Source organism: Myotis nattereri (genome assembly GCF_964212035.1).
Source record: "Myotis nattereri genome assembly, chromosome: X".
In the NCBI taxonomy this organism is placed as follows: domain Eukaryota; kingdom Metazoa; phylum Chordata; class Mammalia; order Chiroptera; family Vespertilionidae; genus Myotis; species Myotis nattereri.
Window position 1 is genome coordinate 143,499,471 of NC_138078.1, and position 72,089 is coordinate 143,571,559.

Here is a 72,089-nt window from a genome sequence, read left to right on the forward strand (position 1 = left end):
AGCCTTTGCAGAGGGTGGATAAAGTTGAGAAAAGAAGCATATACTTTGCTAGAAAATTAAGACGTGATATTTGAGCTAGGTCTTGAAGAATAAATAAGATTTAGACAGGGGAGACAGCATGTGCAAAGGCACTGAGGCATGGAAGATCATGGCAATGAGGTGCTAACTCTATATAGGCAAGGACATTGTCTTTCTCATTCACCGTTTATCTCCAGTGTCCAGAACAAGGCTGGCTCACAGTAGGTACTTAGTATACATTTGTTGAAGGAATGTATGAATGGGTGGATGAATGGATGGATGAGTGAATACCATAATACAGGAGCAATCTTGAACGCAGGATGTGTTGGTGAGAGAAGCAGAATATAAAGCAGGAGAGATAGAGAGAGGTCAGTTCATGGAAGCCTTCATCTTGGACTTTATCCCCTATATAACAGGAAGGCAATGAAAGTTTTAAGTAGGATTTTGAAGTGATTTTGTTTTAGATGTAATCTCAAGTGAGAAGAGCGGGTGGTGACGAAGATACAATAGGCACAGAGACATTAATTCTGATTTCTAGTGTCCAGATCATTTTAGTCATGATTCTCCGAATGTACTTTTGTTTCTTGATAGCTCATCCAGAGCTGGTAACAATAACTAAGATATAGTATATCCTGTACACGTTAGAGTAGAACCATGTTCATTGTGCCTCTTAATCAGTACTCTATTGTGTCATGCTTGGAAAAATACTGAGGAATGGAGTGGGGGTAACTTGCACAAACTATCTCACCATTTTTTGTTTTTCCCCCTTTTATTTATCGCTAAATATAAACTACATAAAAGTAAATGCTGGCTATCATTATTAAGACCTAATGAAGGAGAACTAATGACAAACACAATGCTTGTTTAATAAACACTTATCCTTGAGTGCTTACCCTCTGCCTGGCATGACTGCTTATTAAGCATTTCAATAATCCTTGAACATAGCCACCATTATTTTCCTCATTTTATTTATTTGTTTTTAAAATATATTTTTATTGATTGCAGACAGGAAGGGAGAGGGAGAGAGAGATAGAAACATCAATGATGAGAGAGAATCATTGACTGGCTGCCTCCTGCATGCCCCACACTGGGGATGGAGCCCGAAACCTGGACATGTGCCCTGACCGGGAATAGAACCATGACCTTCTGTTCATAGGTCGACACTCAACCACATTATAAAGATAAGAAAACTGAAGCTTGAAAGTAAAATATTTAGGAAATAGAACTAATGACTTGGTTATTGGAAGTGAACAGTGAGGGGTAAAATGATACCCAGTTTCCTAGTGTGGGCAACTGATTGCATGGTTGTGCTAATCACTGGAACGGGATTAGAGGAGGAGGAGCAGGTTATGGGAGAGGGGAGAGTAGACATGTATTAGGCCAACTGAATACTATTAAGTTTTAGGTGCCTGAAAGAGATGCCTAGCTGTCATTAGATATTTCAGACTCACAGGAGTTCTGTCTGGTCTTCCTATATGTGGAAATAATCAGCATACTGACAACTAAAGCAATGGTAATAGTTAAGATCACCCAAAAAAGTGTGAAGAGTAAGAAAAGAGAAGAGTCTCGGGCAGAGTCCTATGGAACATGAACATTTCAAAGAAAATGAGAAACTGCCACAGAAGTGAGAGAGAAACCAGGGGAATGCAACATCTTAGAAAGAGCTAAGCGACTAGATGGTACTATGAAGTAAATGTTTGTGCTCCCCATCAAAATTTATATATTTGAGCCCAAATTATCAAGTGATGGTATTTAGAGGTGGGGCCTTTGAAGGTAATTAGATCATGAGGGTGTAGTCCTCATGAATGGGATTAGTGCCCTTGTAATAGATGTGTAAGTGAGGATATCTCTCTGCCTTGTGAGGATACAGCAAGAATACAGCAGTCTGCAAGCTGGGAAGCAGGTTCTCATCAGAACCTGACCATACTGGCACCTTGTCTGAAACTTCCTAGCCTCCCAAACTGTGAGGAATAAATTTCTGTTGTTTAAGCCTTCGGATCTGCGGTATTTTGTTAAAGCAGCTGGAACTAAGATTTCAAGGAGGAGGGAATAATCTATGCAAAGTCCTGCAGAATCGAGCTATGATAATGGTTGAAAAGTGTCTTATTTGTTTTGAGAATTTTGACTAGAAAGGAGAGGTGGGAGAAAGACCACAAGTTTAAGCCTGTGTGTGTAAGGGGTTTGGAGGGTCTGGGTTGAGGAATATTTTAGATGAGAGAAACTTTTACAGCCTTCAAGTGTTGATAAGAAAAAGCGAATTAGCAGGGAACCATTGGAGCTAGAGTCTCTAGACTCAGAGTTGGCAAAAGGGAATGGGGATGTAAAAGCAGATGGGGGAGCTTAGATCAAAGTAGAGTAATAGTGCCCAGCCAGGGGGTGGCTCAGTGGTTGAGCATTGACCTATGAACCGGGAGGTCCCAGTTAGATTCCCAGGTTGTGGGCTCAATCCCATTCTCTCTCATCATTGATGTTTCCATCTCTCTCTCCCTCTCCCTTCCTCTCTGAAATCAATTTAAAAAATTTTAAGTAGAGTAGTAGTAGCAGCAGTAGTTGTTATTGCAAAAGAGTGGGATAAAGGAAGCAGGTCCTCACCAGAAGGTTCCAAAGAGGTTAGGAAATTTTGTGGGTAAATTAGAGGGAGTCCCTGCCAAATGAATTCTACTTTATATGTATGTACATTACCTGTTGAGACTAAGCAGGCAGTTGGTGGGACAAGCTTGGCTCTTCATTTATCCCGCCCACTCAATGCTGGTAGACGTTTTGTGACACCGCAGCCTCTCGTTTTCCTGGAGAAATAGTGCTTGACGTCCTTTAAGCAAGTTACTGACTGAACATGTGACAGACCAGGGCTATAACCCAGGCCGCACTACCACTCCCAGAATGCAGTGTGGCTCCTGGGAAGTGCGGCGGCTGGGAACGCACAGGCCCCACCCCTCCACCCGCTCCTATTGGAGGAGCACTCACATTCCCAAGAGGCCGCGCGCGGGCGGGGCTCCGTACCCGGAAGCTGGCGGCGTCCGGTCCCAGCCTTCTCTGGGAGCCGGGAGTTAAAGACCCTCCGCTGAGCTGCGCCCCACCGTCCGGAGCCCGCGCGCTCTCAGGGGGCGTCCGGACAGGTAAACGGAGCGGGGCGCTCGGCGGAAGGCGGGGAGCGACAGCGGAGGGAGGGCAGAGATGTGGACCCGGACGTGCCCGGGTAGAAAGAGGAGGCAGTGCTAGGGTGACTTGGGCTTCTCTGTCGTCGACAGTTCTGTCAGCCGGGTACAGTTTTGGCGAAGTGAGTGTTACGCCACTGAAAAGGCCGCGAGATAAAGAGTGTCAGAATGCGTCACATACAGCAGGGGGACAGATGACAAGTTTAATTAAGCTGGCATTGAATCTCTCGACATCTCTTGAGTTTTCTGAAAACTCCCCTTGACGCCCTTGGTTTTCTGACGTCACTTTCTGCTTCTCATCCTCATCCTGGGCTCCTAGGTGGGTCTCTAGCCCTCCGCGAGCCCGTCCTCCACCCCCGCAGTGTTGACACTCTTCTTCCTCAGTTCGGTTGGGAACTCTTATTTCCACCCACTGTTTTCTCAACATCAGACATGTATGATGTTGTTATTATTGGCCAATATTTAACAAACTCTGACCATGTAATAGCTCCTCTGGTACATGCTTTACATCTCCCTCCCTCAAAACACCCCAGTCAGTTGTCAAACCCTTTTCTGTCTTATTCATTTTTCTCAACTACCTGTACCGCCATTGTCCCATCCATGATCCCAGAGGATACTGTCATGTTTGGGACATCCTTTCTCTTTGAATAGCTGTGTCTGAGAGCACTTCTTGAACAGCTATTCTGTGTTAGACACTCTTCTAAGTGCAAGGGATATAGCTGGAAACAAAACATAGGAGATCGCTACTCTCAGTAGCTTACATGTTTGGGAACAAAGAAGAATAATTAAGATCATGTTATATGGTGGCAGTGGTAGTCAGTGTAACATAAAACAAGTGGTTGACTTGACAGGGTAGGCTACTGTTCTGAGAAAGTCAGAGCAATTGGGTTGGGTCTAAGAGCATCACCCAAAAAGAATATTTATAATACCAACAAGAACAGTCTTGAGCTATGACTAGACTTTTCATAAACATTTCTTCTTTTCCTCTCTCATATCAACGTCTGTTCTTCACTCTTCTGTCTCCTCCAAGGTTATTACATCAGAATTGGTGGTTTATCTGTCGTTGGTTTGCTTCCGCCTCAGACCCAGACGAAAGAGTTGGGGGGTGGATTATTCTCAGATCAATTGCTTTATCTTACTTAGGGAGATAGTTGGTAACTGAAACATTCTTTTTGCCAGATCCTACTAATAAAGTTATCTATCATTTATAGTATATTTATTTTTTCCCATTGATTTTTTATATAATATATTTTTATTGATTTCAGAGAGTAAGGGAGAGGGAGAGAGAAACATCAATGATGAGAGAGAATCATTGATCAGCTGCCTCCTGCCCACCCCACACTTTGGATTGATCCCACAACCCGGGCATGTGCCCTTGACTGGAATCGAGCCTGCGACCCTTCAGTTCACAGGCCGATGCTCTATCCATTGAGCCAAACAGGCCAGGGCTCCCATTGATTTTTAGAGAGAGTGGAAGGGATGAGAAGAGACAGAGAGAGAGAAACATTGATCGGAGAGAGACACATCGATTGGTTGCCTCCCAGGCACCTGGACTGGATGGGGCCAGGGATTGAGCCTGCAACTGAGGTACATGCCCTTGACTGGAATTGAACTTGGGACCCTTCAGTCCACAGGCCGACACTCTATCCACTGAGCCAAACCAGCTAGGGATATAATATATTTAAAACCAAATCATGCTTAGTGTCCAAAATACTTCAGGGAATAGTATATGCCAGGCACTGAGAACCTAGTGAAGATAAAATAGACAATTTGCCCTCCCTCTCAAAGAGAAATAGTTGTAACAGTATACTGAGAAATTTCCTAATACGTAGGCTGACACCTGCTTTCTTTTTTTCTTAGTCAAGGTGTGATAAACACAGATTTTTAAGAAATCTCCTGAACAGTTGTGTACATTCTTATATTACCAGTAGAGGCCTGATGCACGAAGATTCGTGCAAGAATGGGCCTTCCTTCCCTTGGCTGCCAGCACTGCCTTTCCACCTTCCCATGCTGGCCAGAGGCCCAGAGCGGCTAGGGCCATGTGGAATGCCTGCGTCGTCATGGCAGATGCAAGCGTCCTGCCCCACCCCTGGCCGCTCAGTGGCTATGTATGCAAATTAACCCACCATCTTTGTTGGTTTAATTTGCATACGCACTCCTGATTGGCTGGTGGGTGTCACAGAGGTACAGTCAATTTGCATCTTTCTCTTTTATTAGTGTAGATTACATTTTATTGCATTGATTTGTCTGTCTTCCCCATTGTACTATGCCTCCCTTGAGTGTAGAGGTCTTTTTTTTAGTGGTCTTCATATTGTGTCTACTACATTGACTGCCACATAGTAAACCTTCAGAACATATGTGTTGAATTGAAATAGAAAAACTACTTGATCCAATTCAAATTACTTAACTTACACAAGACCTTCTTTATATGAGGCCATTAGACATAGCCCTAAACCTTCTCATTAATCAAATGTGGACCATTCCATAATAGATCAATCCCCTTGCAATAATATAAATAATGATATAGAATACTTTTTATTTTGGGTTAATCATTACCATGTGATATGTAATGAGTTAATCCTTCCCCCTTTTTTTCTATTTGGACAGGTGGACAGCCTTTATTTATATAGCACATTATTGTACCATTTGGTTTCCACTTTGTACAAGCACATCTTGGAGTATTATAGTATTTTCTCCTTAGCCTGAGAAAACATACCTGTCCTTGTTATTCTGCCACATTGTCATTTTCCGAATGTCAGCTGAAAGTCTCAATTCTTACGTTTTTTCAGTGCAGATATCTTTCCATTGTAAATTGTTACTGTGAAAGATACATTTCATCTTTATAACTGATTGTAAAAGCACAACAGAGATTCAAGAGTGCTTGAGTTATGATTGTTATGATTTTAGGATATGCCAACCTAAGAGCTGCCAGACATGCTTCCATTGCATTAAAAATTAAGCATTGTCATTTTAGGGACCTCATAATGCAAATGGGGCACTGCATTGTGTGCCATCACTCATTTATAAGGTATACAAGTCAATGATCCAGAATATTCATATATATCTTTAAATTTTTAAAAAATATTTTTTATTGATTTCAGAGAGGGAGAGTCATACATCAATGATGAGAGAGAATCATCAATCCGTTGGCTCCTGCATGCCCCACTCTGGGGATCAAACCTGCAACCCGGGCATGTGCCCTGACTGAGAATCGAACCTCAACCTCCTGATTCATAGATTGACACTCAACCACTGAGCCACACTGGCCAGGCTTAAATTTTTTTTTTTTAATCCTCACCCAAGGATATTTTTCTTTTTTTTTTAAATATATATATATATTTTTTTTATTGCTTAAAGTATTACAAAGGGTATTACATATGTGTCCATTTTATCCCCCCGCCCTAGACAGTCCCCCAGCCTCCCCTATCCCCCAGTGTCTTATGTCCATTGGTTATGCTTATATGCATGCATACAAGTCCCAAGGATATTTTTCTGTTGATTTTTTTAGAGAGAGTGGAAGGGAGAGACAGAGAAACATTGATGGTAGAGAGAAACATTGATTGGTTGCCTCCCGCATGCACCCTGACCAGGGCCAGGGATGGAGCCTGCAGCCCAAGTATGTGCCCTTGACCAGAATTGAACCCGGGACCCTTCAGTTCACGGGCCGACATTCTATCCACTGAGCCAAACTAGCTAGGGCATACATTTTTAAATTTTATCAAAATAAAAATACAGAATTTCAAAATTTCTCAGAACACATAGACTGGAGTGTGAGAAACACTGAGATGGCTTTTTCTCCTCATCAGTTATCTGAAACTCTTCAACCTCCTCTTGAAGATGCCTCCACGGAGGAGGAGCATTTGCATCATTGCTGTGCTATTTTGTTAGCAATTTTTTTACAAATATAGGTGGTCCCTTACTTACAAATACATATATTCCTCAGGTTCCTTTGCAAGATTATTGTTTGACACTCTGGATGCAGTTTCCTCTATAAACAATGCTACTTGTGATGTTTTTATTGGTATGCCAACCAGTAGCATCTTATTTAACCTTTATTTTAATGGACTTAAAGACTTTCACCACAATTTATAATAATTCTTCTACAAAAAACAAACAAACACAAAACTGCATCGAGATTTCTCATTTGGATTTCCCCATAGCATATATTTTTTCTTTTGGGGGGAATCGTAGCAACTGGAACAAAAATGTCCTTTCCTTGGAAACTTCTAGGCTGTAGAAACAGTCCTGTTTTAACTCCAAACTATGGGAGGTTGCACTTCTCACCCACCGCTGTAAGGACTCTTACATAAGTAAGGAAAGAGATGAATAGAGGTTTTGGAGAGGAAAGGGAGGCAAGTTTGGGTGATGTGCATATGTGGAAGGGAGAGTAGAAGTGATTTGGAGGGAACGGTTAATCTCTAAGGTGGGGGTTTATTGTGTCCTCGACAAAGATATGTTGAATCCTGACCCCTGGTACCTGTGAATGTGATCTTATTTGGAAGTAGGGTCTTTGAAGTTATAGTAATTAAGCTGTAAGTTAACATGAGGTCATACTGGAGTAGGTATCCTTTTTAAAAGATATATTTGTATTGATTTCAGAGAGGAAGGGAAAGGGAGAGAGAGAAACATTGATGATGACAGAGAACCATTGATCGGCTGCCTCCTGCACGCCCCGCATGGGGGATCAAGCCCGCAGCCCAGGCATGTGTCCTGAACAGGACTGAACCATGACCTCCTGGTTCATAGGTCGATGCTCAACCACTGAGCCATGCGGGCCTGACTGGAGTAGGTATCCTTGTAAGGAGAGAAGATACACGGAGAATGCTATGTGAAAACATGGACGGTTTGACTATGGAGGCAGAGACTGAAGTGCTTCAGCTGCCGCCATGGGTTGCCAGCAAAGCATCAGAGGCTAGGAAGAGACAAGGAAGGATTTTCTCCTACAGATTTCAGAGGGAGCATGGCCCTGCCAGCATCTTGATTTTAGGCTTATGAAATTGTTTTAAGCCTTAATACTTTCTGCACTTTTTTAAATGGGCTGCAGGAATCTCATACATAATTCTTAGCAGGAATGGAGTAGAATAGGGATGATGGCTGTGGGACTAAGCAAGCAGAGAATAAGAGAACAGGGAAGAATGGTGAGACAGGGCTTTCCTTTATATTCCACTAGAGGCCTGGTGCACGAAATCCGTGCACGGGTAGGGTCCCTAGGCCTGGCCCGCGATCAGGGCTGATCTGTGGAGCAACCAGTGGGGCGAGTGGGGGGCCCCTGCTGGCACCCACCTTGGTCAGCCTGGCACACCCTGCTCGTCAGCCCCACCCCCCACCACCACCACTGGTTGCCTCCCTCTGTGGGGCGATCGGTGGCAGGGGGGAGGTGGTCACTGGCACCCGTCTTGGCTGGCCTGGGGCCTACGGGCTGGGAGCAGCTCCTACATTGAACATCTGCTCCCTAGTGTTCAGTGCATATCATAGTGACTGGTCATTCCACCGGTTGTTCTGCTATTAATAATTCTTCTACAAAATAGTATTCTAGTAGAATTCTTCTACATAATAAGAATTATTATGTTCAGTGCATATCATAGTGACTGGTCATTCCACCGGTCAATTTGCATATTAGGCTTTTATTATATAGGATTATCTTTTTTTTCTTCTTTTCTCTCTCTGGCTTATCTTTTCATTCTTTTTCTTCTTAAATATATTTGAATAGCACTCTATGGTGTATTGGACATTCACTAACTGCTGATAATTAGCAGAGCCAGGTTTTCTGATTTCAAATTCAGTATTATTCCTGTCACAGTTGTTTCTATGATCCAATACTCATTCAGACATTACGGGTTATATTGCAAGGGATTACAGTGGGGGCAGGTGAGACTGGATGATAGGTGGGTTTTTTTAAAAAAAATTATTTTTATTGATTTCAGAGAGGAAGGGAGAGTGAGAGAGACAGAAACATCAATGATGAGAGAGAATCATGGATTGGCTGCCTTTTGCACGCCCCACACTGGGGATTGAACCCACAACCTGGGCATGTGCCCTGATCGGGAATCGAACCGTGAGCTCCTGGTTCATAGGTCAACGCTCAACTACTGAGCCACACTGGCCGGATGATAGGTGGGGTTTTTAGCAGTATAGGAGAGGGTAAGAAATTCCTATTAGTGACGTGAGAGGAAAGTAAAGTTTATTGCTATGTACTCAGTGTTTAGCAGTCAGGCATTTTTAAATTGAGGACTGCTTTTATTGAATAAAACACTGCTTCCCTGTAACTGATATCCATTGTTCTTAGTTAATAATCCGAGTAACGCGCCCTGTTCCAAGTGACTGTACTTTATATCAACTCGAAGACTGCTGTCATAGTCCCTCTAAGTCAGCGGTTCTCAACCTGTGGGTCGCGACCCCTTTGGGGGTCGAACGACCCTTTCACAGGGGTCGCCTAAGACCATCGGAAAACACATACATAATTACATATTGTTTCTGTGATTAATCACTATGCTTTAATGATGTTCAATGTGTAACAATGAAAATACATCCTGCAGATCAGATATTTACATGATGATTCATAACAGTAGCGACATTACAGTGATGAAGTAGCAACGAAAATAACTTTATGGTTGGGGGTCACCACAACAGGAGGAACTGTATTAAAGGGTCGCGGCATCAGGAAGGTTGAGAACCACTGCTCTAAGTCTTCTCTTTTTCTTGTGAAAGATTTCTAGTTCCTCTGGCCATTCTTAAGTGATACAATCTCCAGGTCTCTCGCCCATACTGTTGCCCTTCCGTGCAATCTTGAAATACTATACCCAGAACTGAACTCAGTATTCCACTTGTGTTCTAACTACCACAGAGTACAATGGCAGTAGTACTTAAAGAGATCAAGATACCCTGTCTCTAAACGTAATTTAAGATTACATATGCTTTTTAAGCAATTACCTCATGTCAGTTCATAATGAACTTAGGGTCCACTAAGACACTGGATGTTTTTGTATAGTTGCCAAACTCAGTGCTCTTCCAGCGGCTAAGGGACTGAGGCTGCTACTTTTCCGTCTCTGTGTGTCAGGAACCATATGATTCTGCATCTCTGTTTCTCTTTGTGTTTTTGTTCCACTCCATGGCGTATCTCTTTGACCCTAACCAGTGACCTTCGTTATAAAAGTTCAGTGACTGTTTTAGAGACATCATACTGTGCATCAGTGAACACAGCTAGGAGCTGACACTTGTCCTTCTTGAAGCTTTCTTTCCCTTTGGCTTCCAGGCCACCACGCTCTTCTGACTTTCACTTTCCTAGTCGTATGTACGTATGTATGTATGTATGTATTTCAGAGAGGGAGAGAGAGGTAGGAACATCAATGATGGGAGAGAATCATTGATCGACTGCCTCCTGCATGTCCCACACTGAGGACCGAGCCCATAATCCAGCCACGTGCCTGACCAGGAATCATACCAGGACCTCCTGGTGCATAGGTTGATGCCTAACCACTGAACCACATGGACCGGGCCCCAGTCTTCTTTGTGGATCCCTGTTCATCTACCTTTCCCTCAGCTATTTGTTGTATCTTGGGTTTTATCTTTGGTTTTCCCTCAATTTTGGTGTGCCTTTGCTTTTTTCTGCTTTGTTTTGTTTCTTAAAAAAAAATTTTTTTAGAGAGAGAGAGAAACATTGATTGGTTGCCCCCCCCCCACTCCCCGCACACGCCTCGACCTTAAATCAAACCCGCAACCTAGGTATGCACCCTGATTGGGAATCCAACTGCCACCTTTTGGTGTATGGGACAACGCTCAACGAACTGAGCCACACCAGCCAGAACTGTTTTGTTTCTTGCAGGCAGTGTGTCTTCAGCAAATAAATGGCAGGTCTAGGTCAGCTCATCTAGGGATAAGAGTGCAGAACCAATCCCTGTGGAAATTCAACATTTAGAGGTAAACTAGAGGAGGAGGACTAGCAAGATGACAGGAGAACCAGACATGTAGGAGAATTTCAAGAAAGAGGGTTTCGTCCACGGTGTTGACTGTTCTGGGAGGTCAAGTGAAGTGAGAATAGAGAAGTTACCACTAAATTTTGCAACAGAGAGGCAGTTGGTGATCTTAGCAAGCACGGTTTTATGGAGTGTTGAGGACAAAAGCCAGAATATAGTAAGTTGGAGAGTTCAAAGGAGGTATAGAAGCATAGAGAGTGTGTAGATGATGATTTTTAAAATGGAGTAATATTTGGAGAATGTTACAGGGTCAGTTGAGATTTTTATTTTTTTTTAACTTTTTTCCCCAGAAACACTGCTTTAATTTTTATTTATTTTCCTGTTGTTAATTCTCTCCCAAGGATATTTCTCCAGTGATTTTTAGAAAGAATGGAAGGGACGGGGAGTGATACAGAAAGAGATAAATTGATGTGAGAGAGACATGTCCATTGGTTGCCTCCCACATGCTCCCCGACCAGGGCTAGAGGTTGAGCCTGCCAGAGAGGTATGTTCCCTTGACCAGAATTGAACCCGGGACCCATCAGTCCACGGGCCGGCGCTCTATCCACTGAGCCAAATGGGCTAGGGCCAATTGAGGTTTTTAGAATTGAGGGATATAACATGAAAAGTGATTGAGACATTATAACTTGCTCCATATTATAAGGAGAAATCCAGAAAGAAGATGGCTGAGGACATAACTCTGGGGAACACCCTCATTTAGAGAGTGGAATGAGAATAGTTAAGTTCAAGAGACAGAAGAGCACCTCTGTGTGCTATCCTTTGGGGCTAGGATTCCAAGAAGGAATCAGGGGGCCGGCCCTGACGTCAAGCACTTTATATCTGTTGCTGTGTTTCACAAAATGCGGCTGTATGAATCACCTGCATCCAGGCAGGCTTGTATGAGACACATATTCGAGGCCCCACATCAGGCCTACTGAATCAGAATTGCAGGGGATACTGCCAAGAATATGAAATTTTAACAAGTGACGCTTACTCTGCCACCTAAGATGACTCATTCACTGCAGTGTGAGAAGCACTGGCTTATGGGATGAAACTGAACATAACAAACAGCATTAGGTAGAAGAGGTAGTTGAAGACTAGGAAGGCATTTTTTGCATCCCTTTTTATAAGTGTATAGCATTAGATAAGACAAACTGGGCTGTCATGGAGGAAAGCAGTGCTACAAAGTCATCAATATGAGAAAAATAATCTTAAACGCATGCTGCATTGTTTTAGAAATGCTTTGTTTCTGAAGGATAATTTAAAGAAGCACTCCTCTCCTATGGCATGTTGCTTGTTTTCACTTTGTTTCTGTTATGGGTAATTAATGCCTTTCTAATAGAGGCAGTATATCTACTAGTATAGGGGAGAAGATTGTGGCTTTTAGAGCCATAGTGCCTGGATTTAAATCCCAACTCTTGTCACTTCCTAGCTCTGTAATTTTGGGCAAATTATGTAAGTCATCTATAGTTCAGTTTCTTCATTTTAATGTACGTTTCATAATAGTGCATAATTTCATTGATGTGAGGGCTAAATGAGCTAATATTGGTAAAATGCTTAAAATGGTGCCTAGCACATAGTAAGCACCTAATAAATATGGGCTATTATTTCTCTTTATTGTCTAAAAGTTTTACAGTATGGGTTATTATTGTTAATAGGTATCTTTAGGAATCTAGAGTCTAACTTCTGTTGAACTACTTCCCAAGGATAAATTTTCAGGATGATATTATTGCATTAAAGGATGAAGACATCTTTATGTCCCTTTGATATCTGTGGTCATTGCTTTTTAAAGGGTAATATGAATTTGTGCTGTATAATTTACAAATGCAACCTATCTATCAATGTAAGGTATATATGTGTGTATCACATATACATCACCTTGTATACACACATACATATATGTATTATTTGCATATATGTATTATTTGGTATCCTACCCTATCTAATAAAAGAGAAACATGGTAATTAGCTGTACCTCCGCTACCCTTCCCATTGGCGAATCAGGGCAATATGCAAATTAACTGCCAGCGAAGATGGCGGCCGGCAGCCAGGCAGCTTGAAGCTAACATGAGGCTTGCTTGCTTCAGTGACGGAGGACTCCAACGTTCCCCGCCTGCCACTGCCGGCCTCTGAGCTTGCAGTTTGAAACATTGTTACAAATATAGAAGCTAAACAAAACCCCAGAAACCTACTTTCAGCCAGCCGGGATCTCAGAGCTGGAGTTGATACAGTGTTTCGATTATAGAACCCAAACAAACCAGATACCTGCTTTCAGCAGCAGAGGCCTCAGAGCTGGAGCCAGAGCTAAAGCTGGCCCAGAAGAAAAGAAAAAAAAGGAGCAGTTGGGAGCTTCAGTCACCCACCAGCCTGAAAACAGCCCTCAGCCCCTCACCCAGACTGGCCAGGCACCCCAGTGGGGACCCCCACCGTGAAGGGTGTGTGACCAGCTGCAAACAGCCATCATCCCCTCATCCAGGCTGGCCAGGCACCCCAGTGGGGACCCCCACCCTGATCCAGGACACCCTTCAGGGCAAACCAGCTGGCCCCCACCCATGCACCAGGCCTCTATCCTATATAGTAAAAGGGTAATATGCCTCCCAGCACGAGGATCAGCAGAGCCACAAGGCCTCCTGGCACCGGGATCAGTGTGATAGGGGGCAGCGCCCAAACCCCCTGATCAGCCCTGCTCTGTGCCTGATGGGGGGAGCTCCCCAACCCCCTGATCACCCTGCGGCTCTGTGTGTGACAGGGTGTGGCGCCCCAACCCCTTGATCGGCCCTGCTCTGTGTGTGGGTGCAGCGCCCCAACCCCCCCCCCACCCCCACGGGCCCTGCTCTGTATCTGATAGGGTAGAGCCATAACCTCCCCATCAGCCCTGCCCTGAGTGTGAGAGTGGCAGTGCCCCAACCCCCTGATTGGCCGCCCTACCCTGAGCGTGACTGAGGGTGGCATCACAACCTCCCAATCTGCCCTGCTCTGTTCATGACGGGGCGGCGCCCCAACTCCCCAATCGGCCCTGCTCTGAGCCCGACCAGGGGCTGCACCTAGGGATTGGGCCTGCCGTCTGCCACCCGGGAGGAGGCCTAAGCCAGCAGGTCGTTATCTCCCGAGGGGTCCCAGACTGCGAGAGGGCACAGGCCAGGCTGAGGGACCCCCCCCTCCCCCGAGTGCACAAATTTTTGTGCACTGGGCCTCTAGTCCTATATAATAAAAGGCTAATATGCAAATTGTCCAACTGATGGCTTAGGCCTGCTCCCCTAAGCCGATAGTCAGACATCCCCTGAGGGCTCCCGGACTGTGAGAGGGCACAAGCCAGCCTGAGGGACCCCCCAAGTGCACAAATCTCCTGCACTGGGCCTCTAGCATCTATATATGTATGCATATCAGCATGGTTTAGGTTGTAAGCTTATACAAGATGGTGATCCTTTTCAAATATATTTTTAATGATTTCAGAGAGGAAAGGAGAGAGAGAGAGACATCAGTGATGAAAGAGAGTCATTGATCGGCTGCCTCCTGCACATCCCCTACTAGGGATTGAGCCCGCAACACAGGCATGTACCCTGACCAGGAATCAAACCATGACCTCCTGGTTCATAGGTTGACGCTCTTGTTAAGCCTATAATTAAGTCTGTTACATTTAATGTTATAATGTCTTGGTCAATACTGTCTTCAGGCAGATGTTGATAAATGATATTAAGTTACTTTTGAAAGATCATATCAAAGAAATATTCTAAGTCTTGTGCCTTTTTTCCCTTTGATAGATTAAAACCATGGCCATTCTTTTTGCTGTTGTGGCCAGAGGAACTACCATCCTTGCCAAACATGCTTGGTGCGGAGGAAACTTCCTGGAGGTGACGGAGCAGATTCTGGCTAAGATTCCTTCTGAAAACAACAAACTAACATACTCACATGGCAGGTGAGTTCTGCTCTGCCTGGGTGAAGGGTGAAAGAAGTGAATTCTATTATTGTAGTCAGGACAGCATAAAACTAGGAAAGAAACTTCTTAGCGGATCATTTCAATAAGCTGACAGAACAGTAACCTTTACCAGCTTAGAACATGTCAATTTCTATTAATTATAAATTTAACTTATAATTATTTTATTCTATCATTTGAAGTGATTTAATATTTTCAAGAAAGAAAAGGAAATGTGAGATGTAAAAATGACTTTGTTATAGAGCTCTAGGATATGTGAAACTTGATACAGATAAGATATGTAATATTTTTTAAAATATATTTTTATTGATTTCTGAGAGGAAGGGAGAGGGAGGGAAACATCAATGATGAGAGAATCATTGATCAGCTACCTCCTGCACGGCCCCCACTGGGGATAGAACCCACAACTTGGGCATGTGCCCTGACCGGGAATGGAACTTCGACCTCCTGGTTCATAGGTTGATGCCCAACCACTGACCCACACCAGCCAGGCTGTCTTCATTTTTTTTTTTTTATTGTTGACAGTATTACAGATGTCCCTCATTCCCACCCTTTGCCCTTCCACCCAGCTTCTTCTAGAAACCCCTGAACTCCAAGCCGGGCCAGGTGCCCCCCCCCCCTTTTTATTGATTTCAGAGAGGAAGGGAGGAGAGAGAGATAGAAACATCAATGATGAGAGAGAATCATTGTTCGGCTGCCTCCTGCACACCCCTTACTGGGGATCGAGCCGCAACCCAGGCATGTGCCCTTGACCCATATTGAACCCGGACCCTTTAGTCCACAGGCCGACGCTCTATCTACTGAGCCAAACCAGCTAGGGTCAGGTGCCCCCTTTTTGTGCGTCTCCATAGAATCCTGGGTTTATTCACATTGTAATACTTACTATATTATAATTACAATCTTTATCTTTTGTCTCTGTCCCCTTGATAGCAAGGACCATCCCTCATTTCCTTTGGTTATCTTTGCACCAAGTTACTCCCAAGTGTGATTTAGGAGAAATACATTTTGTAGGGAAAAGGATGACTTCCATTTTGGACATCCGGTTGGATATGTCTAGTGGACAGTAGCGTATGCAGACCTAGAACTCGGCAGAGAGGTCCGATTTAGGAGTAGCCATCACAATTGCTGTAGCCGAAAACAAACATCAACAACAAAACATGAGAGTGGGTGCTGCCCTTCAGGGAGCGTGTGTGAGGAAAGCAGGGGCTGAGGCTGCTGGAAAACATCAACAGAGAAGGAAAGAGACGACCACATAAACTAGGCCAGCCTGCTGTCAAGGAAATCTAGTAGAGAGAAAGCACTTTCCAGAAAAAGGAAGTGGTTACCACTAGCAGATGTTTCAGAGCCACTGGGTAGGGCAATGTGGAAGGCAGTGGAGGAAGACATTTTGCCTGACTTCCCATACCTCCGGGTAATTCATATGAAGCCTCTATGTGAACATTAATAATATAACTCAAGCCTGGCCGGTGTGGCTCAGTGGTTGAGCATCGACCTATGAACCAGGAGGTCACAGTTTGATTCCTGGTCAGGGCACAGGCCCAAGTTGTAAGCTCAATTCCCAGTGTGGGATGTGCAGGAGGCAGCTGATCAATGATTCTCTTTCATCATTGATGTTTCTCTCTTTCTCCATTCCTCTCTGAAATCAATAAAAATATATTTTTAAAAATAATATAACTCAACAGATACTTCTGTCTATCCACTTGCCCAACGTAGAAATCTAGGTGGCAAAGTTGAGTAATCCCTCTGCCTCACCTCCAATTGCCATTCACCAGATTCTGTTCTGTTTCTTCTTTGTCCCTTCTTCCGCCTATAGTACTTTAGTTTATTTCCTTCATTGTTTCTCACCTGCTCTACTGCAGGAGTATCTGTCTGGTCCTCCTTTCAGTTAGTTCTCCACGCTAGGCAAAGCATCCTTTTTAAAAAAAAAAAAAAAAAAAAAAAAATATATATATATATATATATATATATATATATATATATATATATATATATGTTTTTGTTGATTTTAGTGAGAGGGGAAGGGAGAAGGAGAGAGAGATAGAAACATGGATGAGAAAAAGAACATCAATGAGCTGCCTCCTGCACACCCCCTACTGGGGATCCAGGGGGATGTGCCACCAACTGAGCCACACTGTTCGGGGCCCAAACATCCTTTTATATTGCAAATCTAATCACACTCTCCCCTTGTTCACTATTCTTGGGATAATGCATAGTGAGGTTTTAAAGTCTTGTGTAACCTGGTATTTGCTCCCTTCTCTAGCCTCACCTGTACAGTCCATTGATTTTTTCCTTACACTCTATACTCCAGTCAGATTAACACATTTTAGTTTCCTAAACTCATGATGTGCTCCAGGCCCTTAATGCTTGTTGGTCTTTCACTCGGGAACACTTCGCTCGCCCTTCACCTCGCCATCTCTTACTTATTCCAGGATATCCTTCCTGTTACCCTTAGCCAAACTCTCTTAGGTACCTCCTCTATGTCCCCAGAGCACCATCTACTGAACTTTAACGCCTCATCCTACCTAAACCATGCCACTCTGTCACTCCCTTCAGTGATCTCTGTGAAGGCAGGGACTGAAGAGTTTACTCATTACCCAGCCCAGCAACTAACTTCAAAGCAGATACCAAGCAAATGTTATCATTGAGTATTTGGGAGAAGAAAGTGTTTGCTTTGAGATCTTAGGAGAAGGCAACAAAGAAGACCATATTGCTCATTGGGGGTTAACCTTAATTACATGTCCCTCCTAAGATGTCATCTCTTGTCCAAGCCTTAAGACTCTAATTATGCTTGTGCAGCTATAATTTTAATGGATAAATGTGCACCATTGTGCTATATAGTTAGAGTAGAGACATTCTATTTTTTAAAGATATTTTTATTGATTTCAGAGAGGAGGGAGAGGGAGAGAGATAGAAACATTAGTGATGAGAGAGAATCATTGATCGGCTGCCTCCTGCACTTCCCACACTGGGGATGGAGCTGCAACCTGGGCATGTGCCCTGACCAGGAATCGAACCATGATCTCCTGGTTCATAGGTCGATGCTCAACCACTGAGCCACGCCGGCTGGGCGAGTAGAGACATTCTTTAGTTTCTTGTTTGTTCCTATCAGTTTGACTTGAGAGAAACAGGTATGCATAAGGGAGGGAAAGAGAGAGAATAGACAGTATTTGTAAATAATACGGTCACATTAGCAGTACGATTTTGCTTATACATAGAAAAAGACAAAAGAGAAAGAGATATTACTCATAACCACATAACTTTTATATCTTTTATCCTACAGTTACTTGTTTCATTACATCTGCCAAGACAGGATTATATACCTTTGTATTACTGATGATGTAAGTAACTTGAGGACATATTGCTATTTAATTGTGTGTACTGTTAATAGAGTCATTTCTTAGTCTTAATTATCTATATCTATGGTGGGTAAAGGTGACATGGATATAACTGTCCATAGCTGGAAATTTTTTTGTATACTTTACATTTATCATGTAGAGCAAGCAGCAAATGACAAGCAGAGTTGATATCTGGTTATATGCAAATCAGCTTGGTTCTGGTAGAGTTATAGCTTAACTCCTTGCAACTTCTACATTTATCCTATTGTATAGTGAGAATTGGTGTTCATAATTATGACTCTTTGGTGTCAAATATTCTCAAAATTTATCTGAAATAGTAAATTAAATTATTTCATCCCTCCAATTAATAGTGAGTGAATTTTTTTGTAATGTATGTGAACTTTGGGAAAATCACAAGACACTGTGATCGGCTGTAGTTCACATTGGCAGGTTGCTTTTGAGTATTTGTAAATTCTGTGCTCACTAACTTGATGTTCTCAAGGTCCTTTGTCTGACTTAGTGTCAGCTCCTCCCTAGACACAGTCCCCATCCCCCCTATGCCTGCATGTAGCCACACGCTTACTTATTTGTTCCCAGAGGCTGGGGACTAGGTTTTCTCCAGTCTCTTATTGTAGGAATGAGGAAGCTTTTCCCAAAAGCACATTCTCCCCTCCCCCTGCTTTCAAAGCAGACTTCCTTTCATGCAGCATTGGCTAGGACTAGGCTACATACTTATTTATAAATTTATCACTGACCAGAGGCATGGAATTGACATGAGTGTTAGCTTTTATTGTGTCACAGATCCCCTCTGACATTCATGTTTTAAAATATGAAATAAAGTACATGACTATAAACCAAGAATATTGAAAGACAGTATTCACAGGTTTTAAGGTATGTGCTTCTTTATGAATTCATTAACAAGACCTAGCCATGGGTCTAGCAACTAATAATGATAATTTTATTATTATAACAATATTTGGAGATGTTTAGAACTGATAGTATATGGAAAAAAAAGATTTCTGTTGGTGGCAGGTACCATCTAATGATACTACTCTGGTTTGTTCCCTACATTCAAAATTGAAATATAAGTTTGGTGAAAATAACAGTGTCGTTTTTTTTTTTCTATCTAAGTACATAGGCCCCTTGAATTGGGACCACTGACTCCAGTGTAAGAACCCTGGGCTTAGATTAATCAACTGGTGAAGTGGAGATAAATGTCAGCCACAGTGGTCACCACAGTGACTTTTATCCCTGGTCTCACAGTACTGTTAAAAATTATTTTGAAAAATCCAGCTGTATCTGAAATGACAGGTGTAAAAGGACTTGGAGTAGATGAGAAATATCACTAAATTTCTCAGAGCTAAGTCTTACATTTATTGAGCTATGATTGTGTGTGTGTGTAAGTCTTTATATATTATATAAATACTTTTTGACTAGCTGGGACTAGACAAGAGGACATCATTTGATCTTTTCAAATGTATCACCACTATTAGAAAAAAAAATCAATTCAAAGTTTATCTTAGTAGTGTTATCTTTGTTATGAATGACTGTACTGTTATTATGGGTTTATTAAACACCTTGAGCTGGGCCATCTAAAAGATCCTGTGAAAGATATGGAGGAAGTAAACCCCAATTCCTGCTCTCAAGAAGCTCACCTAGTTCCTGTTATCTTCACTTGGCAGTAATCAAACATGTTTGGAGTGGACTCTCGGCTCATTCATTTACCAGTTATCTGACCTTTGGCTAGTTAGTTACCTTTCCCGAGACTTTGTTTCCTTATCTGTAAAATGAGGTCAGTGTTAGTTCTTCCTCATGGAATCATTGCTCAGTAAATGTTAGCTGTTCTTATGGTTGTTAATCATCTCTGTCATCTTTTGTTTACTTTTGAACTCTGTGTTGGTCTCTCTTCAGGATTTTGAACGTTCCCGGGCCTTTAATTTTCTGAATGAGATAAAGAAGCGGTTCCAGACTACCTATGGTTCAAGAGCGCAGACAGCATTGCCTTATGCCATGAATAGTGAGTTCTCAAGTGTCTTGGCTGCACAGCTGGTAAGATCTTTCTAACGATTAGTATTTTTATTCATACCTTTATTACCTCAAAGCACCGTGAATATAGAGGACCCTGACCTGCAATACAGTTTTCTGATTATGTTATTAGATGCCACCATAATACAATTTCTCTCACAAAAGGGGTCATTTTAGGGTAGAAAGCTAATAGTTGGTGATATTCTCTGTTAATAGTCAGAGTATCTCAGGATTGAGAAGGCCATTAAAGATCATCTACTTAAACTACACATAACGCATAAATCCATTCAACATGCCAAATGGCCTCTCACCCTATTCAGTGACTTTCTACCACCCCATGAGACAAATTTAATTTTTGAAAAATTCAGAGCAGTCCTTTGAAAGTCTGTTTATCTGTAGGCATGCCTAATTGTGGGCTCAGTGACGTTTTACATATGTATACACCTGTGAAATAGCACCCTTTTCCGATAGAAAAACATCTAAAAGTTCCCTCACCACCCCTATGCAGTCAGTCCTCTCCCTCACTCTGCCTCAGGCAACACTGTTCTATTTTCTTTCACTATAGTTTTGTCTTTTCTAGAATTTCCTATACATGGAACAATATATTATGTACTCTTTTTCTTGTTTTGCTCAATGTGAGGCTTTTAAAAATATTTTTTATTGATTTTATAGAGGAAGAGAGAGAGAGAAACATCAATGATGAGAGAGAATCACTGATTGGCTGCCTCCTACACTGCCCACATTGGGGATCGAGCCCACAACCCGGGCATGTGCCCTTACTGGGGACTGACCAAGGACTCCTGGTTCATAGGTGGACGCTCAGCCACTGAGCCACACCAGCCAGGCTTTAATGCTCTTTTTGAGTATTATACTTCTAAATATGCATTGTTCTAGGGATGAAGTTCCTTTAAATAGTTATAAATCTTTATTATTCAATCAGTTGATTTGTTTTAGGCTTCCCACTAGGAAACATTCATATATGTGAAACTATGTAAAGTGTCACCAACAGAAAACATACTAATGCACAGAGAAAAGTAAACAAGGGAAGCTGGCAGCAAACTTTCAACTTAGGTGGTTGTCATTAGCTCCAGTTCTGTGTGTGACCCTCTGAATAGTTACCTGTAAATGGCTATAATAATGATAGTGTCTTCATCATGGAGTTTTTGAGCAAATTAAATAATACCCCCTACTTTCAGCATTTAGCACAGTTAAGTGACTGGAATATTGTATATCAAGCACTCAATAATTGTTCGCTATGGATAATTTCAAAATGTATACCGTTATCAGTATCTTACATTTCTAGCTCCTATAAAAAGCCAATCAAAATAGGATGCATAACTTGATCCCAACAGTATAACAACAGATGCCTAGAAGCTGGGCCATCTCCTATCTCATCATACCCAAGTAGTGGGGAACAATTTAGTGTACCCTTTCCCTGTCCTGTCCCCCTTGCCTCAACTGTAGTCTTCTGTTCTTCTTTCTTCCTAGTCTGAACCCCCTACTTCTGTTCCAAGAGTCTCAGATGTATATTTGATATATTATAATACATTTAGCTTTAATTCATTTAGAGTAAGGTGGCATTTTTATACTATAACACATATTTCATTTGGTAGCATTTTTATGTTTATGCTAGAGGCCTGGTGCACAAATTCATGCATGGGTGGGGTCCAGCTGGCCCGCCCTGATTGGGGTTGGGGGTCCAATTGGGGGCGGGGCCGACCGGGGGGAGGGGCCGCGAGCAGTTGGCTGGCTGGCCCTGCCCCCTGGTGGAATTCCCCCTGGTTGAATGCCCAGTGGAACTCCTGGTCAAGGGGACAATTTGCATATTAGCCTTTTATTATGTAGGATTTTTCCTAGGTCTGGTAACAATGTTTAAATGAATTGACATGTTTTTTATATCAATAGACACATAATTTTATAGTACTCTCATTGTCATTCCTCTTCTTTTTGTTTTCCTATTATAAATAATGTCTGGGTACCATAAGTTCAATATTATTTTCTTATAGAAGCATCATTCTGAAAACAAGGGCCTAGACAAAGTGATGGAGACCCAAGCCCAAGTGGATGAGCTGAAAGGAATCATGGTCAGAAACATAGGTATGTTTCATGACACAGTCCACGTGAATGTGGGCAAAAATGATAATAGATTACTTGATTAGGGTCAAATAATTCTAGTCTAGAGAGACTGAAACCAAACTTCTTTATTCTTACTACTGGAAGCTAATTGTCAGCTGAAATACAGAGATTACTTGCCTATGATACTGTCTACTGTTTGAATGGTTTCTTTTTAGTAGTTATGATTGTTCTATAATCTAAATTTGTTAGTTTGCTTAGCAAGACTAATTTCCTACACCCTCGCAACAGTTCAAGGATTTAGCACAATTTAATCAGTTTTGACTAGAGATACTCAGATAGCTGATATTATCAGTAGATACTTTAAAGTATAACTATTTAACCTCCTTAGAAGGTTTGTAGCTCTTTTTTAAAAAATAGATTTTTTATTGATTTCAGAGAGGAAGGGAGAGAGAGCGAGAGAGAGATAGGAACATCAATGATGAGAGAGAATCATTGATCAGCTGCCTCCTGCATGCCCCCCACAGGGGATTGAGCCCCAAACCCAGGCATGTGCCCTGACCGGGAGTTGAACCGTGACCTCCTGGTTCATAGGTCAACGCTCAACCACTGAGCCACACTGGCTGGGCAAAAAAAGGCATTTAAAATTTTATTCTTGGTCTCACCATCCTAAGATTTCTTTCCATTTTTCTTCCTTTAACTTTTTATCCACATGTATACTTAGTTGTAATCACAGTTTATATTCCATTTCATGGAGGCAGTATAATACAGTGATCAAGATTTAGAGTCATACATGCCTGATTTCACGTCCTACTTGCTGTTAGTCCTTGATCAGTCCTTTAGCCTCTCTGAGCTTTATTTACTAATCTGCAAAAAAAGATAATAGAACCTAAAGATACCTGGAAAAAAAGAGGTAATGTATATAAGTCACTTTGTACAGTTCCGGGCACATAGCGAGAGCTGAGTGACTGTTGGCTGTTGTTAGTCTACTTTATGTTCATACAGCATTTCATTGAGTTATATCATAGGTTACCAGTCATGTCTTTATTTTTTACACTTTGGTTCTGTAATTCAATGATGTGCTCCCTTCATTGAGAATGTGTCACTGTGAAAATCTCAGTGAGACTGAACAGTTTGCTTAGAGACTTAAAGCAGTAGCAGACACTCTTAGGTAGCACTGATTTAGATGTTTGTGTTATAATAGTCCTGTTAGAAATGGTTTTGTGGCTATTATGATTTTCTTAAGCTCAATTCCCAGGAATGGGATTAATAATCAAAAGGCAGAAACATTTTTTGCGGTTCTGGATGTGTATGTCTCTTGGGTATTTGAAGTGATGTCCTTTCATTGATTTTAATTTTAATTATATGTCTAGATGCAGTCTAGAGAACCTTTTGAAAAAATAGCTTCCTCTGTTCCTCTTTTTTTTGTCAATGAATGTATTTATTTTACCTGAAAGTGGAAGCAGCCAACTATAATATTATTTACTAGAGGCCCAGTGCACGCATTCGTGCACCAGAGGGGTCTGTGCCCTCTCGCAGTCTGGGACTCCTCGAGGGATGTCAGACTGTCGGATGTCGGCAGTCCAACATCCCCCGAAGGATGTAATAGTGCGTGAAGTGGCAGGTGGCCAGGGAGGAGCCCCAGCCCGAGCCAGGCGCTGCGCCACTCCTGCTCATCCCAGCCCCCCTGCGCCTGCAGCCATCGCAGCTCAGTAGCGCTGCTGCGGAGGTGGGAGACACTCGCACCACTGCAGCCACGCCCGCTGTGGGAGTGCACTGACCACCAGGAGGCAGCTCCTGTGTTGAGCATTTGTCCCCTGGTGGTCAGTGCACATTATAGCGACTGGTCAAATGATCAACTGGTCGAATGGTTGACAGGTCGCTTAGGGTTTTATATATATAGATTACAGATGCATGTTTCTAGAAAATGAAGCTTTTTAATCAACTCCTTTTAAATGTTTATTTTTAGAATAACAGAAACAACAAATTAAAAATGTAGCAAAACCATTTCTAAACATTTTCCTTTGATTTTTTAACAGCGCCATTGAGATACAATTCACATACCATACAGTTCACCCATTTAAAGTATTCAGTCCAATGGTTTTTACTATAATCAGAGTTGTGCAACCATCACCACAATCAATTTTAGAACATTTTCATCACCCCCCTCAAAAGAAATCCTATACCCACTTACAGTCCCCTCAAACTCCAGACCTAAGCAGCAGTTAGCCTCCTGTCTGTCTATATCAGTGGTTCCCAACCTTCCTAATGCCGTGACTCTTTAATACAGTTCCTCATGTTGTGGTGACCCCCAACCATAAAATAATTTTCGTTGCTACTTCATAATTGTAATTTTGCTACTGTTATGAATCGTAATGTAAATATCTGATATGCAGGATGTATTTTCATTGTTACAAATTGAACATCATTAAAGCATAGTGATTAATCACAAAAACAATATGTAATTATATATGTGTTTTCTGGTGGTCTTAGGCGACCCCTGTGAAAGGGTCATTCGACCCCCAAAGGGGTCGCGACCCACAGGTTGAGAACCGCTGGTCTATATAGATTTGCCTTTTCTGGACATTTCATATAAATGGAATCATGTAACATGTGGTCTTTTGTATCTTGGCTTTTTTCACTTACCATGATGATTTTGAGGTTAGCATGCATCAGTACTTCATTCCTTGTTATGGCTAAATATTCCATTGTATTGATACGTTTTATTTATCTATTAGTTGATGGACATTTGGGTGGTTTCTGCTTTTTGGTTATGAATAGTGCTTCTATGAACATTGGTATACAACTTTTTGTGTGAGCATATATTTTCATTTCTCTTGGATATATACCTAGGAGTAGAATTACTAGGTTTCATGGGACCTCCATGTTTAACATTTTTTGCTTTTATTTAATTCTTTAAAAATTTTTTTATAGTTGACACTATTACAGATGTCTCCCATTCCCCCCCTTTGCCCACCTCCACCCAGCCCCCACCCTCCTCCCCTGGCATGTTTCACATGTTGAGTAAGGCCAGACCTGCCTAAAATAGCTGCCCCATTGTCCATTCCCAGCAAGTAGCAGTGCATGCAGATTCCAGTTTCTTCACATCCTTGCCAAAATGTATGGTTTTTCTGGACTCTTGGTTCTGTGCCAATACTATGTGTCTATCCTTAGGCCAGTACCACACTGTCATGATTATTGTAGATTTGTAGTAAGTTTTAAAATCAGGAAGTATGAGTCTTCCAACTTTGTTCTTTTTGAAGATCGCTTTGGCTATCCTGAGTATCATTTCCATGAGAATTTTAAGGTAGGCTTGTCAGTTTCTGAAACCAAAATAGCTGGGATTTTGATAGGGCTCGTGTTGAATCTGTAGGTCAGTTTGGGTAATATTGCCGGCTTCAGGATATTAAACTTCTGATCCATGAACATGAGATGCCTTTTCATTTATTTAGGTCTTCTTGAAGTTTTTTTTTTTTAAGATGTTCTGTAGTTTGCTGTGTACAAGTCTTACGTGACAAAGACTGCTTGACCAAAGGTTACACAGGCTCCTCTGAGCCCTCTGTTTGACCAGGCTTCATCCTTGGGCCCTGTCCTTGGCCTGCCTAAGCCAGTTTTAGCAAAGAATCCTGTTAAGTCAATCCCCTACCCTTGATATCTGATCACCCTTGATAGCTGACCAAAGTTCCTCATCCCCTACCTTTGATGTGTAAATCTTTGGCCTGCCCTTTCCAGAGATGCTTTAGGCCAGTTTAGCAAGATTCCCTTCCCTTGGTTTCACTTCCTAATAATTTTCCATGCACTGACCATCCCCTCACTCTGCTCCTCTTTTTTCATTATTGAGATATAATTTACATACAAAATCCTGTGAGTTTAAGGGGTACAACATGTTGATTTGATACATTTATATATTGCAGTGATTACCACCTTAGCTGTAGCTAATCTCTGTCACATGAAGTACTTTCTGTGGTGGGAAACACTATCTAGTCTCTTAGCAATTTTGAAGTATATAATACAGTGTTGTTGATTATAATGAGTGGGCTGTGCATTAGATCTCCAGAACATATTCACCTTCTCGTTGCAAGTTTGTACCCTTAACAACATCTCCCCAATTTCTCCAACCCCCATCCCTTGGTAACCATCATTCTCCTCTCTGTTTCTACGAGTTTGGCATTTTTAGATTCCATATATAAATAATATACAATATTTGTCTTTCTCAAGCTGGCTTATTTCACTAAGCATAGTGCCCCGAGATCCACTCCTGTTATTGCAAATGGCAGGATTTCCTTCTTTCCCTTGGTTCAAATATATTCCTCTGTGTGTGTGTGTGTGTGTGTGTGTGTGTGTGTGTGTGTGTGTGTGTGACATATTCTTTATCCATTCATCCATCATTCATCCATTAATGGACACTTCGGTTGTTTTTCATGTCTCTGCTATTGTGAATTAGTGCTGCAGTAAACATGGGAGTGCAGATAACTCTTCAAAATCCTTTGTTTTATTTCCTTTGAATGTGTACCCCAAAGTGGGATTGCTAGATGACATGGTGGTGGTATTTTTAATCGTTTGAGAAACCTGGCTGAACCAATTTACATTTCCCCCAACAGAGCAAAAGGGTTCCCTTTTCCTCCATTTGCTTGTATCTCTTGTCTTCTTGGTGATGCCATTCCAAAAGATGCGCGTTTTCTTTCTTTTCTTTTTTGCAGGCTCGAGGGTGGTTTTATTGACACTGCTTTGCATCTGCAGATTTCATTGCCTGTCCTTGAGCTGTGCAGGGTGGGGTGAGATCTGGAGAGCAGAGACCCAGAGCCTTGGGGATTAGCCGTGAGGGAGACCAGGAGGGGCTGACGTGGCTGGTGGCACAGAGCCTGCCCTGAACACATTCCAGCTGATCAATCTGGTGATAGCCCATGGCGGCCTGCGGCCACGCAGCAGACTGGCTCCACCTGTGGCCTCCCCGCCCCTCCCTGTGGTTTTGATTTGCTTGTTCCTGATGATTAGTGATGTTGAGTGTCTTTTCATGTACTTGTTGGCCATTTGTATGTCTTTGGAAAAATATCTGTTCAGTTCCTCTGTCCATTTTTAATCAGCTTGTTTGTTTTTTTTGTTACTGGGTTATAGGAATTATTTATATACCGGGTGTCCCAAAAAATGTATACACACTGTAACAGCTGATAGCTCCACTTTGAAAATGAAATGCATTTTAATAAACGCTGCCTTTATAATTATTCAAAATGTGTGTATACATTTTTGGGACACCCCTTGTCCGATATATGGTTTGTAAATACGTTTTTCCTATTCTGTAAGTCGTCTTTTCATTTTGTTGGGGTTTTTTTTTTTTTTTGCTGTGCAGAAGCTTTTTAGTTTGCTGTAGCCCCACTTGTTGACTTTTGCTTTGGTTGCTTATGTTTTGGTGTCGTAGTCTATAAAATATTGCAAAGACCAATGTTAAGTCTTTAGTCCATTTCAAGTTAATTTTTTTTTTTTTTGAGTGGCATACAGTAAGTCCTCACTTAACGTTGTCAGTAGGTTCTCGGAAACTGTGACTTTAAGAGAAACAATGTATAGTGAAACCAGTTTTACCTTAAGCTAATGGATATAAACAAGAGATAAGTTCCTACGGCATATTTTGGTCACAAAAACATCAACAAACTTCTAAATAAAGACCCCAAACACTTCGAATATCAAGCATTGAAATAAACATGAGCTACACATACATTTAAGAAAGATTAATAAAAACAAGTAAAATTCTTTTTCAACCCACTTATTCAAGGTCAGGGTTGCATGTGCCTGGGACCTAACCTGGCAGCTCAGGGTGCAAGGCGCAACCCCCCCTGGACAAGGTGCCATTCCATTACAGGACTCCCATAGTGCTGGCACTGCCCACTGGTCCTGCTTATATTCAGAGTTGAGCTCAATCTTTCCCCTTTTGTGATAGTCTTGACCCCCTACTGCTAGAGTCTTGAATAAAGTCTTCCTTACCATTTGACAAAGTGTCAGAATCATTTCTCTTTAATAGTATCTTCTAACATTCTTCTTGCCTTGTTTTCAAGTATTTTTTTATGCTATTGTAAATGGAATTTTTCTCTTCCATTTTTGGATTGTTCATTGCTTATGGTTTTTATATGCTGATCTTCTATCATGCAGCTTTGTAGAACTCATTTTATTGCATTTAGTGGATTACTTATGATTGTGTGTATATAGGATCATACATTCTGAAAATCAAGATAGGTTTAATTCTCCCTTTATAATCTGGATGCCTTTCATTTTCTTTCTCCTATCCAGTTGCCCACTCTAGAACCTCCAGTACAATGTCGAATAAAAGTGGCGAGAGTTGCCTGGCTGGTGTGGCTCAGTGGTTGAGCATCAACCTGTGAACCAGGAGATCACGGTTCAATTCCCGGTCAGGGCACATGCCTGGGTTGTGGGCTTGATCCCCAGTAGGGGGTGTGCAGGAGGCAGCCAATCAATGATTCTCTCTCATCACTGATGTTTCTATCTTTCCCTCTCCATTCCTCTCTGAAATCAATACAATTATTTTTTTAAAAAGTGGCAAGAGTAAACATCCTTGTCTATTCCTGATCTTAGGGAGTCTTTCACAATTAAGTATGATGTTAACTGTGGTTCTCTGCTAGGTGCCCTTTATCCGATTTAGCAAGTCCCCTTCTATTTCCTGCTTGTTGAGTGATTTGTAATGATAAGGTGTTGGATTTTGTCAAGTGCGTCTTTGCCTCTACTAAAATGATCATACGGTTTTTGTCCTTTATTCTATGAATACAGTATATTGCAGTCATTGATTTGGGATAGTAAATCAACCTTGCATTTCTTAAATAAATGACACGGTATCGTGGTCTACAAGCCTTTTTATGTATTGCTGGATTCATGTGCTGGTATTTTATTGGAGATTTTTTTAAAGTCTATGTTCATAAGAGATACTGATCTGTTGTTTTCTTCTGATGTCCTTGTCTGGTTTTGATACCAGACTATTACTGGCCTCTTTGGATGAATTGAGAAGTGTTCCCTCCTCTTCTATTTTGGGAGGAGTTTGTGAAAATTTGGTATTCTTCTTGCAGTGTTTGGTAGAATTCACCTTTGAAGCCATCTGGGCTTGGGCTCTTCTTGTTGCAAAATTTAAAAATTACTTATTCAGCCTCTGTTCTGTATTAAATTTGTTGTAGGTCAGATTCAGATCTATTTCCTCTCGAGTCTGTTTTGGTGGTTTGTGTCTTTCTAGGAATTTATCTATTTCATCTAAGGTATCAAATGTGTTGACATACTCTTGTTCATAGTATTCTCTTAGGATCCCTCTAATTTCTGTGAAGCTGATAGTGATTCTTTTAGTAATTTGAGTCTTTCCTCTTTTCTCTTTGGGTAGTTTTTGCAGATTTGTCAATGTTGCTGATTTTTTTTTTTAAAAAAAAATCTTTTGGTTTTAATTAGTTTTCTCTATTGTTTTTCTGTTCTGTATTTAATTTTGTCTGCCCTGATGTGTATTATTTCCTTCCCTTGGCTGAGAACTCTCTTCCTGGTTATAGATTGCTGCCTTGTCACGGTGTCCTTGAATGGGGGCGGGGGGAGGCAGGGAGAGGAAGAAAGAGAGAGACAGACCTCACGTTCTCATCTAAACCTAATGACCTCCCAAAGGTCCATGCCCAAATACCATCATAGTGGTGGTTAGGGTTTCAAGGCTTCAGTATAGGAATTTAGTGGAGGGAGGGGCACAAGTCAGTCTCTAACATCTTCGCTTTAATGTGGGTGTTTAATTTCCTTATATATTCCCTGCTATAAATTCCCTTCTGTGCACCGCTTTGACCTCATCCCATATGTTTTCCTTCTGTTGTTGATTTCTGATTTCATTCCATTCCTAAATCCCACAGCTAAGCCCCCCAATGTACATTTCTAATCTCTGCTCTCTTTCCTGTCTGTGGCTCACACTTTCCTGTTTGTTTTCTTATCTCCATTTTTTGTTGAAAACTGGACACTTTAGATAACATATTGCAGCAACTCTGGATACTGATTTCCAAACCCCGGAGTTTGTGGTTTGCTCGTTTATTTGTGTAGCGATTGTGCTGGGCTTTACTGTTTGAAGTCTTGTTTTTCCCATGGTGTTCAGCCTCTAATGTCACTTCTCCGAAGGAACAACCTTGGGCATACACACAGTCACCCTGAAATGACATGGCTGTTTTGATTGTCTCTTTTCTTAATCTCCCTGGTATGCCTCTTTTTTTCAATATACTTTTATTGATTTCAGAGAGGAAGGGGGAAGGAGAGATAGAAACATCAATGATGAGAGAGAATCATGCATCAGCTGCCTCCTGCACGCCCTGCACTAGGGATCGAGCCTGCAACCTGGGCATGTGCCCCGACCAGGAATCGAACCTTGACCTTCTGGTTCATAGGTCGACGGTCAACCACTGAGCAACACTGGCCAGGCTTCCTGTTATGCTTCTAGCTAGTCTGCTTTTGTTGGTGTCTCACTCTGCTGTTAACCTTCACGAAGCGCAGGCTAATTGCTCTATTTTTTCCCAATAGTTCCCTAGACTTAAATGTCTCCAGTCTGAGCTAATTAGATTTGGGCTCCCTTGTCTCTGTGGGCTGTCTTAGATATTTTTTCTTACCTCAGATGGTTCTTCTTAGCTGTCTCTTTCTTAGCTCTCTGTTAAACTTCTCCTGGCCTGTGGTTTATCTTGTGATTCTCATGATGCTACCACTGACATCTTACTTGCTTACCTCCAAAATCTCTATTGTTTTTTTAATATGTCTTTATTGATTTTATAAAGGAAGGGAAAGGGACGGAGAGATAGAAACATCCATGACGAGAGAAAATCATTATCGGTTGGCTGCCTCCTTGCACACCCCCTACTGGGGATCTAGCCTGCAACCCGGGCATGTGCCCTGACTGGGAATCAATGACCTGGTTCATGGGTCCATGCTCAACCACCAAGCCACACCGGCCAGGCTAAAATGTCTATTGTTTTTGACAGCACTCTTAAGCTTGCACTTCCCCACACTCTGCTCCAAATAAAACCTGTGCTCTTGCCCTAGCTGGTGTGGCTCAGTGGATAGAGTGTCGGCCTGCGGACTGAAGGGTCCCGGGTTCGATTCTGGTCAAGGGCACATGCCCCGGTTGTGGGCTCGATCCCCAGTGGGGGACATGCAGGAGGCAGCCAGTCATGATTCTCTCTCATCACTGATGTTTCTATCTCTCTCTCCCTTTCCCTTCCTTTTTGAAATCAATGGGAAGGACAGTGACTGCTTCTCTGGAGGGACACACTTGCTCTGTCTATGGAGTCCTGGGTAACCCTGGTCTTCTTGGCTTGCCTCTCCCAGCATGGGAGTGAGTTGGGGCAGGGACACTCAAGGTCCAGTATTCTTGGCCTGCCACCTGAGGTAGAGCTTCTGCCCTGTGTGGTGGGGCTAGGTAGAGGACTGGAGCCCTAGACCTCTCTATCATGCCTTGCCAGAGTAGAGCCTTAGATGGGGCAGGGTGGGAGGAGAAAGGGTGATGACTTGCCCCTACTACCCCCTCCTGGGGAGAGAGTGTAGTCTTTGCCTGGGACCTGAGGAGAAAGACAGTCCCCAGGCTTTACTTGCCAGAAGTAGAGCCTCCATCTCTCTGAGCTGAGTGACGTATGGAGCAGGTAATAGATTAAATGCCATAGACTCTCACTGTTCTTACCGAGAATTAGTTGATTTTTCTTGTCTAAATGTTTCTTCATTTGGTTATGTCCTTAGGACAGTCACAGTTTTCAAAGACTTTAAATATATTTTATTTGTTTTAGAGAGGAAGGGAGAGGGATAAAGAGAGAGAAACATCAATGTGGGGGAGAAATATTGATCAGTTGCCTCTGGTATGCACTCTGACCAACCAAGGACCTGCAACCTGGGCATGTGCCCTGATGGGAATCGAACCAACGACCTTTTGGTGCTTGAGACGATGCCCAGCCAACTGAGCCACACCGGCCAGGGCTCAGAGACTTTAAATGGTTGTTGTTGTTTGTTTGTTTTTAAATATATTTTTATTGATTGCAGAGAGGAAGGGAAAGAGGGAGAGATAGAAACATCCATGGTGACAGAATCATGGATCAGCTGCCTCCCCCCCCCCCCCCCGCCCCACTGGGGATCAAGTCTGCAACCCCAGCATGTGTCCTGACTGGGAATCGAACCATGACCTCCTGGTTCATAGATTGACACTCAACCACTGAGCTGGGCTGTTGTATAATTTTTGCCAGATACAGACTTTTGTTGGAGAGAGGGTCTGTGGAGCTCCTCAAACCACAGTTCTCGCAGTGTCCAACACTCACTTTAACAGTGTCTTTTTTCACTCTCAGATTATACTCTTAATTTAGGGGTTTGGAAACTACATCCCATGGATCATATCTGGCCTATTTTTCCACATAATGTCTCCTTGGAACAGAGTCATGCCCATTTGTTTACATATTGCCTGTCTGACAGAGTTGAGTGATTGCAACTGAGACTGTTTGGCCCACAAAGCCTAAAATATTCAGGATCTGGCCCCTTTACAGAAAAAAAAAAACCCGCCAGCCCCCACTTCAGTTGATAAGCTTTACTAATATATTTTATTAATTAAACATAGAAGTGCTTCTCTAGTAAATGTAAGCTCTCCAGCAGACCAACCATAATTAAAGTCAGATTGGGCTTAAAGCAAAGATTAAAAATAGCACGTCTTTAATATAAACATGTTATTTTCCGTTTTTCCGACATTTTCAGACCTGGTAGCTCAGCGAGGAGAAAGATTGGAACTATTGATAGATAAAACAGAAAATCTCGTGGATTCGGTAAGTACAGGATATGATCGTATTTTTCAGGAAGTAAAGTACAGAAGTGGTTGATGGCTAACTTAAAGGGGAAATGTCTTAAATTCCATACTGTAGTGTGTTTTGTTCTGACCTATTTATGTGATTACATTATGATTACGAGGATAACAATGAGGCATAGAAAAAGAGCCACAACCATTAATAGCCACTAAGGAAGCTTCGGTTTGGAAAACCTCCTCAGTTTACAGAAACAATTTTTCAAGCTTTGGATTGATGCCTACATCAGTTAACACCTCAACTGCACATACCAATCTGTTCTCTGTAGGTTTTATAAAACGTGAAAAAAGACATTTTCAGGCCACTTAAGACCCAGTACGAATCCTGAAATCTGGACAGTTGCAGTCACTTTATTTCTTACTGTGACATCTTTATTTTTTTAATCAATATATTGTATTGATTTTTTTTTTAGAGAGAGGGGAAGAGGGATAGAGAAATAGACACATTGATGAGAGAGAAACATCATCAATCAGCTGCCTCCTGCACGCCCCACACTGGGGTCAAGCCCGCAACCCAGGCATGTGCCCTGACCGGGAATCAAACCGTGACCTCCTGGTTCATAGGTCGACATTCAACCACTGAGCCACACTGATTGGGCTACTGTGACATCCTGAGCTTTCCTTATATCAAGCAAGAGGCAGGGATTGGGAAGGGCCACTGAGCCTTAAAGTAGTCAGTGTGTCCCCGTGACCTACTTATGCTACAGTGACGTGTGCCTTGGCGTTCTCCATCTGGTTAGTGGATGAAGGTTGTGAGGGAGATGATGGATATATGATTACAAATGTAACTGCAGAGTGGAGGTTTACACCTTGAAGCAGATCAGTGAGCGTTCATGTTCATGCTCACCAGCCGCGGGATCACAGTACTTAATAGCACAAGCTCTAGGGTCCAGCTCCCTAGGATTGAATCCCATCTCTGCCTCTTCCTGGTTGTGTGACCTTAGGAAAGTTACTTAACTATGCCTCGGTCATTATCTGTAAAATGGAGATGTACCTGCTTCATAATGTTTTGAGGCTTAAATAAGGCAATGTATGCAAAGTGCCTGACAGTGTCTGGTACAGAGTAAGAGCTATTTAAATATTTTGTTTGCTATTTTACAGGAACATTGGTTAACAGTAGGTCTTAGAAGGATAACAGTTTTTTCATCAAAGCACGTGGTAATTGGAGGAAGGGTGGCGCCATATAGGAATAAAAAACCCCAGGGTTCTGTAATGGCTCACTTTTAAACCCATTGCTGGGGTGTGAAGAGGGCTCATACTGCTTACCATAGACCTGGCAGAGTCCTGCTTTGGGGAACTAATGATTATGAATGACCGTCTCTACCGGGGAAGAAAGGGAAGGGGTAAAGAACACTGGGACAAAACAATGAATGAAAGTAAATATTTTGGAGGTATTGCTGCAAATCAACCATATAGTCAGTGCCAGGGTTCAAACAATTCATGTTTTTTTCTAGTCTGTTACCTTCAGAACAACCAGCAGAAATCTTGCCCGAGCCATGTGTATGAAGAATCTCAAGCTTACTGTCATCATTATCATCGTATCCATTGTAAGTTTTTGTCTTTTTTTGCATGTGATTTTATTTTTTTAAATATATTTTTATTGATTTCAGAGAGGAAGGGAGGGAGAGAGAAACATCAATGGTGAGAGAGAATCATTGACCGGCTGCCTCCTGCATACCCCACACTGGGGATCGAGCCCACAACCCAGGTATGTGCCCTGACTGGTAATTGAACTGTGACCTCCTGGTTCATAGGTCGATGCTTAACCACTGACCCACTGCCGGGCTAGTTCTTGGTTTTAAATGAAATGCTTCTAATATTTAATTTAGAAGAGTGACATTTACTATGAATACTTGTTGGATTTTTATTGTCAAGTTAAAGAACTTTCGTTTTATCTCTAGACTGCTAAAACTTTTCATCAGGAATAGGCATTTAATTTTAGGAAATGATATTTCTCTACCCAATGAATTGATAATGTAACTATTTACATTTAATATTAATGTATTGAATTACAGTAATAAATGCATTTATAATTAACTATTTTATTTCTGGGATTGATACCAAGGGGTTATTATGTAGTATTTTTAATGCATGATGAGTTCAGTTTCCTAATATTTATTTAGTAGTTCTCTTATCTATAAGTAGAAATTAGTCTATGTGCCATTCTCCTACTGGCAGCCCTAAGTGAACAGATATTGGACCTCTTTGAACTATCCTGCATGTATAGTAACCTTTCTAGTATGTTTAAACTCCTTTTTGCATTACATTCCAGGAGAATCATTTTGCTAGCTCTTCCAACAAAATAAATTTACTTTTAGCTCTGTTCATTCTGCTATCCACCTCTGATTTATTTATTTTTTATAATCATGTTGTCAATTTCTAAGAACGAAAAAGTTTAACTTGTTTTTCACGGAACTTGTTTGTTCACAAATGCATCCTATCCGGGGATTTCTCTGGATGTATAATCAGAGCGATAGTGCGGGGAATTGCATAGCTTACGTGACGGTGGGCGCCAGCTGGGCAAGTCCCACATCTGTCGGGCAGGCTGTGAGGAAGGGCAGGCTGGCCCTCTGACGCAGGAAGAAGCAAGCTGTAAATCGCCGGCGGCATTCCTTCTTCATCAAGGAAACCTCAGCTTTGCTCGGAAGGCCCTTTCGCTGATTGAGTCAGGCTCGTTCAGATTATGTAGGATAACCAGCCTGAAAGTCAACTGATTATGAGTTTTAATCACATGTGCAGAAGAAAGCAACGCACTGTACCTTACCCAAGTTGACACATAAAACTGACCTCCCAGAGATATAGTTGTTTATATGTAATGGGATTTTTATTTTTATAGAAATTATATAGCTATTTTTTATTTCATTTCTTTTTTAAAATATATTTTGATTGATTTCAGAGAGGAAGGGAGAGGGAGAGAGAGAGAGAAATATCAATGATGAGAGAGAGTCATTGATCGGCTGCCTCCTGCATGCCTCCCACTGAGGATCGAGCCGCAACCCGGGCATGTGCCCTGACCGGGAATTGAACCATGACCTCCTGGTTCATAGCTCGACACTCAACCACTGAGCCATGCCGGCAGGGTATGTCATGGCCTTAAATGTCTTCTTGCTCAGGATCCTCAGGTGGCACATTCTAGGCTCCTCGGCTTTTTTTTTTCTTCCTTCTTCTTTGCTCTGGGAATTTAGATGAATTTATGAAGCTAGTTTGTTGTTCAATTCACATTATATTTATTGATTACTTATTACATGCAGAACAGTACTCTACATGCAATACCAATCTTTGCCAAAAGGTGTTTTCACCTAACATATTGTACTTGAGCTTTAAAAGTCCTTATATTTCATCTGGCAAGCAACTTTATATCAAGTTGGAACATGTGTGAGTGTGTGTCTGTCTGTGTGTGTCTGTCTGTGTGTGTGTGTGTGTGTGTGTGAATGAACATGATGTGAGGGGTTTACTCTATTCATTAATAACCAGAATTTTCTGTAAACCACCCCCCAACATTGGTAGAGAAGTAAGGCAAAACACTTTGATGACTTTTGGGAGGGGGAATTTATCAACTTTTTCCCCAAGCATGTAAATAATTGAATCAGTCACTTAAAGGTCTCAAAATGTAATTTAAAGCCAAACAAAATGACTAATTTAATACAGTGGACCTAATGTCTAAAATAAATCTATTTTTTGGAATGTAGTAACGTGAGCAAGCATGTACACTTAAAACCTGTATGATTTTGGGAAACAGTGTCACCCCAATTAGATAAAAATATATATATCATGATTTCAAATTACAATATTCTAAAGAGTGAACACATCTATAAGAGGGCTAGTGTTTTTGCTTTCTTTTATCATCAGCTTGCCTTTGACTTGGTCATTGTGATTATTGTGTCATTATCCACTGAAAGGTTAGTAACAACATTCTTGCTCGTAGGTAATATAAATGTATTACTCATGCTTTTTTCATTTTTATCCTAATAATGAAAAACTGATCCGTGTGTAAGACTAAGGATGTGATCTCTATGACTATTAATGATGTATCAGTAAGAGTTGGTTATATAAATGGATTCTTTCTAGTTTCTGGTAAAGAGAAACAATCCCATTGCTTTCTCTCCCACTGAAGAAAGCGTAGTGGAATTCAAATCAGTGAGAATTGCCCAGCTGGTGTCGCTCAGTGGTTGAGTGTTGACCTATGAACCCCTTTGATTCCTGGTCAGGGCACCCGTCCGGGTTGTAAGCTTGATCCCCAGTATGGGGTGTGTAGGAGGCAGCTGATCGATGTTGCTCTCTTGTTGATGTTTCTGTCTCTCTCTCCCTCTCCCTTTCTCTCTCTCTAAAGATCAATGAAAACATTTTTTAAAAATTCGGTGAGAATTATATCAGAACAGATTGTTTTAATTCAACATCTAGCTTTGAAAATACTAGATTAGTGTATTGTATTATTGCATAACTACTACTCTGATAGGACAAGTATTTGTTGGTCTTTACAGTGTTTTATATATTATTTAGGAGCCTATGATAGATTCAAGAAAATAAAATTGCCTCCTCCCTCCCTCCAGGTGTTGATCTATATCATCGTGTCACCTCTCTGTGGTGGGTTTACATGGCCAAACTGTGGGAAGAAATAAAGACAAGTTAACCAAGGACATGCAAGAACAAGAAGTTAAAAGTTCCACGCGTCTTAAGCCTTTTCATACTGACAGATGGTGTCTGCCAGTCTCTTGAACCCTCCTCTTTATTTTTCTGTTTATAATCTTGTTCTATGCATCCAGATTGATCTCTGTCCTGTCAACCAATTTATTCCAATACACTTCACATTGAGCCATTCATTGCAGCAGTAGCCTTAATGGGCTTTTGGTTTGTTTCTTTGGTTAACTACTGTCATCCCCTTAGAGAAATATTTTTGTTTGTAATTGCACAGAGCTATCACCAAGGCAGAAAGCACCAATCCTGGGAGCTATCTCCTGTAACTATAGGCGCGTTTCGTGCACGCACGCAGGAGTGTGCGAGACACAGATAGTATTGCTAACATCTCATCTTTGTTTTTGTTGTTCTTGAAGGGTTTTAGGTGCTCCAAAACGATATACATGGAGACTCATTGTTATTTGGGCAAGTGTAATGACACTGCTGGTGCTGCTTGCTTCTAGGAGCCCGGGCAGGTGAAGTATTAGACACTTTATCTCATCAGATGGGGAACCTTTTGCTAGCCCATTAGAAGCACAGGGAATCATCTTTGACCTCCTAGTATTCACTTTCCAGAAGAAAGCTCTGACCATTAACAGACCTCGCAGAGCCTGATACTCTCTGTTTCCCCATCACAGTTGAGTTGAGAAGAGGCTAGTGTCAATGTTTTTGAAGGTTATGTTGTTTATATGTTCTTCAGTTGCTATTTAGAGCACCTGTATCGTTAATGGGATACGTCATGGAGGGACGCCAAAGAAGAAGAGAATCACAGCGAATATGTTGGCATGTTTGCTGGACAAAGGGAGGTAGCGTGGGGACTGTTTGCCAGTCTGGGAAAATCCCAAGCAGAACGTAGTCAACGGTCAACTCCAGGGTTTGCTGTTGAATAACAGTCTGGGCATCCTTTGTGGTTTCGTCAGTTCCTCAGCTACCTCGTTTTGAATAATCCTTTTGTGAAATGAGAGTAGGCAAGATGAGGTCTAGAAACAATACAAGACAGCTTGGCGTTCATTGAAATGCACTGTAAGAAAACTGGAGTCCTACTGTTTTGGCTACTCTGACATCTGTTAGCTGGTATGCACCTTGAATGTGTATCTGAAAGGACATTTGCTGCCTAAGATCTAATTGCATTTATCAAAAAGTGCCAGGAAACGGAAATTAAATTACATTTGATTATTTTCCCAACAAAAGAACAAATTTGGTCAATAAACCCCAGCCACCTGTTTAGCCTCGTCATGTGCCTTGAATATATATATATATGTCACATAATCTGGCTCACGCTACCTGTTTTTCAATCTAAACCGTTCGATTCCTGCTACCGGATTCATTTCTTTGACATGTACGTTAGGGCCCCTGGAAGTCTTCCTGGTGATCAGACAAAGCACGAATGTTTTTCCAGTCCTGTTTATCAACACTAAGGCCTTTTAATTACATCAGCATTTCCTATTGGGAAACACATCTGTTCCCGGAAAACAGCTGGCATTCCTGAATAATAACTTCCAAATGTCTTTAATCCAAAGAAAAAGACTTACAAGTTACTTCCCTTTCTTGTACACAACTGAAAAGAACTGATGTGCATGTTTTAGGGGATAAATTCTTCAACAGTCCCTTGATCTGTTTATGTGTAAGAATGCTTTTAAAAGCACATATCTTGTTTTGAATGATGCACAAACTGAAGGCATTAATAAAATTTCAGAGTAATCTGATGAGTTGCTTGTGTTAGAATTTCTTCCCAGTCACCAAAAGGTAGTGGGTTTGATTCCAGGTCAGGGCACATACACAGGTTGTGGGTTCGATCCCCAGTCAGGGCACATGCAGGAGGCAACCAATCAATGTTTCTCACGTCAGTGTTTCTCTAAAATCAATTTAAAAATGTCTAAAACGTATGACTTGTAGCCTTTCAGTACAGAACAATAGCATGGTCTTGGGTTTATCAAATTTCTACAAAACCAAGGCACAAAGAACTTATTAATAAAAGATGGTAGGTCATACTGAAAGCAATGAAAGATCCTGAAATGGCCATGCAGCCTCCACAACCATCATCCTGAGACCACGGTTGAGACATAACAAAAGAACCCCAGGGATTACAAGTATGTCTCTCTACCTCAAACCCTTGGCCACAAGGTCAAACAGGGTCACAATCCATACGTTTCCTTCAGAATGAATGGATACGGCTTCCATCAGATAATGGTTTCTCCCTGCTTAGCTCTGCGCGTACCTATCCTTCCTGACCTTGAGACTGACGACGGAATTGGGTTGCTTCCCAGGGTATGGTGATGGAAATAGATGCAACAACAATAACAGCAGTCTTAGACCCCCCCCTCCCCCCGACACACACACAATGTTCTACATCAGAAGCAGGTCTCTTTCTGACATTTCCATCTTTTCAAGAAGAATAAAGGGGGTGAGTGGCGGTGGTGATTCAGTTCATATTCAATGGGAAAAACAGCCAAGACAAGTGTTACGGAAATGAGTGGCTTAATGCAGGAATCAAGTTTACACAGGTGTGTGACACTGAAGGAAAGGTCTAGAGCAGTGGTTCTCAACCTTCCCAATGCCGCGACCCTTTAATACAGTTCCTCATGTTGTGGTGACCCCCCAACCATAAAATTATTTTTGTTGCTACCTCACAACTGTCATGTTGCTACTGTTATGCATCGTCATGTAAATATCTGATATGCAGGATGGTCTTAGGCGACCCCTGTGAAAGGGTTGTTTGACCGCCAAAGGGGTCGAGACCCACAGGTTGAGAACCGCTGGCCTAGAGGGAAGCCATCAAGGAATCAGGAACTGTGCTAAGGATGGCGGTGGTGGACAGCTTGGAGCTTGAGAAACCGGAGGATTGCTCTGTATCTATTTGCCAAAGTGGTTGTGAAGATTGACGTGGAAAGGTGTGTGGAAGCCACAGCCTCAGTAGACCTGATGCCCAGTACCTGACTTGCACTCAAATGGGTCACGGGGTCAGTCATCAGGAGGATGAGCTGGATATGGAGTGAAGGCAATTGAGAAAAAGCTGGGGTACACCAGGCACCTCAGCATCTTCACGTCTGATCGCCATAACCATCAGACTATTGGCCTCCACTTCCCTTCTGCTTTCCAGGTCTCACACAGGTTCATTTCACTGGAAAAACATAATCCTAATAGGGTACAGGGAGAGGAATTTCTATGAAGCTCCCAGCTTCTGGCAAGAGCCATGGTACCAGACCAGGAAAACCAAGTTTTTCCCATAGCCCTTCACTATATCAATTTAATTCCTTGATCTCACAGAGAAAGGCTATTCAGATAGGTGAAAGCCTTCTTTTGGTCAGGATGCATTGTACAAAATTATTTTGGATTCTTGCTGTTTATTAAACAAAAACATTATCTGAATCCAAAATATGTTGTGATTTTTAATGTATCTCTTTTCCAAAGACAGAAGCTTTGAGTCTACCACGAACAACAACGTCGCCTTTTCAGCAAGTGCAGTTGCTTCTTGCCATTGTGGGAGGACAGAGAGAGCCAGATGGGTGGCTGAGCTCCTGACCCTAAGTGACCCCCTTCCTTCTTGGGCCTCAGATTCCATACCTCCGAAGTGGGCCATCGGTGGTGTGGAATCTGCTTTTCTCAACCCACAAGCTGTTCTCATGCCCAAATCCAGCACCTCCGCTTTCCTGTGGGAATTCCTCACCTGCTTCCAGTCTAAACAGTTCGAAAGGGCTGAACCCACACCGAGCCAATCCATACTCTGGGTGCTCTGATAGGTTCCAGGATGAGAATGTGACCCAAACCTGGCCAAAGGGAATGTTTGATATTCTTATTTTTATTTTTTTCATTCAGTTTTATTTTGTATTAGTTTCAGGTGTACAGTGTGGTGGTTAGACAATCATATACTTTACAAAGTGATTCCCCTGATATTTCAGTACCCAACTGGCATTTAATTTTTTAAAATATTTTCTTAATTGATTTCAGAGAGGGAGGGAGAGAGAGAAACATCACTGATGAGACAGAATCATGGATGGGCTGCCTCCTGCACGCACCACCACTGGGGATCGAGCTCACAACCCGGGCATGTGCCCTGACCGGGAATCGAACCATGACCTCCTGGTTCATAGGTCAACACTCAACCACTGAGCCACCCTGACTGGGCCCAACTGGCATTTTAAAGCTGTGACTTTTCATGGATCCCAAGGGAAGGAGACCCCCTTCCCGGTGAGTGGGGGTCAGCCCAGCGTTGCTGAACACTCTCCATGTGGGGGGAGAGGCTGTGCCTGTGAACAGCACCCCCCCCCAAGGCACTTAGTAGGATGGAGATTGGAGAGGGACCAGGTTCCACTGCAAGAGTGAGAACCCAGGCCTGTCAGGTCCTATCCCACTCTTCAACTTAACCCCTTGCAAGTCGTCATTTATTGCTACCTCTTTAAACACTGAATTTCTCTGACTTCCGTTAGTGTGTCCAGTTGCTAGCAATCAAAAAAGCCCGAGCTGACATATCAGAATGAATAATCCCAGAGACTTTGTGCTCAATCCCTCCACCCGCCCCACCCAGCTCGCTGCCGTCACGGCTGTCAGCCTGCTCTCTGTCTGTGAGCCTGTCTCTGTTTTGCTTGTCAGTTCACTCTGTTCGTCAGATCCCACATCTGGGTGAAATCATCAAAAGGAAAACAACGATGGACATGAACAAGTGTGGGGATTGCCAGGGGGAGGGGGAGCGGAGGGAGGTAGAGGAGGGTATGAGGGGATAAATGCTGATGGAAGGAGACTTGACTTGGGGTGGTGAACACCAATGCAATGTACAGGTGACGAGATGTGAAATTGTGCACCTGGAACTGGTATAATTTTGTCAACCAGTGTCAGCCCAATAAATTCAATAAAAAGGCGCGGGGGGGCAGGGGGGGAATCCATGAGACTCCCTCCAGTACGATGTTCTCACTGGGCAGGCTCAGCTCGGGGAGATGAAGACATGTGTGGGGTTGGATCTTAGGGGAGCTGCTGAGCAGTTCTGTCCCTGCTCCCCATCCTGGGAGAGGGAAACCCCAAAACAGTGAGAGGAGAACCAGCGGTCCGGGGGGGGGGGGGGGGTGCGGGGGGAGGTCCCTGGATGTGGAATTCATCTGATTGTATTGCCCTTATTTTAGGGTCCAGTTTCCTCGTGTTTAGTTTTACTAGGAAATCGCCCATTTCCTCTAGGTTTCCAATTCGATTCCATACGTTCATCTTATGTCATTGTTTTATTGTTGTGAATCTTCACACAAGGCTCTTTTCCATTGATTTTTAGAGAGAGTGAAGGGAGGAGGCGAGATAGAGAAACATCGATGTGAGAGAGACACATTGATTGGTTGCCTCCCACACACATCGTGACCAGGGCCAGGGGCGAGCCTGCAACCGAGGTATGTGCCGTTGACCAGAATCAAACCCGGGACCCTTTGGTCCGTGGGCCAGTGCTCTAACCATTGAGCAACCAGCTAGGACTTATTTCACTTTTAACCTCTCCTGTCTTTCTGGTTTTTTAATAGAATTGTTACAATTAATGGACAAATACCGATGCCTTATTATTCACTGCAGTCTATATTTTATTGAGGTTCCCACATGCAGGCTCAGTCTTGATGCTGGCGCCTCCGTCTGTTAAAGCCCTTACTGATCGTCCAACCAGAGAGAGAGGTTAATGCTGACAGCGGGGACCGGGTGGGCGACTGAATTGGGTGGTATGATGGGAATGAGGCCAGGAGAAGAAACTGGCCTGAGTCTCAATGCTGTGCTGATAGAGACTTTATTCTTTAGGCTGGGGGAGTGGGGGACCTGTTAGGAGTCCTATACAGTAAACAGGAAGTGACTGGATTAGATCCGTAATTTAGAAAGATCAAACTGGTCACAGTGTGGGGGTTGGATGGGAGAAGGACAGGAAGCAGAGAGGATGCTGGCCTGGGCCGAGACGGGGACCATGTCTTTGAAGAGGAGCAGGCATGCATAGACCAGCAAGAGGCTGTGCTTAATACTATCCTGAGGGTGCAAGAGTTAGGCCCGGCTGGTGAGGCTCAGTGGTTGAGCATCCTCTTATGAACCAAGAAGTCACAGTTCAATTCCCTGTCAGGGCACATGCCCGGGGTTGCTGGCTCCATCCCCAGTGGGGGGTGTGCAGGAGGCAGCCAATCAATGATTCTCAACATTAATGTTTCTATCTCCCTCTCCCTTCCTCTCTGAAATCAATAAAAAATATATTTTAAAAAAGAGGACTTGGAGGGCTTTGACTATTTGGACACTAATAGGAGAGCTTACTGTGTAAAAAAGGAGAGTGTTTGCTACATTTTGTATTTCTCTGGCCCCATAAAAGATAAAGGACTAAGAAGGGAGAGAGAGTGCTGATGTGTTGTAGAATTGTGCATCTAAAACCTGTATAATTTTGTTAACCAGTGCCATCCCAATAAATTCAATAAATTTGGGCAGGAGCTAACACACGCTACTTCATGAATCTTCACAGCCACCCTGAGAGGGAGCGATTGTCCCCATATGGGACAGTTTGAAGAAGGCCATGAGAATGAGTCTTGAAATCCTGGTGATAACTTCTAGGGTCAAGGAAATCCCATTTTTTGGTGCATTTGGTTGGCTTTTGGTGCTTTTCTGAACATCTATGGAGAACCAATTAAGTTCTTATTAATGTATATGTTATGAACCCTAACCCTAACCCTAACCCTAACCCCTAACCCTAACCCATTATCCACCATGTGCCAGGTGAGGAGACTGCCTTTCCAAGGTCACACAGCTAGTGGGTGGTAGGGCCAATAGTCAGCTCTGTGTTTTTTGTTTTGTTTTGTTTTAATATATTTTTTTATTGATTTCAGAGAGGAAGGGAGAGGGAGAGAGAGATAGAAACATCAATGATGCGAGAGCATCAGGGATCGGCTGCCTCCTACACGTCCCACACTGGGGATTGAGCCCACAACCCAGACATGTGCCCCTGACCAGAATCAAACCTGGGACCTTTCAGTCCGCAGACCATCACTCTATTCACTGAGCCAAACCGGCTAGGGCTCAGCTCTGTTTGTCTGAGGCTCAGGCATTCCCCCATAAGGAAACCTCCACCCCAGACTCCTTTCTGAGCAGCTAGGAAGCTCTTGTCAGTTGCAACATCAGAAGGAATCAAGGGTAGAAGCAGCCCAGTGTTCTGGACCAAAGAACAGATTTTAAAAGGCCAGAGAACTTGCCTGGCGGGCGTGGCTCAGTGGTTGAGCATCCACCTATGAACCAGGAGGTCACAGTTCGATTCCCAGTCAGGTCAGGGCACATGCCCGAGTTGTGGGTTCGATACCCAGTGTGGGCGTGCAGGAGGCAGCCGATCCATGGTTCTCTCTCATCATTGATGTTTCTATCTCTCTCTCCTTCTCCCTTCCTCTCTGAAGTAATAAAAATATTTTAAGAATAAATAAAAGGCCAGAGGCCAGGCAGGGTGTAGAAGTTGGGAAGTCATTGTTGTAAAGGGTCTGGACCTGCCCCCAGCAGCCTGCCCTGGACCCACCCCATAAACCAGCCTGAGTGCATGGCAAGCTGAACCATTCTGTTATGTGCAGATTGGATTCAATGACCAAGATTCAACCAAGATTCAAGTACAATGACCAAGATTCCACCCAAAGCTGCAAAGACTATTTGGATTCTTCTGTTTGTCCATGATATTGTGTGTGCATGTTCTTCTGGCCCATCTTGGCCATTGTGGTTCAGTTCTGGGCTTCAGACTGTTAGAATCAGTCTTCAGATGAAATACCTGTAAAATGGACGTAAATAATTGCCCCTGTCTCATCTGGGACATGGGGACAGTAGGTGAGATAAAGCATGTGACGAGCCTAAAGCAGAGTTATTTCAAAGTGAGCTTAATACCAAGGATCTGGATTCTCACTTGAAAGCCAAGTGGGCAGAGCCCCTAAGGCAGGGAAACGCTCTTTGCTGCCATCTGGTGTGCATTGTGGAAATAACACCGGAGTGCAAGTGACCAGAAAAGGTTATTCTCTGCTGCCATCTGGTGTACAGTTTGGGAATAACATCGGAGTAGAGGTCATCAGGATAAACAAGCTCTTGTGTGCTGCCATCTAGTGTTCATCTTAGGAATAACACCAGAATGTAGGTTTTTCAGGAAAAGCTCCTCTCTCCATTTTAAAAATCTTTATTGTTGCCCTGGACGGTTTTGCTAAGTGGATAGAGCACTGGCCTGCGGACTGCCCGGTCAGGGCACATGCCTGGGTCGCGGGTTCGATCCCTAGTGGGGGGGGAGTGCAGGAGGCAACCAATCTATGATTCTTTCTCATCATTGATGTTTCTATCTCTCTCCCTCTCCCTTCCTCCCTGAAATCAATAAAAATATATTTTGAAAAATTTGTAGCTCATATTAAAAAAATTTATTGTTGAAAGTACTGCATAGGTTCCCCTCTTTTCCCCATTAACCTCTTCTAGCCCGCTCCTGTCCCCCTCATAGGCCCTCACCGCCCCATTGTCTGTGTCAAAAAGCTCTTCTCTCTGCAAAGAACCAATGAAGAATGTGTCAGACCTACCGCCTTGCTCCAGGTTCAGTTATTTGTGATCTGGAAACTTCCCACTGGAATGTGGAGTCCTCAGGCAAAACCTGGCCCAGGGCTTGGCCCACCCTGAGTCAACTGCCTTCTTACCTATGCACACCTTATGCCACCCTCCCCTCTTGACTCCCTACTTTCTCCAGGTCAGATTTTGAACTAACTGTGCTTATACAGCCTATGTCAGTCACCACATCTGGGGGCAGTGGGGTGCAAACTAAAGATATATTTTGCATGTGACCCTAGCCGGTTTGGCTCACTAGATAGAGCATCGGCCCTCCGACTGAAAGGTCCCAGGTTCGATTCCTTGTCAAGGGCACGTACCTCGATTGCAGGCTTGATCCCAGGCCCTGCTCGGGATGCGTGCGGGGGGCAACAAATTCATGTGTCTCTCTCGCCCAGGTGTTTCTCTCTGTGTGTCTCTCTCCCTTCCACTCTCTCTAAAAATCAATAGAAAAGTATCCTCCGCTGAGGATTAACAACAAAGAATAGCACCCCCAGCACTCTCTATCCCCAACCTTGCTTTAAAAAACAAAAAGATTTATTTTGCATGTAAAAGAGGCAGCCCAGAGGACCTAATCAAGAGGAACCCAGGTCTGATAGCAGAAATTTGGGTATGAAAAGAACAGAGAGAAGCCTGCACCAGCCAGACGGAGATCCCAAGAAAGAGCTGGGGAGGCAGACTGCGGAGGAATCCCGAGCTCTGGCCTGGGGGCTGGGGCTGGAGGGGCTTGAGGACTCAACTCCAGGTAGAATATTTTCAGTAGGAGCTGAACACCAGGCTTCTCAGGCAGCTTTTCTGGAACAGGCCTCCCCACCCCTTCCCACAGCTGTGGTAGCTGGACCTGTCTGGGGGTTGGGATATGGTCCATCAGCTTTGCCCTGTCAGAAAGCATCTTGGCCAAGGCCACTCTCAGGTTCGGAGGGATGGCCTGGAGTGGGAACTTCAGGCTGGGGCCGGGGCGGGGGATGGGGGGGAGGAGTGGGGGGGGACTAAAGGGATATATGGGAAAAGAGTGAAGATTCAGCCAAGATACCCCCAAGAGATCCCACACCCACAGGCCATGCACACAGTCAACAACCATAGGCTGGTGACAGCTCAACACCCCGCATCCTGTATTCTCCATTATTTCCTTCTCTATCCAACCATCTCCGTCAAGTTTCATCGTTTTCCATCACCATCTGGCTGTCTCCATCATTCTTGGTCAATGTCCATTTCCACCTACTAGGTTCAAGGTTCACTCTTTTCATCCCATGTCTTCAGTCTCTGACAGAACTGAGCTCCTGCTCCTGGTCAATTCCCCCGCTCCCTCTTTCCTCTCTCTTCCTCCCTATCACTTCTTCACTCCGTCACTCATTACCTGCTTCGTGCCAGCTCTCACCCCTCCTCTACTTCATCAGCTTTGGCACTTTTTGTTGGCCCTCCTTACCCTTCCCCTCAGTCAACCTCTGACCACTTCTTTTTTTAAAATGTATTTTTATTGATTTAATTTTTTAAATATATATTTTTATTGATTTCAGAGAGGGACGGGGGAGGGGCCGTAGGTGGTTGGCACGCCGGCCCAACCCTGGTCGAACTCTGGTCAAACTCCCTGTCGAGGGGACAGTTGGCATATAACCCTTTTATTACGGTATATAGGATAAGTTTACACACTTGGCTAAAGGTATTCAATTTTAAAGCCACAGTCGAGCCATGGGTAGTCAGCAGGGAGAGCTCATCGGTACTGTATCGTTTGTTACTCGGTTTCTATTGCGTATTCATTACTTCTTCTAAAGAGCATCTCATAAGGCTTTGTAAATTTGTTAGTTGTTTTGTTTCTACGATGTCCTTTTGAGTCTCGGTTTCCTTCTTTCTGTTTACTATAGCCATCTGTTCTTGCGCGCTGTCCGCTTTCCCCATTAGCAGTCTTAACCACAGTTCTCTTTCACTCTCAGTGTGATAATCCCTAAATATTTGCTATGTCAGAGTCTGGTTGTGATGCTCACTGCGTGGCTTCAGACTGTGTTTTTGCACATGAGCATGACTTTTAAGACCTTTAGTGTCTGGTTTTATCAGGCTAGAAATCAGACCAGGTTTATGGTTTTCTGTAGCTGTAGGTGTCAGAGGCTAAACGCCCCCCCCCCACCCCCCTTTCTGTGGCTTTTCAGGGGTGGGCAAACTTTTTGACTCAAGGGCCACAATGGGTTCTTAAACTGGACCGGAGGGCCGGAACAAAAGCATGGATGGAGTGTTTGTGTGAACTCATATAAATTCAAAGTAAACATCATTACCTAAAAGGGTACGGTCTTTTTTTTTTTTTTAGTTTTATTCATTTCAAACGGGCGGATCCGGCCCGCGGGCCCTAGTTTGCCCACGGCTGCTTTAGGTGTTGGGTTTCCCCAAAATCTCCATTAAAAATAAGATCTAAGCCTTGCAATTTTTGTTTAACTGCAATCCTTTGTTATGGTATAGGAGACCTATTTTTGTAATATATTTTTGTATTGATTTCAGAGAGAGGAAGGGAGAGATAGAAACATCCATGATGGGAGAGAATCATTGATGGTCTGCCTCCTGCACGCCCCACACTGGGGATTGAGCCCACAACTCAAGCATGTGCCCTGACCGGGAATCGAACCGTGACCTCCTGGTTCCTAGGTTGACCCTCAACCACTGAGAAGACCTGTTGATAGGGTGGTCGGGTGTGCAGGGAGCCGAAGTGCTCTATAGTCCTAGGATTAGGCCTCAGCATTTTAGTGACCCTCTGCCCCTGGTTCGTGACTTCCACAAGCACTTCTCAGCTTTTCTTTACCACTTAGTGAAACAGGAAGGATAAAGGGGGGTCGGAGTTTCCTATTATCATGCTCCCACTTTGAAGGCTAAACAGGGCTAAAGTTGGATACTTCCACTCCCACGGGGAGATGAGGCTCTGGTAAAATCATTTCCTTCAGAGGCAGGCCTTTGTTATGAAGAACGGAATACTCGACCATATATCAAAACACGTTGCTTCCCCTCTGGAACAATGCAGGCATTTTTCTATGGTCTTTACAATGAGAACCTGGATGGGTTTCTGGAACGAAACTCTGGAAAGAATGGAAGTCCCCCCCCCTCCTCCCCCAAGGCTGGGCTTCCAGGATTTTTTATCTCGTTAATCCGTGATAAATCTGTAGCAATTATTCTAAGTATTACTACCGGCCACTGGCTCCAGGAGCAGTTTCTGCTCCTGGGATGGTGCATTGGTCTGTATTTGCCTGTCTCTTCAATTTCCAGGGAAGTGGTTTGCCCTTGTGACCTCAATTTTCTGATAAACATAAGAATTGATTTTTCATCTTTCTTTTGTGTAAGAACAGGATGGCTGCTTTCCAAGCTTACGTGTAGAAGGGAAACCAGAAGGCTGGGCCCTTTTTCTATGTTTTTTTTAAAATCTTTATTGTGGAAAGTGTTACCTATGTCCCCCATTTTCCCCCATTGACCCCTTCTAGCCCACTCCCACCTACCCCTGCCCCAGGCCTTCACCACCCTATTGTCTGTGTCCATGGGTTATGTATACATATGCATACAGGTTCTTTGTTTGGTCCCTTCCCACCCACCCACCCTCCCCCAGCCTTCCCTCTGAGATTCCCCAGTCTGTTCTATGCTTCCATGTCTCTGGGTCTATTTTGTTCATCAGTTTATTTTGCCCTTTAGATTCCACATATGAGTGAGATCATGTGATACTTGTCTTTCTCTGACTGGCTTATTTCACTCAGCATAATGCTCTCCAGGTCCCTCCATGCTGTCTCAAAGGGTACAAGACCCTTCTTTTTTACAGCAGCATAGTATTCCATTGTGTATATGTACCACAGTTTTCTAATCCACTCATCTGCTGATGGGCACTTGGCTGTTTCCATATCTTAGCTATGGTGAATTATGCTGCTATGAACATAGGGGTGCGTACACATTCAAGCACAAGCACTGTGATGAAGAACCAAAGCAGGTTCAAAGAGTGTTGTTTGAGCTGTGTTTAACCTTGACATCTTGGTCAGGACAAGTGGAACGTGCAAATTACCCTCTATTTCCCTATTGAGAATAAAAAAAACTGTTATCTGTTTTATCATTTTTTTAAAAATATGCTTTTATTGATTTCAGGGAGAGGGAGAGATAGAAACATCAATGATGAGAGAGAATCATTGGTCAGACACCACCTGCACGCCCTTCCCCCCCCCCCTCCCCTGGGAATTGAGCCTGCAACCTAGTCATGTGCTCTGTCCAGGATTTGAACCAGTGACCTCTTGGTGCATGGGATGGTGCTCCAACCAACTGAACCACCGGGCCAGGATGTCCTGGTGTTTTTAGAAGTGAAATAAATGAGCAGCCTAGTATATTCTTACTTGATCTGTATAAGTGGAAGAATTCTAGATTAAGTAAACAAAAAGCTAACTTGAATTTAAAAGTAGAGCGCTCTTAATCAATTTCCAGGTTTGGGCCAGTTTTACAGATGAAGAAACCCTCAAATGAAGGAGATACTGGGTCACCTTGAGAAAGGGCCCCACTACGCTACCCCCCAAAATACATACTGTAAATATTTCTCCCAGTATTTGTCAAAGGGAAAAAATCACCTTACCAGGGAAACTTGCACCATGGAAAAGGAAATAATTAGAATTTTCAGGGATTTCTGAACACTGGTTCTGAACCAATACTATTTCCATGAGACCCAAAATGTTGCCACACTCCTCCAGTCAGAGTAGTAGCATATAGAATTTTAGCTCAGGTCCGTCTTATAGTGCCAGGGGTGGGGAACCTTTTTTCTGCCAAGGGCCATTTGGGTATGTATAACATCATTCAAGGGCCATATAAAATTATCAACTTAAGAGGAACCAAGATGGTGGCATAAGGTACAGACCTGTGCATGCTGCCTCCCACAACAACATTGAAAATACCAACTATAAGACAAAACAGCTATCATTCAGAACCATGGGAAAGCTAAAACAGCTATCATTCAGAACCATGGGAAAGTTGGCCCAGTGAAAGTTCTACAACTGGAAGGAAAGAAAGAAGAGCAGTGAGACTGAGTAGATGTACAGAGGCGCCAAGAACAGAGGTATGGAGTCGCGCGCCAGGTGGGCTGCAACTGGATGCGCGGGTTTTTTCAATCAAAAGGGGTTACAAACTCTTGAATCCACTGAGCTTGTTTGGGGTGGGATTCTGAGGTCCCAGACCCCTACGGGAAGAGGCGGGACAGCCTTGCAGCGGGTCAGAGAGCTAGGGTGGCTTTCTTGCGGAGTGCTCACCAGCACTCGGGGATGCGGAGATGCGGAGTCACGGAGAGGCGAGGAGTCGCAGAGATGCCATTGCTCTTTGCTCCGCCCTGGTGATTCCTTGAGACCCCGCCCTACTCAATTTACATCCCCACCCAAGCTTTGCCAGTGGCACAAAAAGAACCACCTGCGCTTTTGCAGCCTAACTCAACAAACTGTAGATTTCAACTCCTCGCATACAAAAGGGACACACTCAAGAAGCAGAATCAGGTTCGGAGGAAGCCAGAGCCAGACTCGGCTGGGCCAGCGACATGGAACCGCTGTACCAGGAAACGCACAAGCAGGTCCACCAGATCCAGTCTCACATGGGATGCTGGGAGATGGCAGACAAGCAGTCTTTGCACTTAGTAGAAAATGAAATCCAAGCAAGCATACCAGATATTCAGCCACCAAGAACGCCTGGAGATTTTGTCCAGCAAGGAGCTGCCCAACAAAAGACAGAATGCCAAACTTTGTGTTGACCAGTTAAAGTATGATGTCCAGCACGTGCAGACTGCTCTCAGAAACTTCCAGCATCGGCGATACACAAGGGAGCAGCAGGAGAGACAGCGAGAGGAGCATCTGTCTCGCACCTTCACCCCCAACATGGGATGCGGCGCCCCTTACGAGGCTGCAACAGCCCCCGTGAGGCTGCAACAGCCCCCGTGAGGCTGCGCCAGCCCCTGTGAGGCTGAGATGGTCCCTGTGAGGCTGAGACGGTCCCTGTGAGGCTGAACACAGGGACACGTCATGGATGGAAATAGCTACATTTTCCATGTGTATGACCCGGCAACAAAAAATGTACACCTATGGATGAGGACAGTGGGGGGGTAAAGGCAGAGGGTGGGGTGGGAACTGGGTGGAGGGGAGCTATGGGGGGAAAGAAGGGGAACAACTGTAATAATCTGAACAATAAAGATTTATTTTTAAAAAATAAAATTATCAACTTCAAAATTAGCCTACTAGCAGCAAAAAAAGAAGGATGTCTTACCCTTTGAGACAGCATAGAGGGACCTGGAGAGCATTATGCTAAGTGAAATAAGCCAATCAGAGGCCTGGTGCATGAATTCGTGCACCAGTGAGATCCCTTGGCCTGGCCTGGCCTGTGGGATTGGGCTGAAACCAGCTCTCCGACACCCCCCAAGGGGTCCCAGATTGCGAGAGGGTGCAGGCCAGGTCAAGGGACCCCACAGGTGCACAATCGGGGCTGGGGAGAGACATAGGAGGTTGGTTAGCTGGGAAGGGACCGTGGGAGGGCTCCAGGGTATGTCTGGCCAGTCTCACTCAGTCCTGATCGGCTGGACCCCAGCAGCAAGCTAACCTACCAATCGAAGTGTCTGCCCCCTGGTGATTAGTGCACGCCATAGCGAGTGATTGAGCGGCCTTAGCATATCATTAGCATATTATGCTTTGATTCGTTGAATGGCTGACCAGACCACCAGGCACTTAGCATATTAGGCTTTTATTATATAGGATACTCCATACCTGGAAGAATCCCCACATTGTTGTTATAACTTGTGCAGTGAGAGCTATCATGGTGAGTGAGACATGACACTTAGAAGCACTGTGCATCCCTGGGTATTGCTGAGATTAGTGCCACCATCAAGGAATTGAAGGATGCAGAGTGGTGATACCCACAATACACCCGCTCATCTTGCCTGCTTGGCCCAGGCAGAAAACATATGCACCTTGGAAAGTGACAGTGGATTGCTGTAATCTCAGCAAGGTGCTGATGCCTACTCAGCTGCTGCACCAGGTTTGCACAAATGTACGCATCTCCTGGTATCTGGTATGCAGCTATTGATCTTTTAAATGCCTTTCCCAGCCTGGCTGGCGTGGCTCAGTGGTTGAGCGTTGACCTATGAACCAGGAGGTCACCATTTGATTTTGGTCTGGACACATGCCCCAGTGTGGGGCGTGCAAGAGGCAGCCAATCAATGATTCTCTCTCATCATTGATGTTTCTATCTCTCTCTTCCTCTCTGAAATCAATAAAAATATATTTTAAAATAAATAAATAAATGCCTCCCCCCCGCCCCCTCCACACACACACACACACACACACACACACACACACACTCTCAAAGGCGGGAAGTAGCAGCTTGCTTGCAACTGGCAGTGCTAGCTGTATGACTTGTGTTCTACCTCAGGAGTATATTAACTCTCCAGCCCTATGTCATCATTTAGTTCACAGGCATCTCAATTGCTTTTTCCTTCCACAAGACATCACACTGTCGCCATACAATGATGATATTGTGTTTATTGGACCTAATGCACAAGAAATAGACACTATTCTAGCCTTATTGGTAAGGAATTTGCATGTCAGATGGTGGAAAATAAGCCCAGCAAACATATAGGGGCCTTTTACCTCAGTGAACCATCAAGGGCTCCAGGGCTGGAGGGCATGTCTACATATCTTTTCTAAGCTTAAGGGTAAATGGCTGTATTTGGCTCTCCTACAACCAAAGGCGTGGCACGACAACAAGTGGGTTTCTTTCGATTTCTCACTGCCTTGTTCTATTCTGGCCTATTTACCAAGTAACAAGAAAAGCTGCTCGTTTTCCGTGGGAACCAGAACAAAAGAAGGTTCTGCAACAGGCCGACACTGTCAGGGAAAGCTTCCTGTTTTTGCCACTTGTGCCGTAAGCTCCAGCAGATCCAACAGCGCTCAGGGTGTTCGTGGCAAATAGGAGTGCTGTTTGCAACCCGTGGCAGTCTCCTATAGGTGATTTATAGGAAAAAAAAAAACTTTGAATGTTGGAGCTATGTCTTGTCATCATCTGTAGATTACACAGGGGTGGGACTCTTTTTCCTGCAAGGGCCATTTGGATATTTATAACATCATTCGCAGGCCATCAAAATTATCAGCCTAAAATCTAGCCTGCTGTATTTGGTCATTTAATTACCGCACCTCCTCATGCCTTGGCAGGGCCAGATCAAATGATTTCTTGGGCCTGAAATGGCCTGTGGGCTGGACGTTCCCCATTCCTGCTTTAGAGAAACTTCTTTTGGCTTGCTCCTGGGCCTTAGTGGAGACAACAAGTTCCCAGGTGTCTTCATGTACCAGTCATGAATTTGTGGTTGCCTGACCCATTCAGATATAAAGTTCGTTATGCACATCAGCACTCCATCATCAAATGGTATTTTTAATATATTTTTATTGATCTCAGAAAGGGAGAGGGACAGAGAGACAGAAACATCAATGATGAGAGAGAATCATTGATTGGCTGCCTCCTGCATGCCCCACACTGGGGGTTGAGCCTGAAACCTGGGCATGTTCCCTTGACCAGAATCAAACCCGGGACCCTTCAGCCTGTAGGCTGATGCTCTATCCACCAAGCCAAACCGGCTAAGGCACATTCATGGTATTTTACAAGTATTATTTCTTCTTTTATATTGTGGCAAGAACACTTACCATGAGATCTATCCACTTGGCAAATTTTATTTTTTAATATATCTTTATTGATTTCAGAGAGAAAAGGAGAGGGAGAGAGAGAGAGAAACATCAATGACCCGTGACCTCCTGGTTCATAGGTTGATGCTCAACCACTGAGCCACCCCGACCAGGCCACTTGGCAAATTTTAAATTATGCAATACATCATCATTAACTATAGGCATACAAATATCTAAAAATGGATTCATCTTGTGAAACTAAAAATTTTTACATTGAAAAGCAATTCCCCATTTCCTCATCCCACTAACACCTGGCAAACATCAAAATCTCAGTTTCACATGGCACATGTACACTGTCCTGCTTTTTGTTATAATTAACTAGTGGCCCAGTGCACGAAATTTGTGCACTGGGGGGGGGGGAGGGGTGATCCTCAGCCCAGCCTGCACCCTCTCCAATCTGGGACCTCTCAGGTGATGTCCGACTGCCAGTTTAGGCCCAATCCCGCAGTTGGACATCCCTCTCAAAATCCAGGACTGCTGGCTCCTAATCATTTGCCTGCCCTGCCTGATTGCCCCTAACCGCTTCTGCCTGCCAGCCTGATCACCCCCTAACTGCTCCCCTGCCAGCCTGATTGACGCCCGACTGCTCCTCTGCCAGACTGATCGCCCCCAACTGCCCTCCCCTGCTGGCCATCTTGTGATGATGTGGGGGTGGCCATCTTATGGCAGCCATCTTGTGATGATGTGGGGGCAGCCATCTTTGTGATGACGTGGGGGTGGCCATCTTGTGATGACATTGGGCGGCCATCTTGTGATACGAGGGCGTGAGGATCAATTTGCATATTACCTCTTTATTGTATAAGATACTAGGTGCCCAGCACGCTATTAGAAATCGCATGGTGCTGCCCACCCTCGAGTCACCTGGGGATATTTTCCCATTGATTTTTAGAGAGCATGGAAGAGAGAGGGAAAGACAAAGAGAAACATCAATGTGAGAGGGACACATCGATTGGTTGCCTCCTTCATGAGCCCTGACCTGGGCCCACAGCATAGCAGCCTCTGCAGCCGCTGCTGATCCAGCTCTGCCTCACTCCCTGGGCCCTGTGGCCTGCTGGTTCTGCCCTGCCTTGCTCCCCAAGCCCCAAAGCCTGCTGGTCCCACCCTGCCTTGCTCCCCAAGCCCCAAAACCTGCGGGTCCCACCCTGCCTTGCTCCCCAGGCCCCACAACCTGCTTGTCTGGCCCTGCCTCACTCCCTGGACCCCTGGACCCTGCAGCCTGCTGGTCCAGCCCTGCCTTGCTCCCCAGGCCTCGCAGCAGCTGAGGCTGCTGCCGGTCCAGCCTTGCCTCCCTCTCCTGCCCTTGAAGCAGCTGTGGCCGCTACTGATCAGGCCCTCTCCCAGAGCAGGCGCACAGAGGCCCCTGCTGCCCTGTCCCTGACGCTGCGCTCACAACCTCCTGTCCAGTTGCCCCGTTATGGCATCCCGGTTAATTAGCATATTTCTCTTTTTACGTTCTGGTCAATTCATCCTTATTGTACAGGAAAAAAAAATTACTTTTTTATCAAGTTTTCCAAAGACAGAGTAGATCACAAAGCTTAAGGAATTGAATATTCTTGCAAAGTAGTATATAACTTCAAAATGATTGGCCCATTCTAGAAGAAAACAGCTAGGAATTAAGTTCAACCACTTAAAACTGTTTTTACAATAATCAAAACATTCAAAACCTCAAGGCTCAGGATCCCATAGGTCAGAGCCTACCTTTTTGAGAAACTTGGTTAAGCTTTAGCAAGTAGAAACAAGATGGTTTGTGACACGTATGCTTTCTAAAAACTAGAATAGATTTTTACTAAATAGTGGTATATCTGATGGTATATGTTTCTTAAAGGTCCAAATGCAATAAATAAAAGGAAAAAGAAAAAAAAATCTCAGTTTCTACAGCAAAATGAGATGCCATTCACACCTATTAGAATAGTTGATCTGGAATGCTGACTACATCAAATGTTGGTGAGAATGTGGAAGAGCAGGAACTCATTCATTGCTGGTGGAAATGCAAAAATGTACAGCCAATTTGGGAGACTGTTTGGCTTTTTACAAAATGAAACATACTCATAATCTTAGTATCCAACAATCATGTTCCTTCATATTTACCAACATGAGTTTCAAACATATCCACACAAAAACCTGCACACTTGTTTATAGCAGCTTTACTCAGAATTGTCAAAAGTTGGAAGCAATCAAGATGTCCTTCAGCAGATAAATGAATAAACTATGGTACATACAGACAATGGAAAATTATTCAGTGCTAAAAAGAAATTAGTCATTCAGCCATGAAAAGACACGAGGGAACTGTAAATGCATACTGTGAAGTAAAAGAAGCCGATCTGAAAAGAATACATAGTGTATGATTCCTACTAAATGAAATTCAAGAAAGGCCAAAACCATGGAGAGAGTAAAAAGATCAGTAGTTGCCAGGGGCTGGGGGAGGGATATATAGTCAGGACACAGGAAATTTAGGGCAGTGAAACTACTCTGTATGGTACTATAATGATGGATATATGTCATTATATATTTGTTCAAACCAACAGCATGTAGAATACCAAGAGTGAACTGTAATATAAACCATGGCTTTGACTGTTTATGAAGTGTCAAAGTAGGTTCATCAATTGTGATAAATGTGCCGCTCTGATAGGGGATGCTTATAATGGGGGAGACTTTGCAAACATGAAGCCAGAGTTACATAGGAAATCTCTCTACATTCCCATAAATTTTACAGTGAACCCAAAGCTGCTCTAAAAAATAAAGTCTTAATTAAAAATGTACAGCCAATTTGGGTACAAAAAAATCCCTGCCTCTATGAGTTTGACAATTACAGATTTTATATAAATGGAATCATACAGTATTTGTTATTCTGTGACTGGCCTGTTTCACTGAGCATAATGTCCTCAAGGCTATCCATGGTGATTAGCAAGGAAGGATTTTCTTGTGTTTTAAGGCTTTATTCCACTGTATGCATACACCATATTTTCTTTATCAGTTTATGTTGATGGACATTTAAGTTGCTTTTACATCTTAGCTATTGACAACAATGCTGCAATAATCCTGGGAGTGCAAATATCTTTTAAAGATCTTGATTTCAATGCTTGTGGATATATTTTATTTATTTATTTATTTATTTATTTATTCATTATTATTATTACTAGAGGCCCGGTGCACAAAAATTTGTGCACTCAGGGGGGAGGGGGGGCTCCTCAGCCCAGCCTGTGCCCTCTCGCAGTCTGGGACCCCTCAGGGGATGACCACCTGCTGGCTTAGGCCCACTCCCCGGGGGGATTGGGCCTAAGATGGCAATCAGACATCCCTCTGGCAGCCCGGCAGCCCTCAGGGGATGTCCACTTGCCAGCAGGGAGCAGGCCTAAACTGCAGTTGGACATCCTTAGCGCTGCTGAGGAGGCAGGAGAGGCTCCCACCACCACCGCTGCACTGGCAGCCATCAGCCTGGCTTGTGGCTGAGCAGAGCTCCCCCCTGTGAGAGCGCCCTGACCACCAGGGGGCAGCTCCTGCATTGAGCGTCTGCCCACTGGTGGTCAGTGTGTGTCATAGTGACCAGTCATTCCCAGTCCTTCTGCTGTTAGGGTCAGTTTGCATATTACCCTTTTACTATATAGGATAGAGGCCTGGTGCACGGGTTGGGGCCAGCTGGTTTGCCCTGAAGGGTGTCCTGGATCAGGGTGGGAGTCCCCACTGGGGTGCCTGGCCAGCCTGGATGAGGGGATGGTGGCTGTTTGCAGCTGGTCACACACCCTTCAGGGTGGGGGTCCCCACTGGGGTGCCTGGCCAGTCTGGGTGAGGGGCTGAGGACTGTTTTCAGGCTGGCGGGTGACTGAAGCTCCCAACCTCTCCTTTTTTTTCTTTTTTTTTTTTTTAATTCTGGGATTTATTTACCTTCTATGGCTGTCACTGGAGCTGAGAGCTGGCTTTAGCTCTGAGGCTCTGCTCCAGCTCTGAGACCTCAGCTGCTGAAAGCAGGTATCTGGGTTTGTTTGGGTTCTATAATTAAAACTCTGTTGCAACTCCAGCTCTGACAGCTGAAAGCAGGTTTCTGGAGCTTGTTTAGCTTCTATAATTGCAACATTGTTTCTTAGAGTGCAAGCTCAGAGGCTGGCAGTGGCAGGCAGGGAACGTTGGCTTCCTCCATCATTGGAGCAAGCAAGCCTCCTGTTCGCTTCAGCTACCTGGCTGCCTGCCGCCATCTTGGTTGGCAGTTAATTTGCATATCTCGCTGATTAGCCAGTGGGAAGGGTAGCGAAGTTACGGTTAATTACCATGTTTCTCTATTATTAGATAGGATTATTACTAGAGGCCCAGTGCACAAAAATTTGTGCACTCGGGGGGGGGGGGTCCCTCAGCCCGGCCTGTGCCCTCTCACAGTCTGGGACCCCTCGGGGGATGACCACCTGCTGGCTTAGGCCCGCTCCCCAGGGGATTTGGCCTAAGCTGGCAGTCAGACATCCCTCTGGCAGCCCGGGAGCCCTAGGGGGATGTCCACTTGCCAGTGGGGAGCAAGCCTAAGCTGTAGTTGGACATCCTTAGCGCTGCTGAGGAGGTGGGAGAGGCTCCCATCACCACTGTGCTGGCAGCCATCAGCCTGGCTTGTGGCTGAGCAGAGCTCCCCCATGTGGGAGCGCACTGACCACCAGGGGGGCAGGTACTGCATTGAGCATCTGCCCCCTGGTGGTCAGTGTGTGTCATAGCGACCAGTCATTCTGCTGTTAGGGTCAATTTGCATATTACCCTTTTATTATATAGGATAGAGGCCTGGTGCATGGGTGGGGGCTGGCTGGTTTGCCCTGAAGGGTGTCCCGGATCAGGGTGGGGGTCCTGCTGGGGTGCTTGGCCAGCCTGGGTGAGGGGCTGAGGGCCGTTTTCAGCTTGGCCAAGGCCCCCAGTGGGGACCCTCACCCCATGAAGATGTGGCCAGCATGGGTGAGGGGATGATGGCTGTTTGCAGGCTGGCCACAGCCCTTTCAGTGTAAGGGTGCCCACTGGGGTGCCTGGACAGCCTGGGTGAGGGGCTGATGGCTGTTTGCAGGCTTGCCACAGCCCCTTCAGTGTAGGGGTGCCCACTGGGGTGCCTGGCCAGCCTGGGTGAGGGGCTGATGGCTATTTGCAGGCTGGCCCCAGCCCCCAGCCACCCAAGCTTCCAGTAGAGGTGGCTGGAAGCAGGTATCTGGGATTTATTTGTCTACTATAATTGAAATTTTGTTGCCTTGAGCGGAGACACAGCTGCTGGCTTCCTCCATCACCGGGGCAACCAAGCCTCCTGCTTGCTCCATCTCCGTGGCTGCCGGCCACCATCTTGGTTGGGTTAATTTGCATATAGTCACTCTGATTGGCTGGTGGGCGTGGTTTGGGGCATAGCAAAGGTGCGGTCAATTAGCATCTTTGTCTTTTATTAGTGTAGATTATTATTATTATTATTTAGGGAGAGTGGAAAAGAGAGGGAAAGACAGAGAGAAACATCGATGTGAGAGAAACACATCGATTGGTTGCCTCCTACATGAACCCTGACCAAGGCCTCGGCCGGGGAGGAGCCTGCAACCAAGGTAGGTGCCCTTGACCAGAATCAAAACCGGGACCCTTTGGTCCGCAGGCCAACACGCTATCCACTGAGCCAAGGGCTATGCTTGTGGATATATACCCAGAAGTAGGATTGCTAGATGACATGGGTACTTTTATTTTAATTTTCTGAGAAACCTCCATACTATTTTCATAGCAGCTGGGCCATTTTACATTCCCATCAATACAGTAAAAAAGGTTTTGATTTCTCCATGTCTTCATCCATACTTGTTATCTTTTTTTTTTAATTAGCCATACTAACAGGTGTCTGGCAATGCCTCACTGTGGTTTTGTTTTGCATTTCCCTGGTAATTAGTGATGCTGAGCATCTTTTCATATACCTTTTGGCATTTGTAGGCATGTCTATTCAAGTACTTTGCCTATTTTTATTTTATTTATTTTTTTAAATATATTTTATTGATTTTTTACAGAGAGGAAGTGAGAGAGATAGAGAGCTAGAAACATCGATGAGAGAGAAACATCGATCAGCCGCCTCCTGCACACCCCTACTGGAGATGTGCCCGCAACCCAGGTACATGCCCTTGACCGGAATCGAACCTGGGACCTTTCAGTCCACAGGCCGACGCTCTATCCACTGAGCCAAACCGGTTTCGGCTACTTTGCCTATTTTTAGTTGAGTTGTTTTTTTTCCTATTGAATTGTACAAATTCCTTATATATTTTCAATATTATCCCCTTATGAGGTATATGGTTGCCAAGTAGTTTCTTCCATTACACGGGTTGTGTTTTTTCCTTTGTTGTGCAGAGAGGTTTTTAGTTTGATACAGTCACATCAAACTAGTTAGATGTCTATTTTTGTTTTTGCTTGCCTGTGCTTTTGGTGTTATATCAAAAAAAAAAAAATCATTGGCCAGATTGATGTTCAGAAGTTTCCCTAATATTTTCTTCTAGGACTTTTGCAATTTTAGGTCTTGAACTTGTTTTTACCTATTTTGAATTAATTTCTGTGAAGGATGTTAGATAAGGGTTCAATATCATAAGTGGATGTTTTAACAATATTAAATCTCCCAATCCACGAATATGTCTCTCCATTTTATTTTTGTCTTTTGTCTTTCATCAATGTTTAGCAGTTTCCCATGTACATTTCCTTAGTTAAGTCAAATATTTTATAGCTTTTGATGTTATGGTAAATAGGATTATTTCCACCCTAGGTGGTTTGGCTCAGTGGACAGAGTGTTGGCCCTTGGACTGAAGGGTCCTGGGTTCAATTCTGGTCAAGGGCACATAACTGGGTTGTGGGCTCAATCACTGTCCCTGGTCCAGGCTGGTGCAGGAGGCAACCAATCGATGTGTCTCTCTTACATCCATGTTTCTCTCTCTGTCTCTCCCCCTCCCTTCCACTCTCTCTAAAATTCAATGGAAAAATATGCTCCAGTGAGGATTAAATAAATAGGATTATTTCCTTTACTTTTATTTTTGACTAGAGGCACGATGCATGAAATTCATGCAAGAGTAAGCCTTTGCAGCCACGGTGGCTGCCTCGATCCCTCCCTTGCAGCCGCAGCGGCTGCCTCAATCCCGCAGCTGCAGCCCCAGCTTTGTCCAGGAGGTTGTCCGGAAGGACATCCAGACGGTCGTTCAGTCGATTTGCATATTACGCTTTTATTATTATAGTTGATTGTTAATGTTTAGATAAAACTGGTTTTCGTATGTTGATGTTGTTTTCAGGGACTATACCGAATTCATTTATTAGTTCTAACAGTCTTTGTGAAGAGTTTTAAGATTTTTTTATGTACAGGAGCATGTCATCAGCAAACATGTTTCATAGCGTTCTTTTTGAATGGATGGCTTTTATTTCTTTTCTTGCCTAATTGCAGCATTGTTCACAGCAGTAGTTATAAACTAATAGCAACCATTAGTGTCCATCCACTATAGGATGGCATAATCAGATCATAATCACTTTGCTAAAATCATACACTGGAATTCTAGTCAACAATAGAGGCAAAGGGTCTATAGCTACTGTGAATGACATAGATGAAGTCTCTCAGATTTGATACAGAATGGCAGAAGGGAGCTATAAAAGGAAGCAGGCAGTAAAATTTGGTTTATATAACTTCATATAAAGTGGGAACCTATTAAGAAAAGCACTGAGGCCCTGGCCGGTTTGGCTCAGTGGATAGAGTGTCGGCCTGCGGACTGAAGGGTCCCGGGTTCGATTCAGGTCTGGGGCATGTACCTGGGTTGCGGGCACATCCCCAGTGGGGAGTGTGCAGGAGGCAGCTGATCGATGTTTCTCTCTCATCGATGTTTCTGACTCTCTATCCCTCTCCCTTCCTCTCTGTAAAAAATTAATAAAATATTTTTTTTTAAAAAAAAAAGAAAAGCACTGAGAAGATTATCACAAAGTCAGGATAATAACTATATCCTTTGGGGAGGGAGTGGGTTGTGATTGGAAGGAATTCTAGAAGACTGGCAACAGTCTATTTCTTGACCTTGGTCCTGGTCACATGGGTGTTTGCTTTCATAAAGTATCTAAACTTGGCAGATAAGTTGTATGTACTCCTCTATAGCTCAGATTTGAAAAACACGTCCCCATCCTCCACTCCCCCCCAAAAAGGAATACAAAGAAAAACATGTGAAGTAGAAATTTTGATGAGGTTTGAATTGTTATGGATGAAAAACTTGATTTCCTAATCAAAGATCAGCAACTGTACATTATCATTAAAAGAGAGGGGAAGCAGGGATTCTTTAAACTCTAGGTACCCCATAATCAAATCATGTCTCTAAACCTCTCTCTTGCCAGATATTTCACCCGCTGTTTATATCGATTCCCAACTCACTGATGACAAATTGGGGGATCATCATCAATGATAAGATCATGAGACAGCATAGGCCAAATGCATTACAGTGAGACTGGGCCACTACAACTAAATGCAAGCAGGTGCTGGGGGTGGAGGTGAGGGTGGGGTGTATGGCACATGGCCACCTGTGCCTTCTTCTCAGGAGACTTCACATTCAACAGCTGCTCCTGCCTGGAGACCTCCCTATGCTAGAGAATCTAGAGCAGCCGCGGGCAAACTACGGCCCGCAGGCCGGATCCGGCCCGTTTGAAATGAATAAAACTATTGAAATAAAAGACCGCACCCTTTTATGTAATGATGTTTACTTTGAATTTATATTAGTTCACACAAACACTCCATCCATGCTTTTGTTCCGGCCCTCCGGTCCAGTTTAAGAACCCACTGGGGCCCTCGAGTCAAAAAGTTTGCCCACCCCTGATCTAGAGTAAGCTGGGGACTGCCTTATTCTCATGTGAGACTGCACATGACATTGACAATGGCAGAAGCAATGGTGGGAGTGTAGAGTGGGTTGGTTTAGCTTGGGCACTGTACAGGGAGAACCTGCAGTGGGTTGGGTTTGGCAGACTTCAGTGTAGATGGCTTCATCCTCCAGGTTTTGCATTTCAAGGCTAAGGTGCTAATCTCTTTTGGCCCCATCTCTTACTGGTTCTAAACTCTGCACAAGAGAACTGCAACAAAATTGCCAGTAGGGCCCAGGTGGGTGTGGCTCAGCCATTGAGCATCCACCCAGGACCGAAGAGCTCACTGGTTTGATTGCCCATCAGGGCATATGCCTGGGTTGTGGGTTCGGTCCCCAGGGTGGGGATTGCAGGAGGCAGCCAATCCATGATTCTCTCTCATCATGGATGTTTCTATCGCTCTCTCCTTCTTCCCTCCTCTCTGATATCATTAAAGATTTATTTTAAAATATATATTAGGTACCAAATTTTCCTGGTCAAGACGGTTCTGGACACGGAAGTTGTCCAGAAAGCAAACAAACAAAAAAGACATCGCTTTCAGACTTGCCAGCACTATGGTAGATAAGGCTGACACACACTGTGTCCTCTGAGGGATACTGTGTCATCTACCCATCCAGCCATCCGTCCATCCGTCCATCCAGCCGTCCATCCAACCAGCCATCCATCCGTCCATCCGTCCATCCAGCCATCCATCCGTCCAACCATCCGTCCATCCAGCCACTGATGGTTCACACGTGAAAGGCAGTGAGCCCCGGCTGAGCCCGGGAGGGTGGGCATTTGTGGCGGTTTGCACCGCGAGGGGTATGTGAGCGGCATCCAGCAGACGGACCTCTGGGCACTGTGGCCCCGTGGGCACAGGAGCTGTCACTGCCCTTCACCTGGAGGAGGGGGCTGCTTCCCTCCCGCGTGAGCTGTGTGCGGGGGTGTGTGCGTGCGGGGGGGGGGGGCACTGCTTCCCTCCCGCTTGAACTGCGTGCGGGGGTGTGTGCGTGCGGGGGGGGGGTGTGCGGGGGGCGGGCGCCACATGAGCTGTGTGTGTGTGTGCGCGGGGGGAGGGAGGGGGGCGGCTTCCCTCACGCGTGAGCTGTGTGCGGGGGTGTGTGCATGCGGGGGGGGGGCACTGCTTCCCTCCCGCTTGAACTGCGTGCAGGGGTGTGTGCGTGCGGGGGGGGGGTGTGCGGGGGGCGGGCGCCACATGAGCTGTGTGTGTGTGTGCAGGGGGGGGCGGCTTCCCTCCCGCGTGAACGGTGTGTGCGGGCGGGGGGGGGGCGGGGGTGCTTCCCTCCCAAGTGAGCTGTGTGTGTGCGGGGGTGTGTGCGGGGCGGGGGGGGGGTGCGGGGCGGGGGAGTGTGGATGGGGGTGTGTGCGGGGCGGGGGTGTGTGCGGGGCTGCGGTGTGTGCGGGCGGGGGTGTGTGCGGGGCTGCGGTGTGTGCGGATGGTGGTGTGTGCGGGGCCGGGGAGTGTGCGGGGCAGGGGTGTGCGGACAGGGGTGTGTGCAGACGGGGGTGTGTGCGGGGCGGGGGTGGGCGAGCGGGTGTGTGTGCAGGGGTGGGGGTGTGTGCAGACGGGGGTGTGTGCGGGGCGGGGGTGTGCATACGGGGGTGTGTGCCGGGCGGGGGTGGGCGAGCGGGTGTGTGTGCAGGGGTGGGGGTGTGTGCGGACGGGGGTGTGTGCGGGGCGGCGGTGTGTGCGGGCGGGTGGGTGTGCGGGGCGGGGGTGTGCGGATGGGGATGTGTACGGGGCGGGGGTGTTTGCGGGTCGGGGGTGTGCAGACGGGGTTGTGTGCGGGGCGGGCGTGTGTGTGGGGCGGGGGTGTGTGCGGGGCGGGGGTGTGCAGACGACGGGGGTGTGTGCTGGACGGGGGTGTGCGGGCGGGGGGGTTTGCGGGAATATGTGCGCACACGGGTGTGTGCGGGTCGGCGGTGTGTGCGGGCGGGGGTGTGTGTGTGTGTGCGGGTGTGTGTTTGTGTGCAGGGGTGTGTGTGCGGGAGGGTGTGTGTGTGTGCAGGGGTGTGTGTGGTGGGTGTGTGTGTGTGTGCAGGGGTGTGTGTGCGGGGTGTGTGTGCGCGCGGGGAGGGGGGTTGTGCGGGGTGGGGGTGTGTGTGTGCGCGGGGCGGATGAGTGTGTGTGTGCACGGGTGTGTGTGTGTGTGCGCGCGGGGGGGGTGTGTGCGGGCGGGTGTGTGTGTGTGCGGAGGTGTGTGTGTGCAGGAGTGTGTGTGTGTGTGTGTGCGTGTGTGCGCGGGTGTGTGTGTGCGGGCGGGGGGCGCCGCGGGTTTGGGGGGGGCGCCGCAGGTCTGGGGGAGGCGCCGCGGGTTTGGGGGGGGCGCCGCAGGTCTGGGGGAGGCGCCGCGGGTTTGGGGGGGGCGCCTTGGGCCGGCGCGGGCTGTCCCGGCGGCGGCGGCGGCGGCCGGCCGGGCGGGCGGGCATTTAAACCGCGAGGCGCGCACGCGTCCCCCGGCTGACGGGGCGGGTCCTGCGCGGCGCTCTCCTCCCGGAGCGCGGCCGGCCCGCGGCAGGGGGCGGGGTCGCACCTCCTCCCGGCGCCGGCGCCAGCGGAGCCTGCGGACGCCGCCATGGAGATCCCGGCGCTGCTCCCGGCCCGCGGGGCGCCCCAGGGCGGCGGCGCCGGCAGCCCGGCGGGCGGCGGCCGGGTCCCCGGCGCCCTCGACCCGCGGGCCGGCCAGGCCCCCGCGCGCCGCCTCCTGCTGCTGCGGGGCCCCCAAGATGGCGGGCGCGGGCGGCGGCGCCAGGAGGCCCGCGCGGCCTCGCGGGGCCCAGGCCCCAGCCCTCTGGCGCCCAGGCCCGGGCCGGCGGCGGGCGGCGGCGGCGGCGGCGACGACTTCTTCCTGGTGCTGCTGGACCCGGTGGGTGGCGACGCGGGGCCCGCGGGCGCCGGCCAGGCCGCGGGGCCCGTGTGGAGGGAGGAGGCCGGGCCGGGCCCGGGGCTCCGGGGGGGCGAGGGCGGCGCGAACCCCGCGGGCCGGCCCGCGCCGGGGCCCCGCTGCCTGTCTGCGCTCCCGGCCGCGCTGCCCGCCGCGGCCCCGGCCCCGGCCCCGCTGGCCGCCCCGCTGCCCGGACCGGGCCTGGGCCCCGCCGCGGCCTTCGCGGGCACCGTGACCCTCCACAGCCAGAACCTGCTGCTGCGCTTCGAGAACGGCGTCCTGACCCTCGCCGCGCCCCCGCCGCCCCCGCCCCCGCCGCCCCCGCCGCCCGCCTGGGAGCCGGGGGTCGCGCCCGCCCCGCAGCCCTCGCCGCCGCCGCCGCAGCCCGCGGGCCCGATCGCGCCCCAGGCCGGGGCCCCGCACGCCGCCGCCGCCATGCAGCCCGCCGCCGTGCAGCCCGGCGACTGCCCCGACCGGCCGCCCGACCTGCTGCTGGCCGAGCCCGCCGAGCCCCCGCCCGCGCCCGCGCCCGCGCCCGCGCCCGAGGAGGACGCCGAGGCTGAGGCCGAGGCCCCGGCCCCCGTGGCGCCCGCCGGCCCGAGCCCCCGCGCGCCCCTGGGCCCGGCCGCCGCCGCGGGGCTGCTGCTCTACCTGTGCCCCGAGGCGCAGTGCGGCCAGACCTTCGCCAAGAAGCACCAGCTGAAGGTGCACCTGCTGACGCACAGCAGCAGCCAGGGCCAGCGGCCCTTCAAGTGCCCGCTGGGCGGCTGCGGCTGGACCTTCACCACGTCCTACAAGCTCAAGCGGCACCTGCAGTCGCACGACAAGCTGCGGCCCTTCGGCTGCCCGGCGCCCGGCTGCGGCAAGAGCTTCACCACCGTGTACAACCTCAAGGCGCACATGAAGGGCCACGAGCAGGAGAACTCCTTCAAGTGCGAGGTGTGCGAGGACAGCTTCCCCACGCAGGCCAAGCTCAGCGCCCACCAGCGCAGCCACTTCGAGCCCGAGCGGCCCTACCAGTGCGCCTTCTCGGGCTGCAAGAAGACCTTCATCACCGTCAGCGCGCTCTTCTCCCACAACCGCGCGCACTTCCGCGAGCAGGAGCTCTTCTCCTGCTCCTTCCCGGGCTGCAGCAAGCAGTACGACAAGGCCTGCCGCCTCAAGATCCACCTGCGCAGCCACACGGGCGAGCGGCCCTTCCTGTGCGACTTCGACGGCTGCGGCTGGAACTTCACCAGCATGTCCAAGCTGCTGCGGCACAAGCGCAAGCACGACGACGACCGCCGCTTCCTGTGCCCCGTGCAGGGCTGCGGCAAGTCCTTCACGCGCGCCGAGCACCTCAAGGGCCACAGCATCACCCACCTGGGCACCAAGCCCTTCGTGTGCCCCGTGGAGGGCTGCTCCGCCCGCTTCTCCGCGCGCAGCAGCCTCTACATCCACTCCAAGAAGCACCTGCAGGACGTGGACACCTGGAAGAGCCGCTGCCCCGTCCCCACCTGCAACAAGCTCTTCACCTCCAAGCACAGCATGAAGACCCACATGGCCAAGAGGCACCACCTGGGCCAGGACCTGCTGGCCCAGCTCGAGGCCGCCACCGCCCTCACGCCCAGCAGCGAGCTGGCCAGCCAGGGCCACAGCGACCTCAGCGACGCCGAGCTGGTGTCCCTCTTCTCGGACGTGCCCGGCGGGGGCCCTGGCGGCGGGGGCGGCCAGCAGGGCTCCGCCGCGGTGCTGGACACGGCCCTGGCCAACTCGGGCATCTTGACTATCGACGTGGCCTCTGTGAGCTCCACTCTGGCCGGGAGCCTCCCCCCCGCCAGCGGCGCCAGCGGAGGCAGCGGCGCCGCCTTGGGGCCGCCCGTGGACCCCCGGGCCCTGCTGGCCACCACCGACCTGCCCCAGAGCCTGGATACCTCGCTCTTCTTCGGGACGACGGCCACCGGCTTCCAGCACGGCCCCCTGGACATGGACGACGTGTCCGGCCCGGGCGCGGGGCCCCTGGGCTCCCTGGGCTCCCTGGCCATGAAGACCTGCGGCCAGGAGCCCCAGGCCCTGACGCCCAGCAGCAAGCTGACCGTGGACACCGACGCGCTGACGCCGTCCAGCACCCTCTGCGAGAGCAGCGTCTCCGAGCTGCTGACGCCCAAGGCCGACTGGGCCGTCCACCCCGACTCGGACTTCTTCGCGCAGGAGGACGAGGACGACGCCCAGTTCGGCTTCTCCCATCCCGCGGGGAGCCACGGCTGCCCGAAGGACACGGATCTCATCGCCGTGACTGGCAGCTCCTTCTTGGTCTGAGCCCACGCCCTTCATTCCTCGCCGCCGCGGGGCTGACGTCCGTCCGTCCGTCCATCCGTCCGTCCATCGGTTCGTTCGTGACGCTCGATGTTAAGGATGTTCTGGACTGTGTGCGACTGCGGCCCTTTCTCTTGGGCCCGAGAAAGAACATGGCCCCGGGCCACGCCTTTGCAGGTCTCAACTCTGACCTTGAATCTGGAACTGTCGAGTTGAGTGACCCTGAGCAAGTCACTTAACCTATCTGAGCCTTAATGTCCTTATTTATAAAATGAGGTGGTTTGAATAGATTGCTTCTGAGGTCCTTTGTGCTCTGTGATTCCTTGATAATATACTTCTTTTCATAAAAAAATGACATTTTCAGTAACGGTGTTGCATGTACTTTTTTAAAAAACATGCATAAAATACACAATTACATGAGCATCTATGTCCAACTTCAGCAGTTATGAATTCATGAACAATCATGTTTAATCTCCACTTTATCCCTCTTGCAGTATTATTTCCGAGTAAATATCAGACATCACGTCATTTTATGGTTGATTTCAACCGTTAATACTCAATATATAGTTCTATACGTTATGGGTTCTTTTAGGAAAAAACTACAATTCCATTATCATACTTAAAGTTAACAATAACTTCCTAATAGTAATAAATGTTCAGTCCGGGTTTCAATATCCAATTTTTTCATAAATGCTAGGTTGTTTTAATATTTTGAATAATTAGAATACTATTAAGTCTCTTAAGTGTCTTCTTTATTCTTTTTTAAATTAAAATATTAACTTTTTATTTTTCAATTATATTTGTCATACAACATATTTCACTGTACAACATAGTTACCTGCCATTTATATAAATTACAAAGTGATCACCCCCAGAAGTATCTTGTTCATCTATATATTTCCCCCTTGCCTACTTTTCTTGCAGTTTTATTCCTTGAAAAATTGAGGTGGTTTTACATGTAGCATTTGCCACAGTCTTAAGTTTTGTTGATGACATCCCCCTGGTGTTAAATTCCTCTTCCCTCTGTTTCCTTAACTTTATAGTTGGAGCTAGGGAGTTGGTCAGACTGGAAATATGACTTTTTGTGCAGGCATGTTTTATAGGCTGTGTTGTGCTTATTTATCAGTAGCACATCATGTCTGGTGTTAATTTCGAGATATCCACAGCTGCTGCTGTTCATTGCATTAATTCATGATTACTTGTGCTTCTGAATATCATGAATTGTTCTTGTAGAGTTACTCTTAGCGGAGGAAGATATGCTGTTTAAGGCATTTGTAAGAGATTAATAGAAATATTATTCAATGCCAAAATATTTTCTTAAGTAATGGTAGAACTAGCGAGAAAAAAAGATAACAAAAATATGTTGGCTGCCCTCACCGTTTATCTTTCTGACCTCTTTTGAAATGGGAGGCTTCCTTGTAGAAATGGCCAGCCAGGTCTTTGACATGAAATGGACCCAGGGTCAAATTTGTGATGGATAAGTGGCCTTGAATAAATTAGGAGTTTCAGTGGGGAAATGCTAGGAGACATTCCTCACAGTTACTTCCACATCCCTCTCCATTAGATCAATTTGACACCATCTTCTCTCTGTTTCCAAAGTCAGACTTCACTGGGACTGTGGATCCTGCTGTTGCATGAGTCACTGATAATGGAGCACAGGGTTCCTCCTGTCTGGTCTGGAGAGCTCATTGTTTGCACTTGCCCAGAGTTGGAAGGAAAGATTGAATTTGAATATTGTGTAAATTGTCACCTTATGTGAGTATAGCATTTTGAAATTTTTTTCTTATTTTTTTCTTTATTGATTAAGGTATTACATATGTGTCCTTATCGTCCCATTGCTCCCCCCACCACTCATGCCCTCACCCCCCTGTTGTCTGTGTCCATTGGGCATTTTGAATTTTGTGGAACATCTTTACAACAGGTAAAGATGAAAAAGTCATGTTGTTATTCAGAATGACCCTGTGTAGTTTTGGCAAAAAGTCTGTGCTTTGGCTCATGTGACAGTTTAGCCAACTCACATTCAAAGTGGACTTTAGCCAGTGACTTACAGCTTTAAAAAAAAAGAAAAAATTCTTTTCACCTCCCCCTTCCCACTCATCCAACTTTCATGATTCGTTCCTGTGTTATAATTAGCTGCTGTTTTCCACTTTAATTGGTTTATTACTTTCTGCTTTCTTCACACTCCACTCCTTTGCATGCACATTCCGGTTCTTGCCATGCTTTTCTTTTTTCTTCGTAAGTAGTTAGATCTCTTCCTGCCACTATCCCTCAGACATTTGCCTCATGGCCCATTTTCTGCCAATGATAACATTTGCTGAGTATACACTGCAGTTCTGTGTGTACAGTAAGAAGTTATTTTCTGAGCTTAGATAATAATTCTTGTGTATGTGATGTGACGCAGATAATAGATTATTTTCTATACTGTTCAGATGAGAAGTAAATTTCGGTTTCATTATTTCCATTTTTTAAACATTTTTGCAAAGGAGTTCTGCTAATTAATACTTGCTCTAGTTTATTAGTCCAATAGTGTTTGCATGTGAATGTCTATGGAGGACAGTTAATGTAGCACTTTGGCAGTGCACTAAATATTTCCACTTTGAAATGTTTCTGTAGTGTGTGTGTTGGGTATACACACATATATTTTTACAGTGGTTGTATTCATTTATTGAAGAACAAAAATTAGTCATACTTTTTGCTCAGAATTTCATTGTGTCTACTTACTCAATTATTTTCTCTTTGCTTTAGAAATATTTATATTCATAAAGTGCATTTCAAAAAATATTGTCAATCATTAAAACCTCTTAAATAGACCACTATTTTTCATGTCTGACAGATATGTGTGTT

General features: G+C 45.5%; 2 protein-coding genes across 2 annotated transcripts; both read left to right on the top strand.

The window, feature by feature from the left end:
- The first annotated feature begins 2,998 nt into the window (after positions 1-2,998).
- On the top strand, positions 2,999-39,701 carry VAMP7 (vesicle associated membrane protein 7). Its single transcript, XM_081081538.1, has 8 exons — positions 2,999-3,134; positions 14,887-15,041; positions 18,340-18,397; positions 20,306-20,443; positions 22,426-22,516; positions 33,218-33,285; positions 34,775-34,867; positions 37,871-39,701. The coding sequence occupies exons 2-8, from the start codon at positions 14,896-14,898 to the stop codon at positions 37,937-37,939; spliced, it is 663 nt and encodes a 220-aa protein (XP_080937664.1). The 5' UTR covers positions 2,999-3,134; positions 14,887-14,895; the 3' UTR covers positions 37,940-39,701.
- A 26,926-nt stretch (positions 39,702-66,627) lies between these two features.
- Positions 66,628-72,061, top strand: LOC308536100 (zinc finger X-linked protein ZXDB-like). Its single transcript, XM_081115137.1, has one exon. The coding sequence runs from the start codon at positions 66,643-66,645 to the stop codon at positions 69,247-69,249; it is 2,607 nt and encodes an 868-aa protein (XP_080971263.1). The 5' UTR covers positions 66,628-66,642; the 3' UTR covers positions 69,250-72,061.
- The last annotated feature ends 28 nt before the right edge of the window (positions 72,062-72,089 follow it).

Coding starts and splice junctions, on each gene's coding strand:
- VAMP7 (XM_081081538.1), top strand. CDS start 14,896: ATGGCCATTCTTTTTGCTGTTGTGGCCAGAGGAACTACCATCCTTGCC. Junction 18,398..20,305: donor ACCTTTGTATTACTGATGAT/GTAAGTAACTTG, acceptor GTCTCTCTTCAG/GATTTTGAACGTTCCCGGGC. Junction 33,286..34,774: donor CAGAAAATCTCGTGGATTCG/GTAAGTACAGGA, acceptor GTTTTTTTCTAG/TCTGTTACCTTCAGAACAAC.
- LOC308536100 (XM_081115137.1), top strand. CDS start 66,643: ATGGAGATCCCGGCGCTGCTCCCGGCCCGCGGGGCGCCCCAGGGCGGC.